Source organism: Silene latifolia, chromosome X (genome assembly GCF_048544455.1).
Source record: "Silene latifolia isolate original U9 population chromosome X, ASM4854445v1, whole genome shotgun sequence".
Classification (NCBI taxonomy): domain Eukaryota; kingdom Viridiplantae; phylum Streptophyta; class Magnoliopsida; order Caryophyllales; family Caryophyllaceae; genus Silene; species Silene latifolia.
The window spans coordinates 239262483-239334571 of NC_133537.1; the positions used below are offsets into that span (position 1 = coordinate 239262483).

The 72089-nt window shown below is 35.3% G+C and overlaps 2 non-coding genes across 2 annotated transcripts; one reads left to right on the plus strand and one right to left on the minus strand.

Moving 5' to 3' along the window:
* Positions 1-21062: 21062 nt before the first annotated feature.
* LOC141624541 (small nucleolar RNA R71) lies at positions 21063-21169 on the minus strand. Its single transcript, XR_012534347.1, has one exon. It is a non-coding gene; the product is annotated as a small nucleolar RNA R71 (small nucleolar RNA).
* Positions 21170-47865: 26696 nt separating this feature from the next.
* LOC141624846 (small nucleolar RNA R71) lies at positions 47866-47971 on the plus strand. The gene has a single exon (XR_012534650.1). It is a non-coding gene; the product is annotated as a small nucleolar RNA R71 (small nucleolar RNA).
* Positions 47972-72089: the final 24118 nt, after the last annotated feature.

Genomic DNA, 72089 nt, shown 5'->3' on the forward strand with positions numbered 1-72089 from the left:
CTACTGGTTGATCAAGTTCATATTTAAGAAGATTTCATGATCAAGTAGCAAAGTCAACGATCAAGTTTTAAGATTATGTTCTCAAGCATTGATCAAGTGAAGCTCAAGATGAAGAGCTCAAGATAAACTCAAGTTGAAGAGCTTATGATCAAGATGGAAGAGATGAACCTCATACTGAATATCTCTAGGAAGATTAGCTAGTATAGGTCATCATTCGATAACGGTAATTTTAGAAGTAGTTTTGATAAGTAATGTTATAGCTGTTTTAGTTATAACTTTACTAGTTGAACTCAAAGTTATAGGTGATTCTACTATAACTTTGAGTTGTAATATAAAGAACACGGTTTTTATGTTTTTAAAATCTATTTTCTAAGCTTAAATCATAAAATCTTTAAAGAAAATTGTATTTATAGTAGAATGAGATTTAGGGTTTGATTATATTGAATAGGTAGACGATTTCCTAATTAATTGGCTAATGTCCATATAACAACTTATGAGTTGTTCTTTGGTGGCCATCTAGGGTTTTCGAAATATCCATATCTAAGTTGGGAAATGTGTCCTCAACAATAGTGTGATCACATGATTTAAATATCATTATGAAATCTTATACTAAGAATACGTGAGGGATGATTCTTTATATAGTCGACTGACCGTCATTAATCGGTAATGATTGGCTAACTAGAGTTTGACATTACTCTCGTGTGACGGTGGTGGTCAGTTGATCCCTTTAGGTCACACCTATAGGATGAGGCCCAAATAGATATTTAATTAATTGTATGCGATACAGATTAATTAATTCCTTAATTATGAGAGTGCAATTTTACGTCTTATTGTAATGTGATTAAATAAGATTTAAATTTAGTAATTAAGTGTTAAATTACTAAATTAGTTGAGGTATTATATAAGTTTTGAGGTAGAGGTAATTAGTTATTTAAAGTTACAAGAAGTTGTAATTTTAACTAACTAGTAATTATGGGACCCATTATATGTTGATATAATGGTAGTATACTACTAAAAAAGTGGAGTGTATATTATATTATTAATTGTAATATTTAAGTGTTAAATGATTACATTAATAATTAATTATGTAAGATAGTTAAACATATGACTTATAAGCATTTGTTGGACAAATGAAAAAAGGCAAAAATGGATCAAAATAGGTACAATATTTCGGTCATATGAAGGAAACAAAAGATGCTCTTTTGTCTTTTGTTTGTGTTGGTTATTGTGTGATTGTGACATATCACACAAGCCTTTTCATGCTACATCTTACACACATGCTCCCTATACTCTACCTACACTAAACAAAGAGTAAAAACAAAAGCAACAAGATTCCCTATATGGGGAATGGCCACCGGTTTTGGCCTTATAAGATGAGCATTTGTTGCTCATTTTTTGTTGTTGTTGTTGGCTTGTTTTTCCTCTCTACTTTCCCTCACATGCAAAATGCAATAAACTCTCATAAATAGTAATACATTAAATCTATTGCTATAAGTAGTAATAATAGAAATATTAGTATTGTTAAGGGAACATTTCTACTACATATCTAGTTAATATTAGTAGGAATTTTTGGGATTAATCTTGGGTGCAATTTATTGGAGTGGCTTCTATACTTGGAGTCTTAGGAGGATCATCCATCATATTTAGCTCAAGAACAAGTGAAGGAAGGTGACCTTACTTGTGCCCTATATTTCGAAACACATAACAATGTAAGGAACATTGTTCTTCTTATAAATCTTTCATTTTGTTATGCATGCACTAGATCTAAAGAAAAAATAATTAACAAGTTAATTAGTTCACTATTAGAGGAGTCTAATAATAGGTATATGAACCTAACAAGTGGTATCAGAGCATAAGGATGTTGCATGCATAATCGGTTATTGTTTTTCCGAGTTAAAAGGTTAACATATAAAACTAAAAATTTGTGATTTATTAGTATAAGCCAAGAAATCACCATGCATGTTATATATTCTGGTCCTAAAATGTTTTTAGGTCATTTTTATGATTTATGGAAATTTATTGCTCATTTTAATGATTTTTGGTCATTTTATTACATTTGTATGATTAAAATGGGAATTAAAATGCTAAAAATAGTTAAACTAAGTTTCTGACCTTGGAAATTTTATATAACCTCATGCATATTTTACAATTTGTGTGTAAAAAGTCGAGTTAATTTGATTAATATTGCATGATTTATGATTTTTATGAGATAAAAATGGATTAAAAGAGATAAAATGGTTAAAAATAGTTAAATTTTGAATTAAGCCATGATTTTTTAATATGATGTCACATGCATAATTTACAGAGAGTATGTAAATTTTGAGATTAAAATATTTCTTTTAGCATGATTTATGGATTTTTGAGTAAAAATGGCATAAATAGTGACTATTTTAGCAAAAATTAGCTAAAACGTATTGCATGGCTTGAGAAAATTATTTTAAGTTGAATTAATATCCCACTAATCAGATCTAAGGTTGTAAAAATTATTGGATTAATTTTCGGATATTTTAAATATTTTATGAGATAAAACCGATAAAATGCAACTATATTTTTTCACAAAATTAATTCGAAAATTTTAACCATGATTTTTGATATTATGAGTGTCATGGAATTATTCCAGAATGTTATAAAATTTAAAATTCAAATTTTGAAATTTCTATAATTTAATTTGGATTTATTTCATATAAATAATGATTTTAAGGTAAAAAATGAGCATAAAATTAAATCAAGTTGAATTATTGTCAAATATTGAGTGATGACTAATTTTTGAGTCCTAAAAAGTGTTAGGATAATTAACTTGGCTTAGATGTGATTTAAGTATTAATTAGTGATTTTAAAAGGTTATTATCACGCATTTCCATAAAACCGGGTTATATGTACTACATAAGTTAAATAGGGCGATTTGGCACATGATTTTGCATGATAGGTTCATATTATAATGCTGCATATTTCAATTGTTGAATGTCTTTTATTTATATAATTTTGAATTATGTAATTTTATCTTTGTATGGCCTTAGTTTTAATCGATATTTACCCGTAATGAAAGGGAATATTGATTCGGTTGTAATTTAATGTGATCTCGTATCACTTTTATTTTTATTTCATTAGTTTTTCCATTTTACAAATGTATAATAGGAATAGTTTTGTATTTTTATTATTATTTGTAATTATGGAGCATCTTCAAAGACGGTGCCATTCGGAAAGGTGATCCGACAAAGACGGTGTCTTGGGAGGCGTGCCACTTGAAGATTCAAGGGACCAAAGGAGTTGGTTTCCGAATATGTAATAGATTATATGATTTTCTATTTTAGGAAGGCCATACTAGGAATTTTATTTATTGCTTTGCATTTCCTTTAATATGTTGCATGCATTGCCAAATCGCCATAACAACACATGCATATCATGTCGAGTCATCGACCGTGTCAATTATAATTATCGTAGTTCACCGCTTTAGTTGACTTAAAACGTGATAGATAATAAATTGACAAGACCTCTCACATATAATAATTGAGATATAGCCTTGCCAAATAGTAGAAACCCATGAAGTACCAATTTCATAAGGGAGTTAATCCGGCTTCACCGTAATACAAACCTTGTTACGTTGGCGAAGTGGGGTAGTAAAATGTTATTACATCGAAATTTGGATTGAGCTCAACGGAAGTATTATTGACCGTAGTCACATGTGTTCCGGGCTAAATATGAAAATTAGAGTAATTTTTATCGACCGAGAGTTCTAAAAGTAGAATCGATTAAAGAGTTAATCCACCGAGTTATATTAATAAGGGATGAATCGGCTCACCGTGCCCGAGTTGATATGAATTTGGATCTCGGAATCATTTATGTAGTTGGGTGGAGGTCACTATATAAATGCAATACTTGTAGTTAAATTTACGAGTATTATTAAAACGATAGATGATAATTAATTCCTTCATTTCCTATTTTGTAGTCAAATTTATTTTATCAACCGCAATGGCAACTCCAATCACGTCTGCATCCACTAGTTCCACCACGCTTACCAATGTGTCATGGCTTCGATCCTTCATGGATCGATGTAAGTTAGAAAAGAATGGGTCTAATTTCGCCGATTGGGACGCGCAACTTCGCTTGGCCGTGCAAGGTGACGACAATCTTCGTTACCTTACCGAGGCATCTCCCACCGAATCTAATACTAGGTCCACCCCCGCCGCTAGGAAAACCTATGAGGTTTACCAAAGGGAGTCGGCCGCGATCAAAAATGTGTTGATCTTTGCTATGGAGTCCGAACTCCAACGAAGTGCTATAAAGATTAGCACCGCTCATGAGATCTATATGAAGCTTGTGAACATGTTTTCACGAGCTCCTAGGGTCATTCAATATGAGGCGGCTTCCGCATTTTTTGATCTTAACATCAAAGAGGGCCAAAAGGTGAGCCCTCATGTGCTCAAGTTGATGGAGCATGTTGAGACCTTGAAAATGCATAAGGTGGAAATTCCCAATGAACTCGTAATTGATCGAATTCTACATTCCCTCAACAAAATCAAAGCATATGTTCAATTCCGGGTGAATTTTAATATGCAAGATAAGAAAGTTTCCCTTGATGAGTTGCACAAAATGCTTGTGCAAGCCGAAAGGGACATGGGGCTAAGTGTTAGCACCACCAAAGATGTGCACAATATCAATCATAAGAGCAAGGGAACCTTCAAGAAAGGCGGGAAAAAGGAAAAGAAGCGAACTCCCAAGAGGAACAAAGCTAAGACTTATGAAGCAAGCTCCTCTAAGCCCAAGTACAGTGCCCCCACCGGGGACAAGTGCCACTATTGTTGTGGTGTTGGGCATTGGAAGAGAAACTGTTCCAAATATCTTGGCGACATCAAAGCTGGAAAGGTTATTCCAGTAGGTATATAACTATCCCTATCTTTTATGTTTCAATCTCAGCCTTGGTATGATGATACAAGTTGTGATGATTACCCTTTTTTATTGTAAATAGGGCCCCCTACCAAGGACAAGGGCAAGGAGAAGCAAGCCTAGAGGATCATATGGGAAGCTAGAGTAGCCGACCATGGTGATGGATCAATGGAAGCTTGGCTTTTATTTGCTTTGTCTTTAATTTTATGATGTATTTCATGTTATAGAACTATTTTGATTTCCTTGTGTGACTTGGAAATTGGCTTGTATCCTTTAAACACGGGTTGTATTTTGGATATTGGTGATTTGGTTTTCAACCCAAATCACTTGTTTTATTATGATTACTTGTTCTAAAATCATCATCATAAATTACTTGCGTAAAGAAACATTAGATAAACAACTCAAATTGATCAAATAGACGATTATGATGATGGGATAATTATATGTCCATAAGCTATGAATTTGATTCTCCTTATGTCATCATTACTAAAAGTAACAACTTACTTATGCAAGATCAATTAAAGTTGTAATGAGTTTTTTGAACTCATCAAGTAGGGAATTCACGATACCATATGGACACATTATTCTAAACGGATGGTCAACCATGAGATACCTAGAATAGAGAGTCTATTAAATAGATGACATGGATAAGATTCGTATATTATCAAGCTGCCATGTTAGGATGGCCTTTCGAAAGCTAATACATAGTCCAAGTAAAGCTCCTAATACTCCGTTAAATATATATGTTTGTGACTCGCAAAGCTATCTCTCATGAATATTGATATATTTCTGAGAGATAGAGTGGGAGTAGATTGAATCGTCACAAACATCTCTTATAGTTGAAATGTTACTTTGTGAAAGTAATAGAATTATAGAGTGGGAGTTGGTATTGAACTATTATCTATGAAGATAGTTTGAGAGCATAGTTCAGTGGGAGTTTATCGCACATGTCTTATTGTTCAAAAAAAATTACTTTGTAAAAGTGAAAGTATCATGACCTTGTTACATACGAGCCGAAGCATTACAATCCGAAAATTGTTATTCATGAGTAGATTTACTTTAAAGTGAGGGTCTCTTTAAAGGTAAATAGAGCTTCAGAGTACACAAATGCATAAGATGTACATGAAGATGTTGATCAAGATAAATTATGTTAGGAATTGCCGCATTTCATTCTAATGAATAATGACAAATAAAATTCGCTTTTCTAAAATGGGAATTTAGAGAAGGAAGTGTTTGAAACACAAAATCTTAGATGAAGATCTACGAATCCTAACATATTATGCGTAGCTTTCTTAAGTGATCTTAGAATGATCTTAAGCTAGCATTAAAGGATTATACTTTTCGTTCATATGATTATAGTGAATTATTTCATTCACATGATTGAAGAATCATGTTTATACATGAAGTTAAGTGGGAGCTAGAATTGTTTCTCCATGTCTTATATGTTGATAACATATTACTTATTGAGAATAATGTACCAATTCTCTCTTCTGGCAAGAGTGACTAGGAGACTTGGAAAGGGATGCAAAATATTCTTGATTTTGAATCTATGAGAGAGAATATTGGCATAGAGTTAAGAGTCTTATGAGGATAAGTTCTTTCGTATCTGTTGTACATCAAAAAAGTCAAATAGGCTATTCATGTTGATGGAAGTAGAATTACTATGATGGAGTCATAATCATTCTATGAACCTATTAAGTTGTTGAACACATGAAATCGAATTCTAATGTTTTCGTCATTAGAATGATCATGTATGCCAACAGACGCGTGTGCCATGATGTGATATATGCTGAGAGCACAATAAGTCAATTAAAGGGATAATTCCCACATTATAGCTTGTGAAAGCCTTAAAGAACATCCTTGAGATTCTTGAGAAGAATTAAGGATTCGTTCACATGTTTGGATGACAAACTAAGTTGGGTGTTGAAGTGTTGCACAAACTTTAGTTTCCAAACTCAATAGGGATTTGTTGAAATCCTAGGGTGACCTATTGACTAAGGAGCAAGAGACTAAGAAAGGTGTTTTAGTTTCGCGCATTGCAAATTCTACAAAAGGATTCTAAGTAAATTGTGATAAAATCGTCAATGTAGGGATTAAGGGTGAATCCCTCTACAAATGATTTTGTCACAAGTTATGCGATAACAGTGGGACCTTCTTTCAAGTTAAATAGCCCAAGTCTAGTAAGAAGTCTAGACATATACTTAGATAAATTCATGTCATTGGAGATGACATTGAATAGAAGGAGACAGCAATTGATAAAGTTGGAATACATGGATATCGGGTATATCCACTTGCCAAGCTTTTATTGCATTATAAACTAGTGTTATTAATACACTAAAGATTATAGAATATGAAGTAGTAATAGTGTATTGACTATTCATATGTGATAATCACATTTATCGTTTGAGTTTTATTAAACTCACCCTCTACCTTGTCGTATCCGAATGGGTTGTAGAGACAAATTGAACCCCATTAAAGTGAACTGGATTGACATGGTATTCGCCCCTAGTTACTTATATGAGGTGACGTCTCGAAGTGACTAGAGTGTGATGCGATTGATGGCAAGTTCAAGTGCCATAAAGTCATGTGGGATGACTAGTCGATCACATAGGCAGACTGTATGGGACACTCTGTCGGGCAGTGACCGCTTATAGAGTTCTGGTAATTCATAAAGCCTGGTCGTGGCAAGAGCTACTATAGTATTCTTATGAGGCAATTCTTTTGACTAGAGACTATTCGCCCAAGTTGGCACAACTTCTAATTAGCTTTGATTTATACTCTACGACTTCGTAAATGAGGTCAAACTGGGTATATTTTGGGTTATGATGGACTGTGGCTGAACGAAGGGAATAGGGCGATAGGAATTGTCCACCCCTTGTCAGGGTTGTTTGAAATCTCAAGGCCACTCGAGGAGTAGTTAACTGGAAATGCGTGGCCACGCTCGGAAGGTATCTCTGATAGATAATTCCGGTCAGACAGTTAATCTCCAGATCGAGAAAATCACTCAAGATATGATCAAATGTAAGTACGACCTGCAAGACACCTTGCATTGAGTAGGAGATTGTAATAGGACAAGAGAATTGGTGACGCACACTTGTCGAGGACAAGTGGGAGATTGTTGGGAAATGTGTCCTCAACAATAGTGCGATCACATGATTTAAATATCATTTTGAAATCTCATACTAAGAATACATGAGGGATGATTCTTTATATAGTGGATTGACCGTCATTAATCGGTAATTATTGGCTAACTAGAGTTTGACATTACTGTCGTGTGACGGTGGTGGTCAGTTGATCCCTTTAGGTCACACCTATAGAATGAGGCCCAAATAGATATTTAATTAATTGTATGCGATACAGATTAATTAATTCCTTAATTATGAGAGTGCAATTTTACGTCTTATTGTAATGTGATTAAATAAGATTTAAATTTAGTAATTAAGTGTTAAATTACTAAATTAGTTGAGGTATTATATAAGTTTTGAGGTAGAGGTAATTAGTTATTTAAAGTTACAAAAAGTTGTAATTTTAACTAACTAGTAATTATGGGACCCATTATATGTTGATATAATGGTAGTATACTACTCAAAAAGTGGAGTGTATATTATATTATTAATTGTAATATTTAAGTGTTAAATGATTACATTAATAATTAATTATGTATGATAGTTAAACATATGACTTATAAGCATTTGTTGGACAAATGACAAAAGGCAAAAATGGACCAAAATAGGTACAATATTTCGGTCATATGAAGGAAACAAAAGATGCTCTTTTGTTTGTGTTGGTTATTGTGTGATGGTGACATATCACACAAGCCTTTTCGTGCTACATCTTACACACATGCTCCCTATACTCTACCTACACTAAACAAAGAGTAAAAACAAAAGCAACAAGATTCCCTATATGGGGAATGGCCACCGGTTTTGGCCTTATAAGATGACCATTTGTTGCTCATTTTTTGTTGTTGTTGTTGGATTGTTTTTCCTCTCTACTTTCCCTCGCATGCAAAATGCAATAAACTCTCATAAATACTAATACATTAAATCTATTGCTAGAAGTAGTAATAATAGAAATATTAGTATTGTTAAGGGAACATTTCTACTACATATCTAGTTAATATTATTAGGAATTTTTGGGATTAATCTTGGGTGCAATTTATTGGAGTGGCTTCTATACTTGGAGTCTTAGGAGGATCATCCATCATGTTTAGCTCAAGAACAAGTGAAGGAAGGTGACATTACTTGTGCCCTATATTTCGAAACACATAACAATGTAAGGAACATTGTTCTTCTTATAAATCTTTCATTTTGTTATGCATGCACTAGATCTAAAGAACAAATAATTAACAAGTTAATTAGTTCACTATTAGAGGAGTCTAATAATAGGTATATGAACCTAACAATCTAAACCCTAATTTCGTTATCCAGAACCTAATATCTTAATTAGGGTTTCACACATAAGGAAGTGGACTTATGAGTCGTTTCCTCTATACACGAAATCCCCTGTGCAAGATTAGGATTTGATTAAATCTTCAAGATAATATTTAATTAGATATTTGTTATCTTTTTATATTATTAAATTTATTCTTTCTTATCTTATAAGATATTATGGCATTAAAATTATAAGAATAAGATTAAGTAAATCTCAAAGATAATATTTTTTAGGATATATATTATCTCCTTATATTATTTGATTTATTCTTTCCTATCTTATAAGACTAGTTTTCTTGCCCGTGCGTTGCACAGATATTAAAATAATGTGTGATAAATTTCACAATAAAATGGAATATAGACATATTGTACATCATTCATGTCTAAGATTTTATGTATGCCGCATGACCAACAAATAATTCCCGTTAACATAATATTGACATAAGAATAAAAGAGTGTTTGATTAATAAAAAACTTTTTTTTAGGAAAATAAAACAAATATGAAGTTTATATATATGATACCTGGACTGATAGTTTTTAGAATTTGTTCATTAATACCTGGTTGTTTTTTAACTGGTCAAGGAAAACAATAATATATACTTTGCATAATCAACTCAATGATGCAACAAATCTCCTTCTTTAGAATAACAACCATAATTTAATCATTGTTGGGTCAAATGGTAGTTACGTAAAAACATTTACAGGTAGTTAAATGTTATATCTCTCGGTCAAACTAAAGACGTACCTTTGAATGTGAACCAAATTCCAACGCAATACTACAAGGCTGGGGCTCCTTATGACACCCCCTATAAAAATAGTCTTGCCCCCCATCTTTTCATTTGAAACAAAATCCTTAACGCAGACCCCTATTTTTCTTCCCTATTCGCACACATGATCTAACAATCTCATCCCTTGAAAGATCGATCATTGTCTCCGAAACTAATCTCAAATTTATCCAATCAAGTGAAAAACCAAACCCCTACTTCTAGAAAAATCTCCCATCCAATGGTAACTAACTCTTGCTCTCGACAATGTTGGTTTTTTAAGAAAATAAAACCAATATGAAGTTTATATATATGATACTTGGGACTGAGAGTTTTTAGATTTTGTTCATTAATACCTGTTTGTTTTTTAATTGGTCAAGGAAAACAATCATATCTACTTTGCATAATCAACTCAATGATGCAACAAATCTCCTTCTTTAGAATAACAACCATAATTTAATCATTGTTGGGTCAAATGGTAGTTACGTAAAAACATTTACAGGTAGTTAAATGTTATATCTCCCGGTCAAACTATAGACGTACCTTTGAATGTGAACCAAATTCCAACGCAATATTACATGGCTGAGGTTGCTTATGACACCCCCTATTACAATAGTCTTGCCCCCCATCTTCTCATTTGAAACAAAATCCTTCACGCAGACCCCTATTTTTCTTCCCTATTCACACACATAAACTAAAACAATCTCATCCTTTGAAAGATCGATCCTTGTCTTCGAAACTTCTCTCAAATTTATCCAACCAAGTGAAAAACTAAATCCCTACTTCTAGAAAAATCCACAATCCAATGGAAACTAACCCTTGTTATCGATAATGTTGTTAGAATTAAGATTTTACTTTAATTTGGATTGATGGGGGTCAAGATTAAGTTTATCAGTATGATCTTTTGAGGTTTCTTGTTATTATTCATGTTACCTATATGTTTCAATGCAAGCGATATTTTGCTGATAAATAACCTTATTTATTATCACTATCTCCGTTAAACTCATCACCCTCCATAAATGCACCCTCCCTCAACCCCACTAATTTACCCGCAAAATAAAACATCAGCCACTGTGATTTGTACCTCCAATCCACTACCACTATCACTACCTTTCTGCCACGTTTTACATCTAAGAAGTCATAAATCACATTAACCTCCATGAAACACCAATCTTTACTCTAGATGATATGGATCCTCGTCTCCCTTATCGAAGACAATTTATTTCTCCTTTAACAAAGAAAAGTTTAAGAAGCAATCTTCCCTCTTATCTCTCTCCCTTTCCCTTCCTAGTCTTTTTCTCGTCCCCTCCCCTACTTCTATTCCAAATACTCAAACAAAGTGTTCGGGTAATATGTTTGTAAACTTAATATGTTTGAATATTATATATATACACGAACTTTGCTATTTATTTCATTTTGCATGAATAAATCTTACTACCTCCATCTCATTTTTATTGCCTTTTTTTCTTCAAATTTTATTATCTCATAATTATTATCCCCTTTCTAGATCTAGTAAGGAAAAACTTTAGTCAACCAACTCATCGCAATCAACCTCATTCCCACTCGAAACAACCTTTAGCCCACTGCTTAATCCCTTCGGTTCACACATAAAACGGTTTAAAATGTAAAGCTTTCATATCTCTCTTGAAAAGTCCATCTAACTAACAGAAAACTAACCGCTACTTTCTAAACTTCATCATTTTTACATCCCGTAAAGATTAATTTGAGCATGACAAAAAAAATGCAGAAACATAGGTTTTGTTTGATAACGACTGATTGAACATTTTTTTTAGCATTTTGAGAGTTTTTACACTATTTAAATAACAAATGTGCTATTTTGAGTGTTGATCATCGACATATTGAAATAGTAGATTGTGGTGTAATTTCCTGTTTTACATTATGACCTTTAATTAGTATATTATAAGAAAATAAAAATTGAGTTTTTTTATCTCTGAGGAAATTAAAGATCAAATTTTATCTTTGTCATATTTATAATTAATATTCTTCACTTAAAATATATAAATTTAAGCAAGTTCAAGTTAGCTAAAAGTTATAAATCACAAATTGTACGAAGCAGTATAATCATTTTTTTTATTAATATGAAATAAGTGTCATAAACTTCATAAGAATATTAATGCGGTAGAGAACTATAGAAGAGTTGGCAAGTACGTGACCCCTTTTTAGGTTTAAATTTTTTTATTTATTTTTATGTTTTTGCCTAAAGGTGGTTAAAGCATCGTATTATGCATGACGAATATGTCTTATCCTTCCCAAATTCGTATCTCTCCCTAAATTATAGTGATGATGTGCTCAATTTATTTAAAAAATATATATATATATATATATATATATATATATATATATATATATATATATATATATATATATATATATATATATATAGCATCAACAATAATTAGTTTGCTCCATATAATTGAATAGTACCATTTTTTATGCATGTAAATTTGCCAGCAGAAAAGCTTGAGAGAGACGGTCTTCACTATGTTAGGGAAAGACTACTCTTACCCTTTTATGTGTTTTTCATGACTTTCTTTAAATGTTGATCGTTGCTTGAATTGAATCTTAACCTTATACATATTTCTATAATAAGTGTATGTAATTTACCTTCACGCCTCATTAAAATCTATTTTATTTCTCGTTTTACCATTTTTACTTTAAATTGTAAAACAATCGCACAATAAAGTTTTTCAAAATATTTACTCATTTGTCATAATATGATATTTCGATTCGTAAATTAGAAGCAACTTTCTTTATCTTTTAGTACTCCTTGAAAAATAGATATCAAACTTTGTACTTATCAATAATTTGTGAATATCTTATTTAAATTTTGATTAATATATTTTTATATAATAACACATGAATGTAAATAATATAATAATAAATTATCAACAGAAGTTGAAGTGTTTTGTGAGGGAAATAACTTTAAAATTAATAGGAGAAATACATATGACATTTGAAAAATAAACTTCGTATTATGTATAATTAAATATGACATTAGTAATAACAAAAGACGTAAGGGCATATTTAAGCGTTCATTTTACTCTTTACATGAGTAAATTCCATGTAGTACGTATTATGCATGCACATTTGTCACACCCCAGTTCGCCCTAGGGCCTTTTAGCCTCATAATACCTCATTTTTTAATCGGAAGTTGTTATAAAATTTGATATTATAAATATGTCAAAGGTTTTTTTTCCTTTTAATTTAATAAAAAGTGAACAAATACTAATGAATAATTTTTTAATATTAATAAATTGTAGATAATTAATTTATTTCCTGTTTCTAATAATAAAATTGTAAAATAATTAATTAACTCTCATTTCTAATAGGAAAATTATATTCCTAACTATAATAGAAATTTTTTAAATAATTATTATCTCCTAATTCTAATAGTATAATAAGGAAAAAAAAGCCTTAATAAATTGTTAATTTATTTCCTATTTCTAATAGGAAAATGGTAAAATAATTAATTAATTCTCATTTATAATAGGAAAATTATATTCCTAATTATAATAGAAAAATTGTAAATAATTAATTATCTCCTAATTCTAATGCTAATAGTATAATTAGAAAAAAAGCCTCCTTTAGTTATATATATTGATTTTATTGCTGTAAAATTAGGAGAATAAGATTGCTTTCTTGTCCAACATTCCACACATAGATTGGACGACACTCTAGGGCTTCGTGGAAAACCTAGATCTCTCCTCTACTATAAATACAACACTTATTCATTTCTTCAAATTACTTTTCATCCTTGAGCTTTAAAATATCCTTGCAAACAAATTAAGTTTATCATTATTTTGCAATCGAAAATTGTTTTGAAAAGTCGTGTTGTTCTTTATTGCAATTACTTTTGAAATTACGTTATTGTATAATAGTGCTTCATATTGTTTCTTACTCGTTCAATTATGTGAACATTAGAAGAGCAATCAAGTACTTTCTTATTAACGTAAGTTAGTTGTACGAGTGGGTTGATAATTTTGTAATCCGTAGAAAGGTACTAAAATTATTAATCGAGAATAGTGGACGTAGGCTTCGACGTGTGAAGCTGAACCACTTCAAAAATCCGTGTGTCCTTTACATCTCTTTAATTCGTTTCGTTTTGTTCATTTCCATTTCACGTACAATCGAGTTAGTTGAAGTTAATCAATAAATTCATACTAACTGGGCTACATACACGCTCCATACGAACATAATCGAAAAGGTGGGCATATTTACTTATACTCAATTCACAACCCCCCCCCTCCCCCCCCCCCTCCCCTTGAGTATTTCGGATCGATAGACTCTTCAATTGGTATCAGAGCCTCGTGCTCTTCATTGCTTAATCGCAAAGAGGCTGATCCGTCTATCTTTATTTTATTTTATCTATTTTTAATTCCGCTGCCTTACTCGTGTGAAATGGATTCCAAGTATCTTAAGTGTTCCGTCTTTGATGGGAAGAATTATGGACTTTGGAAAAACATGATGACACACTACATAAAAGGCCATGCTTGGGAGTGCTGGAAGATCATATAAAATGGACCAAATAAAATTTTGGTTGGATCTAGTTGTTGGGTTTATATACCTCTTATTATACTCTTCTAATAGTGAACAAATTAACATTTGAATTTCTAGTTCTTTAGATCTAGTGCATGCATAACTAAATAAAATATTTATAAGAAAACAATGTCCCTTACATTGTTAATTTCGGTTTTGTGGGCACAAGTAAGGTCTCCTACCTTCACTTGTTCTTTAGCTATGATGAGTAATAGGATGATCCTCCAAAGACTCCAAGTATAGAAGTCACTCCTCTTGATTGCACCCAAGATTATCCCTTATCTCTACTAAATAATATGTGCTAGATATTTGTTTAGTAATTTACCTTAAAATTGAGTACTAAAACTCATATATTACACTAATAATATTAGTAATCTTAGTGAACAATTTGAATCATCTTTTCTCAAGTTTTTAGAGAAAAATGAAAGAGTAGAGAGAAGAATGCATGTGGAAAAATGAGTGAATGGTTAGAGACAAAATGAGAAAGATTCTCATCATAAAAGGAGGAGAGAGTGCCGTGAAAATGGAAGGCAATATGCCAAAGTATGGCATCTCCTTTTTCTTTTCCTCTTCTTCCTAATGTAGGTGTGTAAGGCTACTAATTATAGGTATGATTATATTAATCTTATCACATAAAATAATATTATGCACACTCCACTACAACCTCCATTTCGGTCCACTTACATAAAATGGACTACCATTTTATTTTGTCAATTTGTCACTTGTCACACAATATGTCACATGTAGTATGTTACATGTTATTAATTAATTTAATGCATATTTATCACATAAATATCATTTTATAAATTAATTAAATTATATACAACAAATTGACTACTGATACTTGATCACTTAAATAAAATGGGTCATATAATTATAATTCACAACATCTTGTAATTATAATTAACCATTCATTCTTATCTCTATTGTTTCTCAAACAATAAACAATTTTAGTAATAAAGCCTTTTTATTACTAAAATAAATCTTATTTAATCCCATTACAATAAGATATAAATATATTCTCTCTCACAAATGAATTGTTCAATTTTAAGGAATTGATTAACTTGTATCGTCATACAATTAATCAACTTTACAGATAAGGGAATCATCCATTAGGTGTGACCTTAAGGGATCAACTGACCACCACCGTCCCACGACAGTAACGTCAAACTCTAGCAAGCCAATCGTTACCGATTAATGTTGATCAGTTGACTATATAATTGAATCATCCCTTACGTATTCTTAATATGAGATTTAATTATGATATTAAATCATGTGATCGCACTATTGTTGAGGACACATTTTCCAACAATCTCCCACTTGTCCGAGACAAGTGTGCGCCACCAATTCTCTTGTCCTATTACAATCTCCCACTCAATGCAAGGTGTCTTGCAGGTCGTACTTACACTTGATCATATCTTGAGTGGTTTCCTCGATCTGGAGAGTAACTGTCTGACTATCTACTATAGATACCTTCCGAGCGTGGCCACGCATTTCCAGTTAACTACTCCTCGAGTTGCCTTGAGATTTCAAACAACCCTGACAAAGGATGGACAATTCCTATCGCCCTATTCCCTTCATTCAGCCACAGTCCATCATAACCCAAAATATACCCAGTTTGACATCATTTACGAAGTCGTAGAGTATAAATCAAAGCTAATCAGAAATCTTTGCCAACTTGGGCGATTAGTCTCTAGTCAAAAGAATTGACTCACAAGAATACTATAGTAGCTCTTGCCACCACCAGGCTTTATGAATTACCAGAACTCTATAAGCGGTCACTGCCCGATAGAGTGTCCCATACAGTCTGCCTATGTGATCGACTAGTCATCCCACATGACTCTATAGCACTTGAACTTGCCATCAATCGCATCACACTCTAGTCACTTTGAGACGTCACCTCATATAAGTAACTAGGGGCGAATTCCATGTCAATCCAGTTCACTTTAATGGGGTTCAATTTGTCTCTACAACCCATTTGTATTTAACAAAGTAATGAGTGAGTTTAATAAAACTCAAACGATAAATGCGATTATCACATATGAATAGTCAATACACTATTACTACTTCATATCTTATAATCTTTAATGTATTATTAACACTAGTTTAGATGCAATAAAAGTTTGGAAAGGAGATATACCCGATATCCATATATTCCAACTTTTTAATTGCTATTTCCTTCCATTCAATGTCATCTCCAATGACATGAATTTATCTAAGTATATGTCTAGACTTCTTACTAGACTTGGGCTCTTTAACTTGAAAGATGCTCCCACTGTTATCACATAACTTGTGACAAAATCATTTGTAGAGGGATTCTCCCTTAATCCATATGTTGACCATTTTATCACAATTTACTTAGATTCCTTTTGTAGAATTTGCAATGCGAACTAAGACACTTTTCTAGTTTCTTACTCCTTAGTCAATAAGTCATCCTAGGATTTCAACAAATCCTTTTGGTTTGGAAACTAAAGTTTGTGCAACCCTTCAACACATAACTTAGTTTATTATCCAAACACATGAACAGATCCTTAATCCTTCTCAAGAATCTCAAGGATGCTCTTTAAGGCTTTCACAAGCCATATCATGGGAACTATCCCTTTCATTGACTTATTATGCTCTCAGCATATGTCACACCATGGCATGCGCGTCTGTTGGCATACATGATCATTCTAATGGCGGAAACATTAGAAAGCGATTTCATGTAATCAACAACTTAATAGGTTAAGTGAATGACTATGGCTCCATCATAGTAATTCCAATTCCATAAACATGAATAGCCTATTCAACCTTGTTGATGTTCAATAGATACGAAAGATCTTATCCTCATAAGACTCTCAACTCTATGCCAATATTATCTATCATAGATTCAAAATCTAGAATACTTTGCATCCTTTTCCAAGTCTCCCAATCACTCTTGCCAGAAGAGAGAATTGGTACATTATTCTCAATAAGTAATAAGTTATCAACATATAAGACATGGATAAACAATTCTAGCTCCCACTTAACTTCATGTATAATCATGATTCTTCAATCATGTGAATGAAACCATTCACTATTATCACATGAACGAAAAGTATAATCCTTTAATGCTTGCTTAAGATCATTCTAGGATCACTTAAGAAAGCTACGCATAAGATGTTAGGACTCTTAAATCTTTATCTAATATTTTGTGTTCGAAACACTTCCTTCTCTAAATTCCCATTTTAGAAAAGTGAATTTTTATTTGCCAGTCTTCATTAAAATGAAATGCGGCAATTCCTAACATAATTAATCTTGATCAACATCTTAATGTCAATCTTATGCATATGAATACTCTGAAGCTCTATTTACCTTTAAAGAGACTCTCGCTTTGAAGTAAATCTACTCTTGAGTAACAATTTTCGGATTGTAATGCTATGGCTCGTATGTAACAAGATCGATTTGGAATAAGGTCGTAATACCAATACTTTCACAAAGCAATATTTTAACAAAAAAAGACATGTGCGCTAAACTCCCACTGAACTATACTCCCATTCTATCTTTATAGATTATAGTTCCATTACTTTCTCAAAGTAACACTATAAGACATGTTTGTAACGATCCAATTTACTCCCACTCTATCTCTCAGAAATACATCTATCTTCTTGAGAGATAGCTTTGTGAGTTACAAACATATATTTGGTGGAATATTAGGAGTTTATCTAGACTATGTATTAGCTTTCAAAAGGTCATCCCTAACATGGAAGTTTGATTCATTTAATATACGAGTCTTATCCATGTCATCTGTTTAATAGACTCTCTATTCTAGGTATCTCATGGTTGACCATCCGTTTAGAATTACTTGTCCGTTTTGGATTGCAAATTCCCAAAATTGAGTTCAACAACTCAAACCAACTCATATTAGTTTGATCTTATGGGTAATGACACTAGGTCATAATCCATCTTTAATAAATCAAATTTGTTACTTAGATCTTTGATGTGACCATAATTAGCGCATATTTAGCCCCCGAATTAGCCTTGTTCCCATGCTTTTTAGTGCATATTTGGGTCATTTCTTATCTTTAGTTCTTTGTTTTGCATATTCTTTGAGATTTTGATCCCTTGGTAGGAAAGGAGTAAGAATCTTGCATTTTTATGGCAAAACGAGACTAAATTGATCGAATTCAATGACCAAGCATCAAGGAGAGACAAGATTAGAAGGCCTTTGTACATATTATAGTAGAAGAGCAATGTTGAGAAAGGATCCTTGAGTCCCCAAGGAAATCCCCAAGGAATTTATGAAGAAAAGGGAAGAAAAGAAGAAGATATGTTGCTGAGTGACAATCCGAGCGGATTGTCACCAATCCGTCCGTCCCGCAGCTGCACAATCCGTGCGGCTTTGCTTGAATCCGCTCGGATTCCACCTCCACAATACGACCGGATTCCCCTGAATCCGCTCGGATTCCAACGCCAGAATCCGCCCGTCCCGACCTTATTCCGCCCGGATTCGGCTCCAGCACGAATTGTCTTCTCCAAGCTACGAAGAAAGAAGCCCTCCTCTCGAAAAATACCGGCTCCTCCTTGCTCAATCTAAAAAGTGTAATTACTAGTATAGCCCTTAGTTAACCCTAATGCATCCTCCCTAATTTCCACTATAAATACCCCATTAGTCTAATTAGAGGAGCATGTTCTTCTTATCAATAATTAGTGTAGTTAATATCAATCAAATCTCTCTTTAATATTGTAATCAAGTATTAATCAAGTTTTAATCCAAGTTTTAGTTCTTTAATCTCTCTTTTGTTCATCCTTTATTTTGGGTAATTGAAGATTATTTGGGTTATTGTTGGGAGATTGACAACCTCTCAATCAAGCATTCAAGTACTTCTTTTATCTTTGTTTTATTATTGGAATCATTAGTAGGTATAATCTCTTAATCCCTTTTTAATTATTGTTAATTACTTTCATTTATTCATCATGTTTCATATTGTTGGTATGATTGACAACCTTGCTAGCATGATCAACATGATAATGAGTGAGTAGTCTCTTAGCTAGGGTTAATGGGTGATTAGAGGAAACCAACATGGGGAATAATTCATGCTTAAATTAATATGCTTTCATGTTTTTTTTCCTTGCTTGTTTTGATCTCAACTCATGCACATGTTATATTTGATGAAATGCTAAGCCTATGAATCCTTGCATTTACTATCATCTTCTATCTTTTCAATGAGACTTGTAAGACATAACCCAACTCGAGTCTCATTAGACCATGCATGTTGTTGAGTAGGGAAGATTAAGTCGACTTGTAGGTGTTGTACAATCTAATCGATTCGGCTCCGGGACCCAAACTTTCCTAGGATTGTAAGATATAACCCAACTCAATCCATCACAACAATAATTGCTTGCTTATAATTTGAGAACATGTTTGTATGATCATATCCCATGATTCCCCTATGATCCCATGACACCCTAGTGCCTTTAATCAATTGTTTATACCCCTTTAATTCATCTTGCTTGTTTATTTTCATTGCTATTTTAGTTTAGTGACCTTCTACATCAACCCAATTTGTGACACCCCTTAGACACCACTAGTTTCAATAGAAATCTCATTTCAATACCCGTCCCTTGGGATCCGACCTTTACTTGCCTCTTTACTAATTGTAGAGTTGTTTGTGAAGCTATAAATTGTGTTTTGATTCGACCGTGACCCAACGACCACATCTTAATTTGTGAACACGAAACGGACTCGCACCAAAAATGGCGCCGTTGCCGGGGACGGTGTTTACTTGATTTAGATTTCTTTTTATTGTTATTAGTTGTGTCTTTCTTCGCCTTGGGGAAGTAAAACTCCTCAACGTTTGTTCTAATTGTTTTCGAGTTGTTTGATATTTTGCATGTCTAGAAGGTTTCAAGGTGATTTGTTACCTTTTGACCGTGAAATCGAAAGAACCTTGACGAACAATAGGAGACTTGTTAGGAGGAATTTAAGAGGTATTAGTGAAGTTGTTCAACCCACTAGTGAGTTTGTCAATCCTTTCGCAATAGAAGGAGAAGAGAACCCATTACACAATACCCCACAAAATCCACCTACAATGCCTAAATTCTCGTCACACTCCGTACCCACCGAGGAAAATCTACAAAATGGTACTCCTACACCGCAACATCTAACCGGAAATTTTATTGCCAAGTCCGCCTTCATCCAATTAGTTGAGAGGAGCCAATTTGGGGGGATGCCTAGTGAGGACCCTCATTCTCATATGGAAACCTTTTGCGACTATTGTGATGCAATCTCTCAAACGGGCGTGACTCAAGACCAAATTAGATGGGTCTTATTTCCTTTTTCCTTAATCGGCAAGACCTGAAGCAATGGTTGAAGGGCCTTGATAAGGCTACCCTTGGAATAGATTCTAGGAAGAAGTTGGCTCTAGCTTTCTACAAAAAATTCTACCCACCGGAAAAGACTAACATGCTAAGAGCTCAAATTACGGGTTTTAAGCAAAGGGATGAAGAGTCTTTGTATGAAGCTTGGGAGCGGTTTAAGGGAATTTGTCGCTCATGTCCTCGCCATGGACTTAGCGAATGGTTTTTGGTACAACAATTTTGGAATGGTTTATATGAAGATTCTAGGAACATTCTCAATATGGGATCAAATGGAATGTTCACCGAAGTTGATGACAATCAAACATGGAACAAGATTGAGGAAATGGCGGTCCATAACTCACAATATAGTAGACCTCGCAAGGCTACTAGAGGAGGAAAGCATGAAGTGGACTCCGTTACTCAATTGGGTGCTCAACTTAGTGCTCACATTGACACAATCAACTTGAAGTTTGAACAAGCTATGGCTAGACTTGAGGAAAACTCAAAATCATCAAAGCATCATGTTAATGCCATGACGGCATCCTCATCAATCCCAAGTGGGATATGTGAGAATTGTGGAACTTTGGGACATGACCAAGCTGAATGTAGGGGAACAAATGAACAAGTGAATGCTTTCCAAGCATACAAGAGTGGTACCCCTTATTCCAACTTTTACAATGAAAACACCAAATTCCATCCAAATCTCTCATACAAAAGCCAAAATGTTCAAAACCCTCAAACAACATACACTCCACCACCCATGAGAAACCAAAATAAAAGACCCTTTTACAATCAAAACCAAGGCTACCAAAATCAAAATCCATACAATCACCAAAATGACCAAGGTTTTGATGTCCAAAAAGCGGTCCTCCAAATGCAAAAGAATCAACAAGAATTTTTCACTCAAATGCAAAAAGATAGCCAAGCAAAGGAAACCGCCATCAACAACATTCTAGCTCACACCAAGATGTTGGAAACACAATTGACTCAACTAGCATCTTCAAGCTCACAAAGACAAAAGGGGGCAATTACCACCTCAAAGTAATCCCCCTAGACATGAAACGGTTAGTGCCATTCACTTGAGAAGTGGTACAAGGTATGAAGCACCGAAGAAGCAAGTTGAGGATGAAGTTGTGGAAGCTAGTGAAAAGGAAGAAATTGTGCAAAACTCCAAAGATGGAGAATCATCAAAAGAAGAAAGTTCAAAGAAAAATGAAGACAAGGCCAAGGAGAAGGAGCCCATTGTGATTAGACTTCCTTTTCCAAGTTGTCAAGCCAAGCCCAAATTTGATGATCAATTTGGAAAGTTCATGGAAATTGTGAAGAATTTGGAAGTCTCAATTCCTTTCACGGAATTAATCAATCACGTGCCGGCCTATGCGAAATACATGAAAGATATCCTCACAAACAAGAAGTCGATCCGGAAACTTGAGACTATCGCCTTCACTAAGGTGAGTAGTGCAATACTTCAAGGGAGTTCACCTCCAAAGTTAAAGGATTCGGGAAGCTTCTCAATACCGTGTACCATTGGCGACACGACGATCAACAAAGCCTTATGTGATCTAGGGGCTAGTGTGAGTGGCATGCCGTACTCGGTGAGTAAAAGGTTGGGGATGGGAGAGCTTAAATGCACCAACATCACACTCCAAATGGCCGATAGATCGACGAAGACACCGTTAGGGATATGGGAAGATGTCCCCGTGCGAATTGGGAAGTTTTTCATCCCGGTGGACTTTGTCATTGTTGATATGGAGGAAGATTCCAACATTCCAATCATCCTAGGAAGACCTTTCCTACACACCGCGGGTGCGGTGATTGATGTGAAACATGGTGAGCTCACTCTAGAAGTGGGAGATGAAAGCATAACTTTTAATCTTGACAAGACTATGAGAGCTCCTCGTTTGCATGAACCATGTTTCATGATTGATCATTATAGCCGAAAATGAAAGGAAGAAATCGGAACTCCAATGGAAGAAGAAAATTGAAGATGCTCCATTCAAAGAGCAAGTGAATTATGACAAGGAGAGCTTGCAAAGCTCATCAAAATCAATCAAGGAAGAAGAGGATGGCCTCATTGACCAAGAGAAGAAATTGGGAGAGTTGTCTCCATCTAAGCAAGAGATTTTCAATGATCAACTTAATGAAGTTTGTGGTCTTTGGGACGACGAATTTGAAGGGATTTTTAATCCCTACATTGGTAATGCCATCGATCAAGACCAACAATAAAGGCCAAGGTCTATTGAAGACCTCTACCATGATAATGAACAAGCCTTTGATTACTTCTTCAAGGTGTTGAGCAACATCAACAACACCTTGGACATGCCCCCTTGACATCTCATCAAGAATGAGAGTTTGGTGGAGTCCTCCCTAAACCACCACTTGTAAATATTTCTAACTCCCTAACTTACATTTCAATTCTTGTATTGCATTTTTGTCATCTTTGGATTTTTATTTACTTTGATCAAAATAATTGTCATGTTTGAGAAAAGTGAGGGAGGGACTAACAATTTCAATTGATGTGTAGTGCTTTTAGCTTAGTGTGGGGATGACAATTGCCTAGGCTATCCATGCCTAGTAGTGCCCCCACAATGAAGAACACAAGACTTGAAGAAAGAATGGAAGAATGGTAAGGGAAATGCATTGTGCACGGATGGAACTGAATCCGTGTACACAGGGAAAGAATCCGAGCGGATTCCACAGAATCCGCCCGTCTTCAGTAATCCGAGCGTATTGCAGAAAAGACGCCCGTCCTGAACTGAGCTGAATTTTGAAAATTTCTTGACTGTGACTGAATCCGGGCGTCCTGAGCAGAAATCCGCCCGTCTTGAAGAATCCGCCCGTCTTGAAAGAAAGACGTCCGTCTTTGCAGCTGAGGAAAACAAGCAAAATTTTCTGGACCTGAAATCCGTCCGTCTTTAAGCAAATCCGCCCGTCCCGTGTCAAGCAAATCCGAGCGTCTTCATCAGAATCCGCCCGTCTTTAGGCGAGTTTTGTAAAGCCCAGAAAGAGCAGAATCCGCACGGATTAGGCAGAATCTGCACTGATTGCCCCTGCAGATTCGAAAATTTCGGTCTCTTTAAAACCCCTCCCACCTTCATTCATTCATTCATTCATTCATTCATTCATAAACACTACCCACAACATCAAAACCCTCATCCTCTCCATCACAAAAACAAAAACCCTCAACAACATTCACCAAAACCAAATCAAACCATCCTTCCAACAACAAATCAATCACTCCTTCTTCAATAAAAATCAAAACCAAGCAAAATCTTCAACCTTTGAGTCGATTTTTGATTTCATAAAGGCAAAGCCTTTCACCTTCAAATCGATTTGGGTATACTATAAATTGAAGATTTTTCATTCTTTTCTTGGTTAGTTCATCAATGGCAAGGACTAAGGGAGCAACAAAGGCAACAAAGGCACCAAAGGCTAAGGCACTCTCACAAAGGCAAAAGGCTCTTCAAACAAAGAAAGCATTGGCTATGGTGGTAGCAACACCAAACTTGGAAGTGCAACAACAACAACAACCTTCTATGGGAGCAACAACACCTTCTACTCCGGTAATTGATCAACTTTTGCATTATCCGGAGGTAACATTTATTTCCGATACCCATAGAAATACCTTTGTCAAGTTTGCTATGAAGTCATTACAATCCACCAAATTTATATGTGAAGATACCTTAGAAAAATTGGGTGTTCTTGAGCAAACTAGAGCCTTTTTCAATGCCATGGGGTTGAAGAAATTGTTTGAAACAAAGGAATTGACATACCCCTCCCTTACCTTGGAATTTTTTAGTTCCTTGAAAGTCACCAAAGTTGAGAATAGGGAGAATCTCGAGTTTCGTCTAGCTAATGTTAGTAGACGCATTACCTTTAGGTAATTGAGTGAAATTTTGGGTCTTAGTGATGAACCGCGTTATTTCAAGAATTATGGAAAGTATGACCCCGAACCTCTTTGGGAGGCAATCTCCGGGAAGAAATTTGAGGACTTTCATGCGAGTCGTGCTCTTTTGGTCCACCATCCGGGCATAAGAGTATGGCACAAGGTCATGGGAAACACCATAATTGCAAGGAAAGATACCAATCATTTCACCAAACTTGATTTTATTCTCCTTGAATCGGCTTTGAACATCGGAAGAGTACACACCAAGCCTTACAATTCTTTGAGGCTCTTGGTAGATAGATGGCTCAACATTGATTGTGGGAAGAAGGGCACAACCGTTATTGTCAATGGCGGCCTAGTCACTATCCTAGCTAAGCACTTTGATCCTAACTTCAATAAGGATAACAAGTACAAAGCAAAGGAGGGTGACCATCTTGTTGATATGCACACTATGATACACAAGTTCAAGTGGGTTGCCCATAACCCCCTTGACACTAAGTATGGATGGCTCACTAGTGAAGCTAGATCGTTCACCTTGCCTTCGAAGATTTGCCGTCTAAGCGTCCACCGGACCAATTATCTACTTCCCCTTTCTAAAGAGGCCGAGTATATTATTCAACAACAAAAGGGTGATCTTGAAATGCCCTCCTCTTCCATTGTCATACCACCTTACCCATTTGAGTATGAAGAGTTCAAGCCGGAAGGAGTTGAAGCTAGAAAAGATTATGTGACTCTTATCATGCAAGCAATGCACAAGCAAGCCTTTGAAGATCGGAAAAATGCTTACTTGGCTCAATATCCACCCCTCCTACACTTAGCTAGGCAAGGACTACTTGATCCATCTTGTCCTTTGCCTAGTTGGGCAGATAGAGAAGTCCTATTTCTGGGTGCATCTAGGGTCGTTTTGGGTGACAATGAGGTTGTTGGTAATGATGAAGAAGTTGATGATAATATTGAGGAAGAAGCAAGTGAAGGAGAAAAGGATGGTGAAGATGATGATGAGGAAGATGAGGAAGAAAGTGAAGAAGCAAATGACAAGGGAAGTGGCAATGTGGCCACTTCTAATGAGGGAAGTGATGGTGATAGCATGATGGAAGATTAGCAAGCCTTGGAGACTCCTACCCTCTCATGGTTTGTCTATTTCTCTCTTTGTTTTAATTATAATTTTGATCATTGTTGGAGTAGTCCTAGCACCATTAGAGGACTCACACCTCGGTACCATTGAGGTGTTCACATTTTATTGTTCCCATTTTCAAAATCCAAAATGACAAATTAGTTTCATGCATAGCATAGTGTGTGCATGAACTACACCCATCCTTGGACATTAGCAATAGTGTCTCACTCGGTTTGGGGAAGTTAATGCATACACAACGGGAGGTAATCTAAATTATCCTCTCCGTCATAACAAAAACCATGCATCATGTAGTGTAGCTTAGTATAGATTGCATTTAGTATAGAAATCATGCATCATCTTTGCATAATTTCCATCATCTTGGCCATTGAGGACAATGGCCATATTAGTGTGGGGATGGGAATTCTAACATTTAACTCTTATTCAAAAATCCAAAAAAATTGAAAAATTTCAAAAATCATAAAAATTTGAAAATTGAAAACCCAAAAACATGTTTATTTCCTTTTTGTAGTCTCGTATATATTGTCTTGTATATATATTGTGTTTGTTCTATCCTTGTTCACATTGATTGACTACGCCACATCCGAGACATGAGGATATTGAAGACCGCATGGTATGATCTTTCCAATCTCCTTTTTCCTCTTTATGTTAATGACTATGTGGCTTTATTTTGATTGATGCGGTATAACAATGTGAACTTAGGACTTGCATCTAGTTTATATGTCATATTAGTTGATAGAATCACTTGCATTAGGATGTTTATATTAGTTGCATCATGGCATGTAGTTGCATGATAGAAATGTTTTGAAAAATGCCTATTTAGGAACTTTGACAAGAGCAACTAAGCCATTACAAATACTTGTTTCAACTTAAGACTTTGCCTACTAGAATGGTTGTAAAACACCCTAGATAGTATCATACTAGTGTCTTTTGACCCATGACCCAAAGCCTAGTCAAGGGTTTGCATGTGAGTCACCTATCCAACCCCGTGATGCGATGTGGACTTGGTTAACTTGTCTAGGTGACCTTGTTTGACCTTATGGTAAGGCAACCCAAAAATATTTTCTATCAATAAGCTTGAAGTGCTCATTTCAAAGAAATTTTGTCATGTGGAAGTAATGTAATGCCAAGGAAACCTCAAATGTTATGAATTGTTGAAAGTTGAGAAATTTAAGTTGTTTTGATGGAGGCGTACCACTTCGATGTGCTTTGGTGCGGGATCCATTGAATTGGGCCCCCATACGGTTGTGAATTCGGCCGCCCAGAGACAGAGTGACTATCACCCCGAAAAGCTATTGTCTAGAAGTTAACCGGTTGCCTAATAAGCGATTGGCGAAAGCAAAGGACACTAGCCCAGAAGGGACAAACCCCATCTTAAATTTTTGAAATGTGAAAGTGAAATGAGGACAATTTTGAATACTAGTCATATCCACCCGTTGTGAATAAAGATTTGAGCATTTCATTCCCAAAAAGCCTTTTGTCAAGCCACTTGGTCGAGTTTGGGACGATCCATGACCTTTACTTTTGTAGAGAATTCGAGACTTGTCATGTCATATGCTACTAGCATCATAGGGATCATCATTCCACCACCATCCGATCGCTCTTGACGAAAGCATTTGGAAATTGAGGACGAAAGTAGTCTAGTTTAACACCATTTGGAGGTGATTTAGTGCCATCCTCTTAGACTTAGTAATTTGTTGAACTAGTATTTGTGAAGGATTACATGCTCTTAAATTTGTTCCTCTTTAGTGCCTCCGCCACTTGATGAGGGAGTGGCTATTCTTTTTGTAGATGCATCCATTATGTGTTTTCGTGTGCTTAATGTTTGGATGTGTCGCCATTTTGGCAAGACCCACCTTGCCTTGCAAGAAGGCATCCTACCTCACGGTTGTCTTGTTGTGAGTTGAAGGGGCGGAGTGAGACCCGCTAATTGTCTCATATCGGCTATATTATTAGGATAGGTTAGTATTGGTCCTAGTCTTTGTCACCTCTTTACTCGGGACGAGCAAAGGTTCGGTTTGGGGATATTTGATGTGACCATAATTAGCGCATATTTAGCCCCCGAATTAGCCTTGTTCCCATGCTTTTTAGTGCATATTTGGGTCATTTCTTATCTTTAGTTCTTTGTTTTGCATATTCTTTGAGATTTTGATCCCTTGGTAGGAAAGGAGTAAGAATCTTGCATTTTCATGGCAAAATGAGACTAAATTGATCGAATTCAATGACCAAGCATCAAGGAGAGACAAGATTAGAAGGCCTTTGTACATATTATAGTAGAATAGCAATGTTGAGAAAGGATCCTTGAGTCCCCAAGGAAATCCCCAAGGAATTTATGAAGAAAAGGGAAGAAAAGAAGAAGATATGTTGCTGAGTGACAATCCGAGCGGATTGTCACCAATCCGTCCGTCCCGCAGCTGCACAATCCGTGCGGCTTTGCTTGAATCCGCTCGGATTCCACCTCCACAATCCGACCGGATTCCCCTGAATCCGCTCGGATTCCAACAAATCACTTGCTCATGCCCCTTTACCACTAAAGGGAGTACAAATCATATTGCAAAGGAGACAAGATTCGCATATTCCATATGATTGAAATCAGATGGTTCATTAAATCTAGTCGACACTAGCCTTAATGCGTTTCTCCTTTTCGTAACCAAATTGAAAAATCAAATGTACAAATCATTTGTATTACTAGTTATGAGTCTTTTGGATTGTATTATATAGATATCTTTGCTTGAGTTGGAAGTGTCTAAAACATGAATATCATTAAGATAAGTGACATGGCTCACAACCATGTCTATTTACAACAAAATACAACAATTGTCTTTGATGGCAAAATATAAATCCTTTCATGTCTCACATAGAAATGGAAATAATGTTTTAGACTAAGTGGGTACATAATAACAATTATGTAAATTACAACTCAAAGCTATTAGCTAAAACATGTACATAAGTCCCTCTTGAAGTGGAGGCTACCCTAGCTCCATTTCGTTGTCGAAGATTCATATCACTCTTGTTTAGCTTTCCCACATTTCCAAGTCCCACTTGGAGTAATATGTCCAACTTTGATATCTCCCAAATACTTGGGGCAATTGCGTTTCCAATGGCCCATGACATTACAATAATGACATTCCTCATAGGATTGGGCACCCTTCTTGGTCTTCGTGGGACGGTGGATCAGGTTTGGGTTTCTCACCCATCTTTGCCTTCCCTTTAATATTACCAATACTCCTTTCAATTGCAAGGACATTCTTGCTAGAACTCCCACTGAATTTAATATTTCTCCTTGTTTCTTCAAACATGGATGCCTTGGGTTTTATTAGATTTTCTTCACAAGATTTTCTTTCCAAGGTGGTGGGCAATAATATTGGAGTGGGTGAAGTGGAGGTGGTAAAGAAGCAAAAATTTCCATCCTGACCAATGCCAATGCGTAATTCTCTAATCGTATTATTGTCATACTCGGAGCATTTTTCATCAATTGATTGGAGCCATGTATCAACGGTGATTGATGTAGGAGTATTAGATGAATTCATTGCGTATAATTAACTACAAAAATGGAAAATGAAGGAAATAATTAACATCTATCGTTTTAATAATACTCGTAAATTTCACTACAAGTATTGCATTTATATAGTGACCTCCACCCAACTATATAAATGATTCCTAGATCTAAATTCATATTAATACGGGTACGGTAAGCCGAGTCATCCCTTATTAATATAACTCGGTGGATTAACCTCTTAATCGATTCTACTTTTAGAACTCTCGGTCGATAAAAATTACTCTAACTTTCATCTTTTGCCCGGAACACATGCAACTACGGTCACGAATACTTCCGTTGAGCTCAATCCAAATTTCGATGTAATAACATTTTATTACCCACTTACCCAACGTAACAAGGTTTGTATTACGGTAAAGTCGGCTCAACTCCCTTATGAAATTAGGATTCATGGTTTCTACTATTTGGCTAGCCTAATTCTCAATTATTATATGTGAGAGGTCTTGTCAATTTATTATTTATCACATTTTAAGTGAACTAAAGAGGTGAACTACGATAATTATAATTGACATAGTCGAAGACTCGATATGATATGCATGTGTTGTTATGGCGATTTGGCAATGCATGTAACATCTTAAAAGAAATGCTAAGAAATAAATAAAATTTCCTAGTATGGCCTTACTAAAAATAGAAAATCAAATAATCTATTACATATTCGGAAACCAACTCCTTTGGTCCCTTGAATCATCAAGTGGCACACCTCCCAAGAACACCGTCTTCGTCGGATCACCTTTCCGAATGGCACCGTCTTTGAAGATGCTCCATAATTACAAATAATAATAAAAATACAAAGCTATTCCTATTATACATTTGTAAAATGGAAAAACTAATAAAAATTAAAAGTGATACGAGATCACATTAAATTACAACCGAATCAACATTCCCTTTCATTACGGGTAATATCGATTAAAACTAAGGCGATACTAAGACAAAATTACATAATTCAAAATTATATAAATAAAAGACATTCAAAAATTAAAATATACAGCATTATAATATGTACCTATTATGCCAAATTATGTGCCAAATCGCCCTATTTAACTTATGTCATATATATAACCCGGTTTTATGGAAATGCGTGATAATAACCTTTAAAAATCACTAATTAACACTTAAGTCACATCTAAGCTCAAGTTAATTATCCTAACACTTTTTAGGACTCAAAAATTAGTCATCATTCAATTTTTGACAATAATTCAACTTGATTTAATTTTATGCTCATTTTTTACCTTAAAATCATAATATTTATGAAATAACTCCAAATTAAATTATAAAAATTCCAAAATTTGAATTTTAAATTTTTGAACATTCTGGAATAATTCCATAACACTCATAATGTCAAAAATCATGGTTAAAATTTTTGAATTAATTTTTAGAAAATATAGTTTCATTTTATCGGCTTTATCTCATAAAATGTTTAAAGTATCCAAATATTAATCCAATAAATTTTACAACCTTATATCTGATTATTGAGATATTTATGCAACCTAAAATAATTTTCTCATGCCATGCAATACGCTTTAGCAATTTATGCCAAAATAGTCACTATTTATGCCATTTTTACACTAAAAATTCATAAATCATGCTAAATGAGATCATTTAATCTCGAAATTTACATACACTCTGTAAATTATTCATGTGACAACATATTAAAGTTTCATAGCCCTATTCGAAATATAACTATTTTTAACCATTTAACCTCTTTTAATCCATTTTTATCTCAAACAAAATCATAATTCATGCAATATTAATCCAATTAATATGAGCTTTTACACACAACTTTTAAATACATGTGAAGTCATATAAAATTTTCAAGGTCAGAGACTTAGTTTAACTATTTTTAGCATTTTAATTCCCATTTTAGTCATAAAAATGTAATAAAATGACCAAAAATCAATAAAGTGAGCAATAAATATCCATAAATCATAAAAATGACCTAAAAACATTTTAGGACCAGAATATATAACATGCATAATTATTTCGTGGCTTATACTTATAAATCACAAATATTTAGTTTTATATGTTAACTTTTTAACTCGGAAAAACAGTAACCGATTATGCATGCAACATCCTTATGCTCTGATACCACTTGTTGGGTTTATATACCTCTAATTATACTCTTTTACTAGTGAACAAATTAACATTTTAATTTCTAGTTCTTTAGATCTAGTGCATGCATAACTAAATAAAAGATTTATAAAAAAACAATGTCCCTTACATTGTTAATTTCGGTTTTGTGGGCACAAGTAAGGTCTCCTACCTTCACTTGTTCTTGAGCTATTATGAGTAATAGGATGATCCTCTAAAGACTCCAAGTATAGAAGTCACTCCTCTTGATTGCACCCAAAATTATCCCTTATCTCTACTAAATAATATGTGCTAGATATTTGTTTAGTAGTTTACCTTAAAATTGATTACTAATACTCATATATTACACTAATAATATTAGTAATCTTTATGAATAATTTGAATCATCTTTTCTCAAGTTTTTAGAGAAAAATGAAAGAGTAGAGAGAAGAATGCATGTGGAAAAATGAGTGAATGGTTAGAGACAAAATGAGAAAGATTCTCATCATAAAAGGAGGAGGGAATGCCGTGAAAATGGAAGGCAATATGCCAAAATATGGCATCTCCTTTTTCTCTTCCTCTTCTCCATAATGTAGGTGTGTAAGGCTACTAATTGTAGGTATGATTATATTAATCTTATCACATAAAATAATATTATGCACACTCCACTACAACCTCCATTTCGGTCCACTTACATAAAATGGACTACCATTTATTTTGTCAATTTGTCACTTGTCACGCAATATGTCACATGTAGTATGTTACATGTTATTAATTAATTTAATGCATATTTATCACATAAATATCATTTGATAAATTAATTAAATTACATACAACAAATTGACTAGTGATACTTGATCACATAAATAAAATGGGTCATATAATTATAATTCACAATATCTTGTAATTATAATTAACCATTCATTCTTATCTCTATTGTTTCTCAAACAATAAACAAATTTAGTAATAAAGCCTTTTTATTACTAAAATAAATCTTATTTAATCCCATTACAATAAGATATAAATATATTCTCTCTCACAAATAAATTGTTCAATTTTAAGGAATTGATTAACTTGTATCGTCATACAATTAATCAACTTTATAGATAAGGGTATCATCCTTTAGGTGTGACCTTAAGGGATCAACTGACCACCACCGTCCCACGATAGTAACGTCAAACTCTAGCAAGCCAATCGTTACCGATTAATGTTGATCAGTTGACTATATAATTGAATCATCCCTTACGTATTCTTAATATGAGATTTAATTATGATATTAAATCATGTGATCGCACTATTGTTGAGGACACATTTTCCAACACTAGTGAAGGCACTACCTATGAGAAAAAGGAAGAAGACTATATTGAGGGTGATTACAAGAAGGCTGAGAAAAACTCGAAAGCTATAAGCCTGTTGCAAAACGGCATGACATCAAATGAATTCGATCGTTTTCTTCTGTACCTCGGCCAAGGAAGTATGGGATGGTTTTGAATTAGCTTATGATGGAACAACAATCGTTAAGAAATATCGTACTGACTTGCTGATTCAAAAATATGAGCTCTTTACAATGTAGCTAAATGAATCTCTTGGTAGCATGTCTGCACCATTTTCTAGCATAATAAATGAATTGAAAAATCTTGGTAGAAACTTTGAATTTGAGGACATTGCTAGAAAAGTCCTTAGGAGTCTGACCAAAAAGTGGCGTCATAAGGTCACAGCAATGGAGGAATCAAGAGACCTTACTTCTTTATCTTATCAAGAGCTTATAGGAGCTCTTATGACTCATGAGCGTGTCTTAGATAAGGATGAAGCCGAACCAAGTAAAAATAAGATTATGGCTCTGTAAGCATCAACATGTAAAAACTTTGATTCTGACATTGAGGATGAGATGGTCTTGTTTGCTAGACGCATCAAAAGTACACTCTTCAGAAACAAGCAAACAAAAGCGTCCAATAATAACAATAAGAAAGCAACTAAGTCAAAAATGTCGTTTGCCAATAGAGGATGCTTCAAATGTGGAGAAACTGATCATATGATTAAGGATTGTCCCATCTGGAAGAAAATTAAGGATCCAACTAAAAGAGAGAAGACCAAGAAGGAATTCAAACAAGTCATGATGGCATCGTGTTGGGGAGATCTTGATACAGAAGATGACGAAGAGTCTGAAGATGAAGAAGTTGCTCATCTATGATTAAGCAACGTCAGTATTGACCTAATCTTCGACAATGATGACGCCAGCAAAGGCTCAACCTCAGAATTGTGCTTTCTAGGAGAATCTAATGGTGAAGACGAAGAGGTAAGCTATCTTGAACTTAAGAAAGGAGTAAAACAATTGTCTAAAAGTACCTTAATAGAATTTTTTGAGAAAACCCTTGATCGATGTCATGAACAAAGTCTTGAGTTAAAAGATCTAAGAGAGGAAATTCTGGATATTGCTGAAGAGAATCAAGTTCTAAAAGCTAAGGCAAAAAGATATGCTAAAGTTATGGCTAATACAGCTACAACTTCAGATTCTGCCAAAGCTGGGAAGAAAACTCTTGAGTCTAAAGTTATAGCTAATGAAGCTATAACCTCAGAGTTGAAACTCAACATTAAACATCTCGAAGCAAAGGTTATAGCTAATGAAGCCAAAACCCTAGAATTGAGAAAGGTTAATGAACTTCTTAAATCTAAAGCTATAGCTAAAGAAGCTATGGTTTCAGATCAAAGTAAGGAAATTGATTCTCTTACACAGCAATTAAAAGAATCTAAAACTCAAATGACTAATATTAAGAAACAACACTCAGATGTCGTGTTTATTCTTAACAAGAGATTTCAAGACTTTCGGGATAACTTTAGAAAAGAAAATGATGTTGACCATTCTAAATGTCATGAAGAAATTAAGTCTTTGAAAGAATTACTTCTACATGCTAGGAAGGTTCATGATAAATGGGAAGGTAGTACAAGTGTCCTAAACTTCTTAACTGAGCAATCTGACACAATATGAAAATGGGTTTAGGACATGAGTGCTATGGTCGTAGAGATCACTCTAAATGTAAATCAACCCCTTCTGAACGAGACTTCAGAAAATGCAAATATGCTGATTTACCTGAATATATGATTTGCAATTATTGTGGTCATACGGGTCATGTTCTAGAGAATTGTGTTAAACATATGAAAGACTTAAATGAATGCACTAAATTTCTAAAAGCTTCTAATGTTTCAGAAAACAAAAGTCTTACTCCTGAACAAGAACGTGATGAAGTTAGAAATAATAATTTTTGATGGTTCTATGATATGAGCTTTGACTATGCAAAGAAGACTAATGAACCTAAGAATCATTACCCCAAGAAACCTAAGAGACCTCAACCAATAAAATAGCCTGAAAGACCTAGAGAGTCTCATAAGCCTAGGACACCTCCAAAACAATCCTATCCATCGTCCAAAAGAAAGATAATTAGGAAAGTATGGGTTAGGAAATACCTTGTTCATAAAGTGACTAATAATAAAGGACCCAACCTAGTTTGGGTACCTAAAAGTTGTCTTTAAATGATTTTGCAGGTTCTGGTAAAAGAAAACAATCAATGGTACCTTGACAGTGGATGCTCAAGGCACATGACTGGAGATAAGAATGTATTTCTTTCATTAGGGCCCTTTGATGGAGGTAAAGTTACTTTTGGTGATGATAAGAAAGGAAAGGTTGTTGGTATTGGTAAAATTGGTATATCTCCTTCTCATGCTATTGACGATGTTTATCTAGTTAGAGGACTCAAGTATAACCTACTTAGTATCTCCCAATTATGTGACAAGGGAAATAAAATTATTTTTCATTCAGATACTTGTCGTATTATAATTGAAGGAACAAGTAGAGTAATCTTAAAAGGTCAACATAAAAGGAATGTCTATATGATTGATTTGAATGCTATTCCTACTAATTCCTTCACGTGCATGAAAGCTAATTTAGATGATCCTTTCTTATGGCACAAAAGATTTGGTTACATTAGTTCTCCTATTTTGAATAAACTTAAGCGATGGGACTTGGTTGAAGGGTTACCTAAAATCAAGTTTGATCAAGAGAAGATATGTAACACGTATGCCCATTGCAAGCATATGAGATCGTCCTTTAAGCCCAAGAGAGTGGTTAGCATAAATCAAGCCCTAGAACTCACACATATGGATCTATGTGACCCAATTAAGGTAAGAAGTATAGGCGGATCCAGGTGTGTCTTCGTTCTAGTTGATGACTACTCAAGGTATGTATGGCCTATATTTTTGCATTCCAAAGATGAGACTTTTGATGAGTTTGTTTGTCTTATGAAACTCATTCAAAATAAATATAAAACTAATCTTGTCTCTATTCGTACGGATCATGGCACCGAATTTCCTAATCAAGCTTTCATAAAATATTGTAGAGCTAATGGTGTAGGACATAATTTTTCTGCACCAAGAACTCCACAACAAAACGGTGTCGTTGAATGTATGAATAGAACTTTGGAAATATGGCTCGCACTATGCTTTTATGTAGTAGCTTACCTCGTAATTTTTGGGCTGGGGCTATTAGTACTACATGCAATATACACAACCGTGCCATGATTAGACCTATTTTAAAGAAAACCTTATGAACTTCTTAGGAGTCGAAAACCTAGTATTTCTCATTTACGTTGTTTTAGAAGTAAATGTTTTGTTCACAACAATGGAAAAAATTGGTTAAGTAAGTTTGACCCCAGAAGTGATGAGGCTATTTTCATTGGTTATTCTGATCATAGTAAAGCATAAAAGATTTTTAATAAAAGAACCTTGTGCATCGAGGAAAGTGTTCATGTTATTTTTGATGAAAATAATGTGTTTGATAAATCTGAACAGGATGAGGAAGAAGATATGAACGAACCTGATTTCCGTCTTTCTAGAGATGATCCTACAGAGCTGGATGAAGAAGATAAAGAAATTGAAGGCACAAATGATGAACGTGGAGATCCTTCAAATAAAAAGGGAAAGAGAGCTGAGACTATAGTTGATGATACTATAACCTCCTCTTAAAACAAGAATTCGGAAACTGAAGTTATAACTGATGAAGCTATAACTTCAAATCCAAACCAAGTTATAGAATCTAGGGTTATTCCTGATTCTACTATAACCCCAGGATTGAACTCAGGGAGAACAATTCTTGGCACCCAATCATTTGAAGAAGGTGAGCCTAGTTCAAGTGATAATGATGTGCCTCCAGTTTCTAAGAAATAGAAATATAAAGTTTCTCATCCCATGGAGAACATTCTTGGAAATATAAGGAAAGATGTTCAAACACGTAGGGGTTTAAACAACTTTTGCTCCTTCTACTTCTTTCTCTCCACCATCGAACCTACCAATGTCAAAGAAGCTCTTGCTGAACCAGATTGGATTGTCGCTATGCAAGAAGAGCTTCAACAGTTCGAACGGAATAAAGTTTGGCACTTAGTTCCGAGACCTAATGATCGATCTGTTATTGGCACCAGATGGGTGTTCATAAACAAGCTGGATGACACAGGAGTTATTGTGCGAAATAAGGCTAGATTGGTTGTACAAGGTTACAATCAACAAGAACGGATTGATTATGACGAGACCTTCGCTCCCGTTGCTCGTCTTGAAGCTATTAGATTATTAATAGCTTGAAGCTCACAAAGGAATGAAATGATTTTAAATGGACGTTAATACTGCATTTCTTAACGGTTATTTGAAAGAAGAAGTCTTTGTAGAGCAACCCCCAGGGTTTCTGGATAGCATGTTTCAGAACAACGTTTATAAATTAGATAAAGCTTTATATGGTTTGAAACAAGATCTAGGGCTTGGTACGACATATTGTCTAAATTTTTACTTGAAAGCAATTTTAAGAGACGATCGGTCGACAAGACCCTGTTCCTAAAATCCAAGGGTTCAGATTTATTAGTTGTACAAATTTACGTTGGTGATATTATTTTTGGATCAACAAATAATTGGTTGTGTAAGTATTTTTCAGATTTGATGACCTCGGAATTCGAAATGAGTATGATAGGAGAACTCAAGTTCTTCCTAGGACTTCAAATCCAACAAACAAGTGAAGGAATTATGATTCACCAACAAAAATACATCAAAGAGCTAATCAAGAAATTTTATATGGAGAACTCTCATCCAAAGGCCACTCCTATGGTCACAGATAAGAAGTTAACCAAAGACGAAGATGGTAAGTCTATTGATGAAACGACTTATCGAGGTATGATTGGCTCACTTCTTTATTTAACTGCAAGTCGTCCAGATATTATGTTTAGTGTATGCGTATGTGCTCGATTTTAATTGTGCCCTAAAGAATCGCGTATGAAAGCAGTTAAGAGAATCTTGAGGTATTTAATTGGTAAATCCAAATTATATCTGTGGTATCCTCTTGAGTAGAATTTCGATCTCATAGGGTATTCAGATGCAGATTATGCACGTTGTTAACTTGATAGAAAAAGTAACTCTGGCATAGTTACGTTTGTTGGACCATGTATTATAACGCGGGGGTCAAAGAAGCAAAATTTAGTTGCCTTATCGACTGCTGAAGCCGAATATATTGTTGCTGCCTTGGTATGTTCTCAACTTTTATGGCTTAAGCAAGAATTATCTGATTATGGTGTGAACGTTGGATGCATTCCTATTTTATGCGATAACACGAGTGCTATTTTAATCTCTAAGAACCCAGAGCAGCACTCGCGTACTAAGCATATAGATATTAGACACCATTTCTTACGAGACCAAGTAGAAAAGGGGAATTTAAAACTTCAATTTTGTAGTACTGAAAAACAATGGGCTGACATTTTGACAAAGGCGTTGGCCAGAGAACGTTTTGAGACTTTGCGGTTAGAAATTTGTTTAATCGGTGGCACCTAAACTATCATAAATATTTCCTAACCGTATGACTGACTAGTTAAGACGAGATTGTATGTCTTTGTTCGTATTTTCCGCTACAAGTATATTCTTGTATAGTATTTTATTATTTTGATGAGAATATTCCGTTTGGTAGTCTGCTATATTTTGTGTTGTATACAAACCATAATTTTCATCACTTATACATTCCAAGGTTTAGAGCTTCATAAACCAATGACATTCATGATTGGTTTCATTTAGGATGTGAGTAGTACTCCTTAACATCAAATTGCATAAGCATGAAATTTGCCTCTTATTACCTGTATACACTCGGGTTTGTGGTGGTAACACATGTGGAGAGGCGACCCTTCCTTTACATTTTACCCACTAACCTCACAACAGCCAAATTTGCCTCGTTTTAAACCATTTATTCAACTACATTCCATATGGCCTACCCTTGTCAAGCTTGTCTTGTTGGTAAGTTTGGAAGTTTTGTTGTGGTCAATTTTGTTGCTTTTGTGATGGATATTGGAAATAAGGAAGAAAAAGATGGTCTACAAAAAAATGTGTAAAAAAAAAAGGAGAAAAATGATATAAAAGATGGAAAAGCAGAAATCTCTTATTACTCCTATTCTTATCATTTCCATATTCCTTGAGGAGAAGTACTTGTTGATGTGAGTGATTGGTCAGACTATATTTTTCGGTTACTTGTCGTTAGGAGCACCTAGACCAAAACAATATTTATAACTTTACAAACTACTCTACTATTAGAAAAGAGGTAAGTAAAGGTCGGATCCCAAGGGACGGGTATTGATGTAGGATTTTCGATTGCAAGTAGTGGTGTCTAAGGGTGTCATAATTTGGGTTGAGATAAGAAGATCACTAGATTAAATAACAATGTAAATGAACAAGCAAGATGATTAAGATGAGATGTAAACAATTGATTAAATGCACTAGGGTGTCATGAGTTCACAGGGGATTCATGGGAATTGATCATACAAACATATTCTCAAATTATAAGCAAGCAATTATTGTTGTGATAGGATCGAGTTGGTCTATATCTTATAATCCTAGGAAGGTTTGGGTCCCGGAGCCGAATCGATTAGATTGTACAACACCTACAAGTCGACTTAATCCTCCCTACTCAACTATATGCATGGTCTAATGAGACTCGAGTTGGTTTATGTCTTACAAGTCTCATTGAAAAGGTAAGTGATGGGTAAAAAATGCAAGGATTCATAGGCTCGCATTTCATCAAACATAACATGTGCATAAGTTGAGATCACAACAAGCAAGCAAATAAATTATGTGAACATATTAGATTAAGCGTGAATCATCCCCCATGTTGGTTTTCCCTAATTCCCCATTAACCCTAGTTAAGGAAACTACTCACTCATTATCAAGTTTAACATGCTAACAAGGTTGTCAATCATATTAACAAAGCAAAACATGATGAATAAATGAAGATGATTAACAATAATTAAAAAGGGATTAAGAGAATTATAACTAATGATGATTCCAAAATAATAAGCAAAGAATAATAGAAGTACTTGATGAATGATTGGAAGGTTGTCAATCCTCCAAATAAAACCCAAATAATCTTCAATTACCCAAAATAAATGATGAACAATAGATAAATTAAGGAAATGAGATTTGTATTAATGCCTAATTAAAAGCCTTTTACAAGATTAAAGAGAGATTAGAAGAACATAAATTATACTCCCTCCTATTCCGAATAACTGTCCCATTTGCCATTTCCGTCTATTCACATAACTGTCCCATTTGCCATATTTGGACATTCTTTTTTACTTTCCTACCCTTGCTCTTTTCTTTATTTACTACCCCAACCACCCCTAAACCATCATATTCAATACTTTTCATTATTTAACTCTTATATTCTTACCCCCTATACAATACTTTTCATTATTTTAACTCCATTTCTTAATTTTCGTGCCATTGTCCAAATGGGACAGTTATTCGGAATAGAAGGGAGTATTAAGGATTGATTATCATCTAATTATTACAATGGAGTATTTATAGTGGGGATTAGGTATATAAATTAGGGTTATTAAGGGCTTAAATGACGATTAAAACCCTTAAGAAAAGTTGAGGAAATGCTCCTCTCGAAGAAAGATGCGAGTCTCCTTTTTGCTAGTCTTTCACAAATATGCGCATCCCGAGTAGAACAAGGAGAAGGCGTGCTGTACTCGATGACAATCCGAGCGGCCAAGGGGTCGGGACGAGCGGATTGTGGGAGTTGGACAAGCGAACTGGAGGGTTGGACGCTTGGATTGCGGAGATGTTAGACGAGCGGATTGGCTGGAGGGACGCTCGGATTGTGGCGGTTGGACGAGCGTCCCGATGCTGCGACGGGCGGATTCTAGTTCAGCAAGCTTTTTCTTCTTTTCTTCTTTTCTTCTTCCAACAATCCTCAAGGATTTTATCGGAGATGCAAGGATCGTCTTCATCATTGCCCATTATTTACAAAGGCCTTATAGTCTTGTCTTCACTTTGATGCTTGGTCATTAGATTCGATCAATTTAGCTCCATTTTGCCATTAAAATGCAAGGTTTGCACTCCTCTCCTACCAAGGAAACAAAACCTCAAAGAATATGCAAAACAAAGGACTAAAGATAGTAAATGACCCAATTATGCACTAAAAAGCATAGGAACGAGGCTAATTCGGGGACTAAATATGCTCAAATATTGGGCACATCAAATATCCCCAAACCGAACCTTTGCTCGTCCCGAGTAAAGAGGTGACAAAAACTAGGACCCTTATTTAAACTATCCTACTAATATAACTGATATGAGACAATTAGTAGGTCTCACTCCGCCCCTTCAACTCACAACAAGACAACCATGAGGTAGGATGCCTTCTTGTAAGGCAAGGTAGGTCTTGCCAAAATAGTGATGCATGCAAGCATTAAAGCACACAAAGTCAAGTAATGGATGCATCTACAAAAGAATAGCCACTTTCCTCATCTAAGTGGCGGAAATTATCCAAAGGAGAAACAATTCAAGGGTACACACTCCATTATAGATATGGTTTCTTCAAACTACTAAGCCTCGAAGGATACCAATAAATCACCTCCAAGTTGTGTCAAGCTAGGGTACCTTTGTCCTCAATCGTTAAATGCTTTTGTCAAGAGTAGACTCCCTATGGTGTTAGAAACACTGGAGGATCGCGGAATTCCCCTTCTTGCCTAGACAAGAAGAAGAGTCGTCCCCTCTCTACCATGCACAAAAGTGGATACGATGGAAAGGGATCAATAGAATTTGAGTTTCATATGGGAGTTTGCTTTTTGTTGTTGTTTTTCCCCTCAATTTCTTGTGGCATATAACATTTAAGAACACTTTCTTTTTGCCATTTCTTTTGATGTTTGGCATTTCAATACTTGACAATTTCAACTTTTCTTTGTATTTCTTTTGAACATTTTCAAAGTCACCCCATTTGTAGGGAGGGTGCTTATATTTGAAGCATTAGGAGTCTATTTTGCTCCTCTTTTCTTTTGATGCAACTACAAACTTTTTGACTTATCATTTCATTTATTTAATTCAAATTTGAACAATTTTTTGTGCCCATTCCCTTTGATGACAAAATGTGGTAGAATATGGATGATGGTTGCATGGTTTCAAGGGTCACCTTGGAATAAATGGTAGCCAAGGAGTTATCACACCACAAGGTACTCTTGACTAGGCTTTAATCCATGGGTCAAAAGATACTAGCATGACACATCCTAGGGTGTTATACAAGTATTCTAACAAGCAAAGTCTTAAGAAGAAAAAGCATCTACAAGGGCCTTATATATACTTGTCAAACTTCCCAAATAGACGTTTTCGCAAAATTTTCCTAAATGCAACTACATGCCACGATGCAAGTAACATTTATACATCCTAATGCATATGCTTATACCAACTAGTATGCCAAATAATCTAAATGCAATCCTAAATTCACATTATTTTTACCGCAACAATCAAAATAAAGCCACATAGTCATTAACATAAACAGGAAAAAGGAGATTGGAAAGATCATACCATGCAGCCTTCAATATGCTCATGTCTCGGATGTGGCGTAGTCAATCAATGTGAACAAGGATAAACAAACACAATATATACAAACAATATATACAAGGCTACACTACAAAGGAAATGAACTTATTTTTGGATTTTTAAATTTTTAAATTTTTTTTGTATTTTGTTTTAATGAAATTAAAGGACATATTTTTGTATTTTTCAAAATTTTTAATTTTTGTTTTAAAAAAGGTCAAGTTAGAATTTCCCATCCCCACACTAGTATGGGCAATGTCCTCAATGGCCAATACGATAGGAAATTATGCAATTTATATGAATATGCTTGATTTCTAAGCTTAATGGAAATGATATATAAACAAGAGTAAATGCAAACTAAGCTATGCTATATGATGCATGGTTTTTGTTATGGTGGAGAGCATAATTTAGATTAGCTCCCAATGCATATGCATAAACTTCCCCAAACCAAAATAGACACTATTTCTAAAGTCAAAAATTTTAGGGGAGTTCATGCACACGAAATGCAATGCATGAAACTAAAATTTGTCATTTTGGATTTTGAAAGTTGGGAACAATAAAAATGAACACCTTAATGAAGCCAAGGTGTTAGTCCTCTAATGTTGCTAGGACTCCACAAAATGATCAAGATAAAATAAGAACAAGAGAAGTAGACAAACCATAAAGGAGGTGTAAGAATGTAGGAGCCTCCAAAAGTTTGCTAGTCCTCACCCATTGTGTCATCATCATCATCTTCTTCCTCACTTTCCTCTTCTTCTTGAACTTCTTCATCTTCACCTTCTTGGTCGCCACTCTCATCAACAACCATCTCATCTGCACCCGGTCTACCACTACTAGAAGTGCTAGGAAAGAATACCTCCTTATCCGCCCAACTAGGCAAAGGACAAGATGGATCGAGAAGTCCTTGCCTAGCAAGATGTAAGAGGGGCGGATATTGGGCCTTGTAAGCATCAAATCTATCATTAAACGCTTGTTTATGCATTTCCTTCATTAGTAGAGTTAAGTAATCATTTCCCGCCTTGGCATTTTCGGGGTTGAACTCGTGGTATTCAAATGGATAAGGTGGGGTGATAATGGAGGAGGAGGGCTCGGCAACTTCTTCCCCTTGGTGTTGAATGATGTATTCGGACTCTTCGGAGAGTGGGAGAAGGTAGTTCGGTCTATGAACATTCAATCGGCAAATTTTGCTAGGCAAAGTGAAGGATCTAGCTTCATTTGTCAACCACCCAAATTTGTTGTCAAGAGTATCATTCTTGACCCATTTAAACTTTAGAATCATGGTGGGCAAATCCATAAGATGGCCTCCTTTTACCGGTGCATAAGTGTTGTTCTTGTTGAAATCCCGGTTAAAATGCTTAGCCAAATAGGTAACTAATCCTCCATTGGCAATAAAGGCCGTGCCTTCTTTGCCACAATCAACATTAAGCCATCGATCAACCAAAAGTCGTAAAGCATTGTATGGCTTAGTAAATTCTCTTCCAATGTTCAAAGCTGACTCAAGAAGGATAAAATCAAGTTTGGTAAGATGGTTTGTGCCATTTCTAGCTATCAAAGTATTCCCAATGACCTTATGCCATACTCTAATGCTCGGATTGTAGATTAAGAGAGCACGACAATCATGAAAACGTGTGAATTTCCTTCCTGAAATTGCCATTCAAAGAGGAGCGGGGTCATACTTGGTAGGCATTTTTGTAAATTTCGCACTATCACTAAGGCCAAATATCTTACCCAATTCGTCATAAGATAATCATCTATCAACATTTTCAAGACGAAACTCAATAATGGTTCGGGTCTCCACCTTTGTGACTTTCAAAGAGCTCAAAAACTCTAAGGTGATGGAGGAGTATGTCAATTCTTGCATTGTAAACAATTTACTCAACACCATAGACTCAAAAAAGGTCTTAGTTTGCTCAAGGAAACCCAATTTTGACAATGCATCTTCACATATGAACTTAGTAGGCATGATAGTTTTCTTAGAAAAGGAAATAAATTTCTTCCTTGGGAGTCGGAAGTGAAGATTACCTCCGGATAGTCGGCTAATTGTTCAATGACCGGAGTGATAGAAGTAGTAGCTTCCATAGGAGCATTTTGTTCTTGAATCTCCAACCTTGCCTCATGGACTACCAATGCCTTTGATGTTTGCTTATCAAGAAGGGCTTGTTGCGTCTTAGAAAGGGTCTTCTTTTGGGGTGCCTTGTTTCCACCTTTTGTTCTTGCCATACTCCTTTGCTTAGTTACACCAATGAAAGACTAAAATCATCAATTTTTAGTAATGCCTTAATCGATTTAGGATGAATGAAAGTTGCCTTGTATCCCAAAAATCGGTTAAAAACTTGAAGATTTTGGTGTTTGGATCACTTGTTGATGCTAAAGGAGTGATTAATTTTTTGTTTTGAGGAAGTTTGGATTTGATTTGGTAGATTTTGGTTGAGGAATTTGGTTTTTGTTGATGGAGAGGATGAGGGTTTTGGGGTTTTGGGGTTTTGGGTAGTGTTTGTGTTTTAAAAGAATGAAAATGAATGGGAAAGGAGGTTTTAAAAAGACCCGTTGGCTTTTGAAATGCAGAGGGAGAAGAGCGGACCTAGTGTCGAGATGCTCGGATTCTTCAAAAATTGGGTTCAGGTAAAGACGCCATGGGACGAGCGGATTGCGGGAAAGACGAGCGGATTCCTTGGCTGAGACGAGCGTCTTTGGCTCAGGACGCTCGGATTCCTATCCAGTGAAAAATCCCAAATTTTGGCAGTAAAAAGACGAGCGTCTTTCCTGTTGGACGACCGTCCTGATTGAGATGAGCGGTTTCCTGGCTTGGACGCTCGGATTCTCAGTCAGACCCAAAATATATTTTCTGCAGCTTCACAAGACGAGCGTCTTATGACTTGGATGCTCGGGTTCTTTCAGGACGAGCGGATTGTTTCTGTGGATGCTCGGATTCTTCCTTGACCACACGGATTCAGGTCCATCCGTGGGTGCTTCGTAACCCGTGTCAATTCATTCTTCAATTCTCGTGTTCTTCATTGTAGGGGCACTACAAAGGCATGAATAGCCTAGGCAATTGATATCCCCACATTAAGGTAAAGCACTACACATCAATAAACTCATAAGTCCCTCCCTCACTTCTCTCAAAATGATGAAAATCTTGATCAAGGCATAAAAATGTAAATCCAAAGATGACAAAAATGCAATACAATAATTGAAATGCAAGTTAGGGAGTTAGAATATTTACAAATGCTGGTTTAGAGAGGACTCCACCAAACTCTCATCCAATGTGAGATGTCAAGGGGGCATGTTCAAGGTGTTGTTGATGTTACTCAACACCTTGAAAAAGTAGTCGAAAGCTTGCTCATTATCATGATAAAGATCCTCTATAGACCTTTGCATTTGTTGTTCTCCATGATGGTCTTGGGTCATAGCATTACCAATATAGGGATTGAATATCCCTTTGAACTCATTATCCCAAAGACCGCATACTTCGTCTACTTGATCACTAAAAATGTCTTGAGTTGATAAAGACAACTCTCCTTGTTTCTTGTCTTGGCAAATGAGGCCTTCTTCTTCACTTGTCATGGGTGAGCTTTTCAATCTCTTATTGTTGCAATTTCCTTGCTCTTTTGATGGAGCATCATCCACTTTCTTTTCCATTGAAATTCCAACTTCTTCCTATCATCTTTCCGGCTATAGTTATCAACCATAAAACATGGCTCATCCAATCGGGGAGCTCTCATAGTCTTGTCAAGATTGAAAGTGATGGTTTCATCTCCCACTTCAAGGGTGAGCTCTCCATGCTTCACATCGATCACCGCTCCCGCGGTGTGCAAGAATGGTCTTCCTAAGATAATAGGAATGTTGGAGTCTTCTTCCATGTCAACAATAACGAAATCCACCGGGATGAAGAATTTCCTAATTCTCACGAGAACATCTTCCCATGCCCCTAAAGGTGTCTTTGTTGATCTATCCGCCATTTGAAGCTTGATGTTGGTGCATTTGAGTTCTCCCATTCCTAGCCTCTTGCTAACCAAATATGGCATGACACTAACACTTGCTCCAAGGTCACATAACGCTTTGTTGATTGTAGTGTCACCAATAGTGCATGGAATGGAGAAACTTCCCGGATCCTTGAGCTTTGGAGGTGAACTCCCTTGAAGAATAGCACTACTTACTTTAGTGAAAGGAATAGTCTCAAGCTTTCGGATTGATTTCTTCTTTGTAAGAATATCCTTCATATACTTTGCATAGGCCGGAACGTGACTGATTAATTCCGTGAATGGAATAGAGACTTCTAAACTCTTCATAATCTCTATGAATTTTCCAAGTTGATCATCAAACTTAGGCTTAGCTTGACGAATTGGAAAAGGAAGTCTAATCACAATGGGTTCCTTCTCTTTGGCCTTTACTTCATTCTTCTTTGAAACTTCTTGATTGTTGGGTTCTTCTTCCCTAGAGTTTTGAACAACTCTTTCCTTGTCACTAGTCTCCACAATGTCATCCTCAACTTGCTTCTTTGGCTCTTCATATCTTGTACCACTCCTCAAGTGGATGGCACCAACCGATTCATGTCTTGGGGGATTAATTTGAGGTGGTAATTGCCCCTTTTGTCTTTGAGAGCTCGAAGATGCTAATTGAGTCATTTGGGTTTCCAACATTTTTGTGTGGGCTAGGATGTTGTCGATGGTGATATCTTTTGCTTGGCTATCTTTTTGCATTTGAGTGAAAAACTCTTGTTGATTCTTTTGCATTTGGAGGACCGCTTTTTGAACATCAAAACCTTGGTCATTTTGTTGATTGTATGGAGTTTGGTTTTGGTAACCTTGATTTTGGTTGTAAAAGGGTCTTTGATTTTGGTTTCTCATTGGAGGTGGAGTATATGTTGGTTGAGGGTTTTGAACATTTTGGCTTTTTTATGAGAGATTTGGATGGAATTTGGTGTTTTCATTGTAATAGTTGGAATAAGGGGTACCACTCTTGTATGCTTGAAAAGCATTCACTTGCTCACTTGTTCCCCTACATTCACTTTGGTCAAAGTTCCAAAATTCTCACATATTCCACTTGGAATTGACGAAGATGCCACCATGGCATTAACATGTTGCTTTGGTAATTTTGAGGCTTCTTCAAGTTTAGCCATAGCCTTCTCAAACTTCAAGTTGATGGTATCAATATGAGCACTAAGTTGAGCACCCAATTGAGTAATAGAGTCCACTTCATGCTTTCCTCCTCTAGTAGCCTTTCGAGGTCTACTATATTGTGAGTTATGGACCGTCATTTCCTCAATCTTGTTCCAAGTTTGATTATCGTCAACTTCGGTGAACATACCATTTGATCCCATGTTGAGAATATTTCGGGAGTCTTCATAAAGACCATTCCGAAATTGTTGTACCAAGAACCACTCGCTAAGTCCATGATGAGGACATGAGCGACAAGTTCCTTTGAATCGCTCCCAAGCTTATACAAAGATTCTTCGTCCCTTTGCTTAAAACCCGTGATTTGAGCTCTTAGCATGTTAGTCTTTTCCGGAGGGTAGAACTTTTTGTAGAAAGCAAGAGCCAATTTCTTCCAAGAGTCAATACCAAGAGTAGCCTTATCAAGGCTTTTTAACCATTGTTTCGCGATACTAATTAGAGAAAAAGGAAATAGACCCATCGAATTTGGTCTAGATTCACTCCGGTTTGTGAAATCGCATCACAATAGTCACAAAAAGTCTCCATGTGAGAATGAGAGTCTTCACTAGACATCCCCCCAAATTGGCTTCTTTCGACTAATTGGATAAATGTGGATTTTACAATAAAATTTCCGGTCAAGTGTTGTGGTGTGGGAGTACCATTGGGTAGGTTCTCCTCGGTTGGTACGGAATGTGATGAAAACTTAGGCATTGTGGGTTGATTGTGTGGTTGATTTTGTGTTGGGTTCTCATCACCTTCTCTTGCAAAAGGGTTGATGAACTCAATAGTATTTGGTTGAATATCTACAACCCCACCAATACCTCTCAAAGTATTTCTAGCAAGTCTTCTATTGGTTGTTAAAGTTCTCTCGATTTCGTGATCAATGGGTAACAAGTTACCTTGTGATCTTCTAGACATGCAAAATATCAAACAACTCGAAAAAAAATTAGAACAAACCTTGAGGAGTTTTACTTCCCCAGGGTAAAGAAAGACACAACTAATAACAATCAAAGAAACTCAAATCAAGTTAACACCGTCCCCGGCAACGGCGCCATTTTTGGTCGGACTATATTTTTCTGTTACTTGTCGTTAGGAGCACCTAAACCAAAAAAATATTTATAACTTCACAAACTAATCTAGTATTAGTAAAGAGGTAAGTAAAGGTCGGATCCCAAGGGACGGGTATTGATGTAGGATTTTCGATTGCAAGTAGTGGTGTCTAAGGGTGTCACAATTTGGGTTGAGATAAGAAGTTCACTAGACTAAATAACAATGTAATTGAACAAGCAAGATGATTAAGATGAGATGTAAACAATTGATTAAAAGCACTAGGGTGTCATGGGTTCATAGGGAATTCATGGGAATTGATCATACAACCATATTCTCAAATTATAAGCAAGCAATTATTATTGTGATAGGATCGAGTTGGTTTATATCTTACAATCCTAGGAAGGATTGGGTCCTAGAGCCAAATCGATTAAATTGTACAACACCTACAAGTCGACTTAATCCTCCTTACTCAACTATATGCATGGTCTAATTAGACTCGAGTTGGTTTATGTCTTACAAGTCTCATTGAAAAGGTAAGTAATAGGTAAAAAATGCAAGGATTCATAGGCTCGCATTTCATCAAACATAACATGTGCATAAGTTGAGATCACAACAAGCAAGCAAATAAATTATGTGAACATATTAGATTAAGCATGCATCATCCCCCATGTTGGTTTCCCCTAATTCCCCATTAACCCTAGTTAAGGAAACTACTCACTCATTATCAAGTTTAACATGCTAACAAGGTTGTCAATCATATTAACAAAGCAAAACATGATGAATAAATGAAGATGATTAACAATAATTAAAAAGGGATTAAGAGAATTATAACTAATGATGATTCCAAAATAATAAGCAAAGAATAATAGAAGTACTTAATGAATGATTGGAAGGTTGTCAATCCTCCAAATAAACCCCAAATAATCTTCAATTACCCAAAATAAATGACGAACAATAGAGAAATTAAGGAAATGAGATATGTATTAATGCCTAATTAAAAGTTGATTACAAGATTAAAGAGAGATTAGAAGAACATAAATTATATTAAGGATTGATTATCATCTAATTAGTACAATGGGGTATTTATAATGGGGATTAGGTACATAAATTAGGGTTACTAAGGGCTTAAATGACGATTAAGACCCTTAAGAAAAGTTGAGGAAATGCTCCTCTCGAAGAAAGATGCGAGTCTCCTTTTTGCTAGTCTTTCAGAAATATGCGCATCTCGAGTAGAACAAGGAGAAGGCGTGCTGTACTAGATGAATATCCGAGCGGCCAAGGGGTCAGGACGAGTGGATTGTGGGAGTTGGACGAGCGGACTGGAGGGTTGGACGCTCGGATTGCGGAGATGTTGGACGAGCGGATTGGCTGGAGGGACACTCGGATTGTGGAGGTTGGATGAGCGTCTCGATGCTGCGACGGGCGGATTCTAGTTCAGCAAGCTTTTTCTTCTTTTCTTCTTTTCTTCTTCCAACAATCCTCAAGGATTTTGTCGGAGATGCAGGGACCGTCTTCATCATTGCCCATTATTTACAAAGGCCTTCTAGTCTTGTCTTAACTTTGATGCTTGGTCATTAGATTCGATCAATTTAGCTCCATTTTGCCATTAAAATGCAAGGTTTGCACTCCTCTCCTACCAAGGAAACAAAACCTCAAAGAATATGCAAAACAATGGACTAAAGATAGTCAATGACCCAATTATGAACTAAAAAGCATAGGAACGAGGCTAATTCGGGGACTAAATATGCTCAAATATTGGTCACATCAGTGATTTTGGGGCATACTTGGCATGGTGTATCATCTTTCATGTTGGATTGGAAAGTGGAATATGGCTACTTTTGGTTATGATCGGTGCTAGCTTGGCTTTTACCTCCACATATTCAAATTATTTTGCCCCTTCTTACCCAATTAACTCACCTCACATTACTATGTAAGTCCACGACATGTGTTTTGGACCTCGCTTGGTTGGAGTGTATATGTACGGTCGCTAGAGATATCTATCATGTTAGAATGCATGCATGCTTCTGTAGGTCGTAGTAAGGTGAGTGACTAATTTCCTTCTCTCCTACTAAATCTGTAATCAACTTGGTTTGTATTACACACTTTATATTTAGGGCTTACTTATGTTGAATTTGTTCTTATGCTATAATATGTGATTTGATTAAATATATCTTTCTTGCCTCGGTTGATATCATTCTAGTCGTTTTATGTCTGTTCTCGTCTTTTCGATGGTGTCAAGAGGGGAAAGAAATGACCATGATTTAGTATCTGCCAAAGCTTGCTCCTTGTCAAGACCTTTTATAACAACCCGACCCACCACTGTCGTAACACAACCCAATAAGATGGGTGTGCACTTTTGGGCCAGTTATTTGTCCTCACTTAAGCCCAAAAGCACAAGGCCTTGTTACTAAGTAGTGGGTGGAATCCCTTATAAACATATCACAACCTCCTCAATTCCCCGATGTGTGACAACCTTACTCTCTATAACTTGGGGTGTTACAATCTCCCCCACTTAAAGACCACAACGTCCTCGTTGTGCCTCCAACTTGACCGCAGCCAAGCCCAGAATCCTCTCCCGCTAGGTGTGTGACCCGGGTACTCCCGACCACGGGCTCATCACACGGTCGTAGGGTCGCTCTGATACCATTTATAACAACTCGACCCGCCACCGTCGTAACACAATCCCAATAAGATGAGATTTGTACCTTTGAGCCCAATATTTGTCCTCACTTAAGCCCAAAAGCACAAGGCCTTGTTACTAAGTAGTGGGTGGAATCCCTTATAAACATATCACAACCTCCTCAATTCCCCGATGTGTGACAACCTTACTCTCTATAACTTGGGGTGTTACAATCGATTATTCCTATTGTTTGATATTCCGAACTTCGAGGACAAAGTTTATTTTTAGGGGGAAGGAATGTAATACTACGAATGTTTTGAGTTATTGTTGTGTTACCTTGTGATAAGATTGGTATGATTGATAATCGTAAATGGATGATTGTGTTGGATGGTGCTTAGTCAGGAGGATGTTTATAAATGTTGTAGTAGTAGTTGTGGGCGAACTTCGGGACGAAGTTCATTTTAAGGGGGGAAGACTATAATACCCCGTATTTAGTAATAATTTATGAGAATGATTTGTGTAGTTTAAATAATTAATTAACGACATTCTAATTACAAGTAATATGTTAATTAGATAATTAAAGAAGTAAGCGAGTCGGGAATTGAGCTTAGCTATTAATAAGGCCTTGGGCCGTGTGGTATGATTGTGTGGACATGTTTTATTGGCTTAGTACGAGTAGTAGTCGGGAATTGTTTCGGAATTTAATAATGATATTAGTAAGGAGAATAATAATAAGTAAAGGTAATAATATTAATATTAATAATCTTAGTAATATTGGTGTTATAATAAAATTAATAAATGAAGTATGTGGTAATCCTATTTATGGAAAGGTTAATATAATTTATAATATTAGTAATAATATAATTTATAATAGTAATAATAATTGTATAATTGTAATAAGGCAACGATTTTCTAATTGGTATCTTATACAACCTAAACATAGACTATAAATACGTAATAAATCTGAACACAATTCATAAAAGAAGGAGGAAGAGATCTAAAAGAGAGTAGAAGAGAATTAAGGAAGAGAAAAACAAGGAATTAACTTTTATTATCGCCTCAAGGTAATACTTTAAACCGTTTCATGTATACACTTTGATTTGCTATAACTTGTAATCTAGACCACCATAGATCAGGCCGTAAGTACCGTTGTGACCGTGGGACACCAGGGATTGGCCATGACCCACTGTTGACCACCAGGGACCTCGGGAAAGGGGCTTTTCAGGCGAGTTTCGAGGGGTGGTTGTGTTGCGGGTTTTGTATTGTTTTGAACCTTTTTCAGTCGTGGCTGACCTAGGGTTGGCTAGGGTTGGTACCATGGTGGTGAGTCGACCATGTTAGGTGGAATAGGGTGGCCGGAGGTGGTGCTCGGTACGGTGGTGGCCGGAAAACACGCGATATGGCACGGTATTGCTAAACACGTTTGAACCGTTGTAGACACAATTACTTTGACTTGTTAGACTCGAACTGGGGTTCGCTGGGTTCATGGTCATTAGTCGAGCCATGGGATGGTGTTAATGGTGGTTTGCGTGGTGATTTAGTGTGGTTGTTCACTGGAATCTCGCATAAAGCAGGGGAAACAGGGGAGGAGGTATTGCCGTTGTTGTTGTTGGTTTTAGGGAGTTGTGGTGGTGGTGCAGACAGTTCGAGGGAACGGTAGGGACACCCTTGGAACCACCGTGAGTCAGTGGTGACGATGGTGGCGGCCAGAGGTGGTATGTTGCCGTGTGGTGTTGATGGTAGCGGGTTAGAATAAGTGTCGGGTTTTCGGTATTAGTAGTTTCGTTGTAGTGTTTAGGGCGAGGTTGTGTGGTCTGTTCTGGGCGGTTTTACTGGTGGTTATTGGTGGTCGGGTTACGTCGTGGAGTAGGCTAGAGGTGGCAGGTTTGGGTGGTGAGGATGGTGGCTAGGGGTGTCGGATATTGGCGGGTTTAGAAGGGTTGTCAAACACGATTTTGTCGTGTAATATGGAGTATGTGGGTTTGTGTTTTACGGCTTATTTGGGTAAATGGGTTTGGTTTTATTGTTTATTAAGACGGGTTTATTTTGGTATGTTTGGTGACGGGTTTTAAGTGGGTAATTCGGGTGACTCGGGTTCGTTTCATAAGCAGGTTTTTAATATCGCAACCTTTAATCATTATAATAAATAAATAATTATTTTGAATAATTAAATAAAGGGAATAAATAAATAAAAAATTAATTGAATTGAATTATAATATTTTGATTAGGTGACGGTTGTGAAGAATTATAATCGGATCGGATTGCTTTATTTATTGGATTGCATAATTGGGTGATTAATTGGAGTATTCGCTTGCCAAGTAGGATAACTACTCAACTCGTTTTCTGTTGCGGGATTGAATGGATGCGTAAATTATTATTTTTGGATTATTGTGGTTATTTATTATTGGATTGGATTATTCGTATTAGCATACTATTTTATCGGTTATCCTCAGTCTCGAACTGAGACGACATTTGTGCTTATATTGTGGGACATGAGATTGTTATGATATTATCCTCAGTCTCGGACTGGGACGACAATGAGTTATGAGATTATCCTCAGTCTCGGACTGGGACGACATTTGTGCTTATCCCCGGGCCAGGAGTTGGCGGGACGACGGTGTGGTGGAGCCTCGGTCACGGATCGGGACGACTAGTGTGGTTATGATGGGAATTGGTAGTGGTATTTATTCGACGTGTTTACATCTGTTAGTTTGTATATTTAATGTTGTGTGATTATCCTACTCAACCTCGTAGTTGACAGTGTATTCGTGAACACCTGCGGTGAACCATTTTATGGGGAGCAGTTTTGACAGGTACTAAAGATTAGCTGACTTAGGAGCAATGGGATGAGAGCTCGACTTGGACCGTAGTTGAAGTCTAGATCACATAGAATAATTATATCACTTTATTTATTTCCGATGCAAGTTGTAATAATTTATATTAAGTTTTAGTTGGTTAATTTGTAATAAACATGTATTCACTAAAGTTTTAATTTAAAGTACCTTGGTTTGTTGTAATTTGTTATTCACTACCTCGGGAAACCGAGATGGTAACACTCTCATTTACTTGGGATGTCTAGCTAAAGACTTCTGGATAAATGGGGGTGTTACACCTTTAATCTCTTCGGGTCCTTAGTTGTTATAACTTTGAACACAAATGTTTGGACCTTGCATTCTACGAACTATAATTCGATAGCATTAAGTTGAGGGAGAACTAGAACCTTAGTCACAAATCATAGGAGACTTGCCATCATCAGAAGAGGGGAATTTGTTGGACCATATAGCTATATAGGTTTATGTTTTGATGATGACAAGAGTGTATAAATTGTATATACTTGTTGCTCGTAATTGTTTGTTAGTCTTTATAGATTGGACTTGATTACAATTTAGCAATATGATGATTTGTGATCCAAATCAATTCAAGTAAACAAGCTAAGTTCCCGAGTAAAGCTACTGGTTGATCAAGTTCATATTTAAGAAGATTTCATGATCAAGTAGCAAAGTCAACGATCAAGTTTGAAGATTATGTTCTCAAGCATTGATCAAGTGAAGCTCAAGATGAAGAGCTCAAGATAAACTCAAGATGAAGAGCTTATGATCAAGATGGAAGAGATGAACCTCATACTGAAGATCTCCAGGAAGATTAGCTAGTATAGGTCATCATTCGATAATGGTAATTTTAGAAGTAATTTTGACAAGTAATGTTATAGCTGTTTTAGTTATAACTTTACTAGTTGAACTCAAAGTTATAGATGATTCTACTATAACTTTGAGTTGCAATGTAAAGAACACGGTTTTTATGTTTTTAAAATTTTTTTTCTAAGCTTAAATCATAAACTCTTTAAAGAAAAGTGTATTTATAGTAGAATGAGATTTAGGGTTTTATTAGATTGAATGGGTAGACGATTTCCCTTATTAATTGGCTAATGTCCATATAACAACTTATGAGTTGTTCTTTGGTGGCCATCTAAGGTTTTCGAAATATCAATATCTAAACCCTAATTTCATTATCCACAACCTAATATCTTAACTAGGGTTTCACACATAAGGAAGTGGGCTTATGAGTCGTTTCCTCTTATGCACAAAATCCCTTATGCAAGATTAGGATTAGATTAAATCTTCAAGATAATATTTAATTAGAGATTTGTAATCTCTTTATATTATTAAATTTATTCTTTCTCATCTTCTAAGATATTATGGCATTAAAATTATAAGGATAAGATTAAGTAAATCTCAAAGATAATATTTTTTAGGAGATATATTATCTCCTTAAATTATTTGAATTATTCTTTCCTATCTTATAAGATTTTATTGCTGTAAAATTAGGAGAATAAGATTGCTCTCTTGTCTAACATTCCACGCATGGATTGGACGACACTCTAGGGTTTCGTGGAAAACCTAGATCTCTCATCTACTATAAATACAACACTTATTCATTCCTTCAAATTACTTTTCAACCTTGAGCTTTAAAATATCCTTGCAAACAAATTAAGTTTATCATTATTTTGCAATCGAAAATTGTTTTGAAAAGTCATGTTGTTCTTTATTGCAATTACTTTTGAAATTACGTTATTGGATAATAGTGCTTCATATTGTTTCTTACTCGTTCAATTGTGTGAACATTAGAAGAACAATCAAGTACTTTCTTATTAACGTAAGTTAGTCAAATCGAGTATTTAACGATACTCAAATTGAGTTACAACTACAGTTAGTTGTACGAGTGGGTTGATAATTTTGTAATCCATAGAAATGTACTAAAGTTATTAATCGGGAAAAGTGGACATAGGCTTCGTTGTGTGAAGCTAAACCACTTCAAAAATCCGTGTGTCCTTTGCATCTCTTTATTTCGTTTCGTTTTGTTCATTTCCATTTCACGTACAATCGAGTTAGTTGAATTTAATCAAGAAATTCATATTAACTACTACATACACGCTCCCCCCTGTTGACTATTTCGGATCGATAGACTCTTCAGATGGTTAGTATTGTAGATCTAGGGTTAGAAGGAGAGAGAGAGAGAGAGAGAGAGAGAGAGAGAGAGAGAGAGAGAGAGAGAGAGAGAAGAGGTTGTGTGGGAGGATGTGGTGGTGGGCTCGGGTTGGAGGGAGGTTAGAGGTTCGGTTTAGGTGGTGGCGCGTTGAGGGTGGTAAGCAGTGGTGGGGTCGGGTGGTGAGCAGTGGTGAGAGGTCGGCCGTCGGAGAAAGAGGGAATGAGGGTGAGGGAGGCAGATCTGGTGGGTGGTCAGGTGGCCGTGGGTTGGCCGTGGGATTTGGTGTTTTTTTTTTTTTTTGGTTTGTGTGGTTTTATGAGAGGAAGTGGGAGAGAGAGAGAGAGAGAGAGAGAGAGAGAGAGAGAGAGAGAGAGAGAGAGAGAGAGAGAGAGAGAGAGAGAGAGGGAATTATGATAATTGGAGGAGGATGAATGATTAGTGAGGTAGATAATTGAGTTGAGGACCCAATTAGAGAATATGAATTTGTGGCCATTCATTGGGATGTAATCTCATCCCTCCATTCCCTTCATCCAAAGGCCTTTATAATGACTTAGGGACTCTTAAGATATGATGGACTTACTAGAACTCCTCACACACATACACACACACACACACACTCTCTCTCTCTCTCTCTCTCTCTCTCTCTCTCTCTCTCTCTCTCTCATATATATACATATATATATATATAATTAGGATCACATGAGTCCACCCTATCTTTTTAAGTCCATGAGTCCATGATACAATATCACCCGTTATATTAATACAATATCACAATTTATACTTAAAAAAAAATATTTTTTCGAAAAATTATTTTTTGATATTTTTTTTTTTTTTTTTTTTTGTAAGCTGTGATATTGTTTAGTATAACGTGTGATATTGTTTTGTAAATTTCGTGATATTGTTTTCTGTCACCTACATGGAACAAAAGCGGTATTCCTAGGACGGATATGCCCGTCTTAAGAGAAACAAATTAATGTTGGAATTACTCAGCCCTTACCTTTTTTGTGGGATTAATTGTCAATGATCTCCTCGGTAACTAGAAATTGAACTGTCAAAAAAGTCTATCAGCAGTACATATAAAGTCACAGAACAGTCCTCTATTGGTCTCTTCCTATATCAGATAAAGAGCAGTACTTACACAACACTAACACAACATTTTTGCATATGAGCATGCCAGGAATTCCGCCTACCCTTTCTCACTAGCCTCTTTAATTCATACACCAGACTTTGAGGCCTTTCGGTTATCACAACCCATCTAAACACTTATTCCAGGAGAGAATCTCTTCGACTCCATGCTGATCATAATGAAGCTTCCCTCTACGATCAACAATTTTCCGAATATAATTAAGGTGCTTTCGTTCAGCTACCCTGTTATAGAAATATCTTGAACTGCAATCGTCCTCGTTCGGCTGTCCTGTTATAGAGAGCAATAGAACATAATGAATATTCTTAACTTAACCAAAATTTGATGATTCGGGTTTTCTAACAACTCAATTTTTCAATGAAAAGATGTTACTGATGAGTGACTGAGATATGATGATGGCATTTTGTGTACATTACATTAAAAAGAAGTGAATTAAGTGTTTCAGTTATTTAAAGTAGTAAAAGAGTTGTTTTCCTTAACTACATCAGCAACAAGATTCGTGATATTGTATGATGCAAGTTGTGATACTGTTTCGTGTAATCTGTGATATTGTACAACTTACACTAAAAAAATCGGAAAAAAAAAAATTTCGAAAAAAAAAATATATTCGTGATATTGTTATGTATAGGGCGTGATACATTTGGTTCGACTCATGGACTCAAATATATAGATGGACTCACCGGATCTTGATATATATATATATATATATATATATATATATATATATATATATATATATATATATATATATATATATATATATATATATATATATAGAGAGAGAGAGAGAGAGAGAGAGAGAGAGAGAATTTTCAGTGTTATTTTTATGTTCTCATACTTCTCTGATGTGTGATTTTCTTACCTTTTATTTTATTTTATTTTTTTATGTTACCACCTGCTATTCCAGTTTTTTTTTTTTTTTTTTATTTATTTCAGTGTTATTCTTCTTTTTTGTCTTTTGTGTTTTCTTTTTTTTGTTACACGTATTATTCTAGTGTTACTCTTATACTTTTTTTTTTGTGTTATCACTTGTTATTATAATGTTACTCTTATGTTCTCACGGTTTTCTAATTTTCTCATTATGACACTTTTTTTACCACGTGTTACTCAGATGTTATTCTGGTGTTATTGTGTTGTTAATCCGGTGTCATTCTGGTGTTATTGTGTTGCTACTCTGGTGTTATTCTAGTGTTATTGTGTTGTTACTCCGGTGTTATTCATGATATCTCATCGTTATTACTCCATTATTGTTATCCTAGGGTAGAGTACTCTTATGATCTCACGGTTCTCTAATTATTCTCATTATGTTACTTTTTTTTACCACGTGTTATTCAGGTGTTATTGTGTTGTTACTCCGGTGTTATTCTGGTGTTATTATGTTATTATTCCAATGTCATTCTAGTGTTATTGTGGTTACTCCGGTTTTATTCTTGATACCTCATAATTAGGTTAGAGTAACACATCCAAATGAATATAACGACATTGGCATGTTTATGTTTTTCTAGTAATATAACAAAAACTACTTTATCAATCTTCAGACATACCAGACTATGATTATATTTAATTTTGAATCCTTTCACTGTTCATGTATTTGTCTATGATAAAAAATTGATGCATCATCCAAGTTAAGATCCGGTGAGAACGGTGAGAACAAATATCACAGCTTAAAAAAAATCATAAAAAAATCGTGATATTTTTGTGTTGAGTGTGTGATACATAAGTGGACTCACGGGACTCAAAAAGATAGGGTGGACTCATGTGATCCTAATTCATGTGTGTGTGTGTGTGTGTGTATATATATATATATATATATATATAGAGAGAGAGAGAGAGAGAGAGAGAGGTTCAATTGAGTCCACCATATTTTTTGAGTCCTTGAATCCTCTTCTGAGCCACATACTTCAAAAGTGTAAGTTTGATGTTTGATGAATGTAACTGGCTACTTTTAGTGATTTGACTTTTGACTTTTAGATATTTATAAGTGTAACTTTGATTTTTTTAAGACGATTTTGTATATAAAAATTTCAAATTATCTAATTTTAACATTTTACGAGTGTAACTTTGCTGCTTTACTAGTGTAACTTTGGTATTTTTGGGTTATTTTGTATATAAAAATTTGAATTTATGTAATTTTAGTCAAGTGAATGTATTAGTGTAACTTTAATCCTTTAGGAGTGTAAATTTGGTCATTTGCGAGTGTAACTTTGATCCTTTATGAGTATAACTCTGGTTCTTTATGAGCGTAACTTTGGCACTTTTTAAGTGTAACTTTGGTCCAACCACCAACAAAAACCACAAGATCTGAAAATATAAAAAAAAATATGAATAAAAAGAGATCTGAAAAAAAAAAAATGTTTAACAAAAATCTACTCAACCTCCTTCACCACCAACGACCCACCAACACACCAGCCACATCACCACCACCTCCTCCAACCACCAACACCACTGCCAACAATACATGCCGCCGACAACTCCAAACCCACCTTCTTCCTTCCTCACACAACCACCGCCACCCCTACCATAACCACCATAAATGACCCACTCACTTCACCTTTCTCTCCAAACTGCAGCAACCACCACCACCACGAGAAACAACCAGCAATGACAATGGCCGACGAGCAACGGAGGAAAGACGGGATTTTCAAAATTTGAATTTTGAAAAGAGGAGGGCGGGAGACGAGTGACGAAGAAAGGATGGCGAAGTGGGGAGACGGTGGTAGCAGTGGTGGGACGACGGTGCGGTGTATTGTTGTGGTGGTGGCTTTTTTTTTGTTTAGATCTGAAGAAAAAAAAGGACGAAGGTGGCGGTGGGGGTGTAGTGTGGTGTTTCGGGGTGGTGTGCATGGTGGTGAGTGAGGGTGGCTGTGGTGTAAGGTGGGGTGCTGGCATCAGATATGGGTTGTGGCGGAGGTGGATTATGGGTTGTGTCGGGAAGGTGTTGGGGTGGTGATGTGGTTGTTGGTAGTGGTGGTGCAGTGCTGGCGTCAGATCAGCGTTGTTTTTTCTTTTTGCGACTGATATCTGACTCCATTTGATTTATTCAGTCGCCAATTTGGCGACTGTCTTCACCTTCAGTCGCCAATATGGTGACCGTTTTCAGTCACCAGCAGTCGCTAATAGACCTGATGGAATCTTAAGCACTCTGTTTTGGCTACTGAACTCAGTTGCCAAAAATACATTTCACTTGCCAAAATAGCGCGACATAGCTGGGCATATGTAAAAAAAATCATATTTTTTACGTGCCAAATCATCTTCAAACCCACAAAATCAGAAGCTAAACCAGAAAGTACGACAACAAAGACCACATGAACAACACCAACATCTCATATATTGAAAATGAGAATGTATCCACGTTTAAATAACTACCGATATAAAATCCAAGGTTCACAACCTAATTAAACCAAGTTTTTAGCATTTGGAAAAGGGAGACCTAAATCAACTACATTGAAAGCCAACACAGGCTCCACTACCGCCTCCTCTCCCAAACGGATCTCCAGGGTCGAAAAGGGGACGAGGACCGGGGTTGCAAAAGGAGAAAAAGGCTTCCATGGCACCAAATGTTTCCTTCATTATACACATTTCTTCATCTGTCGCCGTGTTTTCTTTCCGTATTTCCTCATCTCTTGCGGTATTTGCTCTTGTTTCTTCTTCTAGTTGAGCTTGTAGTTGACTTATAATACTCGGCTCATATGTATTATTTTGCATTGAAAGCGACCTTATACTTGGTTCTTTGTAGAACACCCCTTGGGCGGCTCCGATTCCGTACACCATCCCTTTCTTGAAGCCATTAACCAAGTCAAATCATATCTCATTATCTGGTTTTTGGGGGTTGGCCTCTTTCTCACGGAAAAATCCATCCTACCAAATGAAATAATTACAATACAAATGTCACTACAAAGAAAAGGTTCCATAGCGACGGAAAACTCCATCGCAAATATGCCAATCCCGTCGCAAAAACAGAACTTGCGACGGAATTGCGACGGATTTATTCCGTCGCAAAATTCAGTTTTGCGACGGGAATTCCGTTGCACAGGAAAATCTGCGACGGATTAAAACGTCCCAGAAACCCGTCGCAAAATATGGATTTGCGACGGAATTTCCGTCGCAGTTCACTGTTCATGGGAGGCCACGTAGACACAATGGTCAACCAGAAAGTCAAAATCTGCGACGAAATTTCCGTCGCAGTTCACTGTTCATACAGGCCACGTAGGCACATTAGTCAACCATAAAGTCAATATTTGTGACGGAAAATCCGTCGCAGAATACTGTTCATAAAGGCCACGTGTCCTCAAAGTCAACCAGAAAGTCAACATTTGCGACGGAAAATTCGTCGCAATTCCGTCGGAGGGCAGAATGAACCAGGGGGTTTACAGTGCTTTTCCAGCTCCCCCATTGCTTTGAAAGCAATTACATATACTCCCGGTTTCCTACAAACATACAGAAAATCCAGCAATTGACAAATTCACAACTCGTTCAAGACGAGATTTCCAAACAACGTCTTCGCATTAACTTAAAATAAAAGGTTTACAACCGTTTAGTACAATAATTGTTCAACAAAGAAAGCTAAATAAGTCCATAAACTACGGGGTAGGAGTGATAACTACTAATCAACTAACAACTACTAATCAATACACGGGAGTAGGAGTAGGCCTAGCATTGTCGCCACCATCATCATCAAAGTCATTTCTAGCTTGAGATACACCTCTGGGGTAACAAGTTTGAGTGGTAAAACCTTGTTGTCTCAAGAACTCCTCTATTGCCGCAAGCCTTTGAGATTGTTCGGCCTCGACTTGCTTAAGTCAGGCATTCTCTTTTGCGACTCTACCAACAAGACCCGGAGTATGAGGAGTAGAAAAGAGGTTACCAGTCGAGCGGCGGTGGTGCTCCCAAATTTGTGGTACTGCATTTCCCGCGCCAAGTACTCTACCTTTCTTATCAAATCCTCCATGTTCTTCAATATAAATCTCATTATCATCGATGTTCTCGACCCCTTGACTCTAAAGCTGAGTTTTCTTTGAGATGATTTTACCCTATATCAATAAAAAAACGAAAGATTAGATACCATCTACTAAATAATCATGATTGAAAAAATGAGTTAAAAATTAAATAATTATAGTAACTTACGAAGAGTTGACCAGTTTTTTTGGATAACCATCCTTTTGTGCTATGCTTCTTTGTCTTCTCCAACAACTGCAAAGCGGACGAAATTTCTCCTTTCCCATCTTTATCAACCTACAATTTTTATACTTGTTAAATATAATTACTAACTTTAAATAAAGTTAAAGAAAAAAAGGTAATAAATTAAAAAAGGAAGTGAAGAAATTACCATTGAGTCCATATATTGCAATGTGTTTTTTCGACCCATTAGGTGAGTACCCAACGCCTTCCCTTTCTCGTCACTTCCCGACCTACGGTTGGCCGGATTCTGCTTCGATCTTCCCGTGAAACTAGGATCTTCAAGTGGTCTATTCTTCAATTGACGGTGCAACTCAACACTAATCCAATCCGGCTTTTCATGCTCTTCCTTATGATAAGCTCGATAAATCATTTGCCGTAAACGGGTCTTCATGGCATCTTCCCAAGCCTTCTTAACCCTTGCCTTGTCGCGGGGATCGTAACTAACACGCCACTGTTCAATAAACAATAAAGTTAGAAAATAAACTTCATTGTAAATAAATATAAAATAAATGAATAAAATAACTAATATTAAATTAAATGACAATTGCTAATACTTCAAACCAATTCCACCAATCCTTCTTTAGAGTAGATGACGCCAATTTCCAATTAGGAGCGTGTTCTTTGTAGTTGCATCCAATATTATTCGATATCAAGTTCACAACGAATTCATCACTAAACCTGAAAAAAAATGACAATATAATAAATAAATAAATAAATATATATATATATATATATATATTTATAAATCGTTATAAAAATAATTAATTACGAAAAAATAACATACTTACCAAACGCCATCTTGCTCAAGAGAATCGAGATGAATTTTGTCAACTGGCACATTTTGTTGTTCTTGTTGATGACCTGCTAGTATTTCTTCATTCTCGTTTTCATGTCCTTGGTTTCCTGCATTACTATTACTACCATGTTTTCGTCTCCTCGACGCCATAGAAACCAACTAAATCCTTCAACATTGTTAGAAATAAAATAATAGCAACAAAATAAAATATTAAATAATAGCAACAAAGTAAGAAATTGGCCAAGTAAGAAATCAAATAATCAAATAATAGCAACCAAATAAGAAATTGGCAAAGTAAGAAATCAAATAATCATATAATAGCAACAAAGTAAGAAATTAAATAGTACTCCCTCCCTCTCGGTTAAGTAATCAAATAATAGCAACAAAGTAAAAAAATAAGATTGAATAAAAAGTAAGATTGAATGAAAATAAACTAGATTTTATTAAATTAAGCCATACGGCATCTACAACTAATAGTACCAACAAAGTAATAAGATTGAAAGAAAGGGTACAAAACATCTACAACTAATATAAATCCTAGTCATCATCATCATCATCATTTAAATTAGTGTTTTCGTTGCGTTCAAAAAGCGAATCTAAAAAATCCTCATCATCATCTTCTTCTAAATACTTCTTCAAAGCCTCCTCTCCTAACTCTTCCTCATCTTCCTCCTCTTACATATCATCATTCTGTACTTGCATTTCATCTCCTTGCATTTCTTCTTGTTCCTCCTCCACATTTTCATTCTCATCTTCTATTTCAATTATTGCCAATGTTGTATCACCATTATTAACATCTTCTTGAAAGATAGATTCATCAGTAAGAGCATCAACTTGTGATCTTGCCTTTATTTTAAATACTGATGACCACTGAACTTTATCTCTTTTGATATTTGGATAAGGAGCATAGCAAACTTGTTCCACTTGATATACTAACACAAATGGGTCATATTTTTGAAAATTTTTGCTCCGATTAACATCCACAAGTTTATATTCCTTATGTACTTGCATTCATCTTTCTAAGTTATCTATCCAATTACATTTGAATAAAATAACGTTGTAAGGGTTTTTCTCGCCAGTATAAGACAACTCAACAACTTCATTTAGGGTTCCATAATAGTCAGATCCTTCAGTCGAACTCACACACACTCCATTGTTAATTGTCGACTTTTCCAAATCTTTCCCATCTATGAAAGCTCGAAATTTGTATCCATTGATGGAATAACGCTTCCATGTTCTTACTTTTCTTGAAGGTCCATTTGCTAAGGCAACTACAACTGGATCTTTTAAATTATTTACCTAGAATTTGAAGGAAAAGTAGATCTATATACTCAACATATTCATATATGTTTTATTTTAATTTGTCATAAAATTAAATGGTGATCTTATGCATGCAAACAATATAAAATATAGAGAAGAAATCTTTATCTCACCATATGATTTTCGGATATATGGGCACAAGTGAGTTCTCCTACTCACTTGTTCTTGAGCTCTCCAAATGGAAGAACAAGGATTCAAATATAGAATCCCTCCCAAAAGCATATACCCAAGGAAACTCATAATAACCAATATTATTTAGATCTAGTAATAATATTAGTTTTACTATAAAATTGACACAAAATAAATTGGATTTTTACTCTTGAAAATCTCGGTCAAGAGGGAGTATTTTTGAGATTTTATTTCTCTAGAAAAATCACATATTGTAGAGAGTATCTTTCTTACACTAGAAAAATAAGATGATAAGAATGAATGAATAATTGAAAAGAAAAACTCTTTTCTTTTCTTCTATGGTTGGCCGAAAAATTGGCCTTGGGTAGTATGCCCAATGCCTTTTATTTGTGCTCTTCTCAAAAGCTTAGGTTTGCATGGCTACTTGTTAGCTTTCATCATTGTGTTTTCCACTTAAACAATTAACACAATTTCTCCACTAACTCCCTCCATAATTTCGGCACTTTCATTATAAAATGGATGGTCCATTTTATTTTGTCATTTGTCAATTAGTCACATGTAACATGTTACATGACATGTCACAATGTAATGTATTTTTAACTTATTAAAAATCAACATACTCATAAAATATGTCATTTACAAAATCGACTAGTAATTCGTAATTACTCGTACTAAAAATGTTTCCAAATTATAAATTACAACATTCTGTATTTATAATAATTTATTCATTCCGTTTCAATTGTTTCTGTAAACAATGATTTCATCAAGTAATAAAACAATTCGATTACTTAGACCGTGTCTCATTTAATCATATTTACAATAAGATACGTAAATTATACTCACAAAATCATCCGTCAATTTTAAGCAATTTAATTAACTCGTATCGGTATACGATTAATTAAAAAATCAATTAAGAGTATTTCCCTATAGGTATGACCTAAGGGGATCAACTGATCACCACCGTCGCACGACAGTAATGTCAAACTCTAGTCAGCCAATCATTACCGATATGTGTGGACCAGTTGACTGTAAAATATTACATCCCACATGTATTCTTAAAATGAGATTTAATAATGATATTTAAATCATGTGATCGCACTATTGTTGAGGACACATTTCCCAACAATCTCCCACTTGTCCTCGACAAGTGTGCGTCACCAATTCTCTTGTCCTATTACTATCTCCCACTCAATGCAAGGTGTCTTTCGGGTCGTACTTGCAAGTGATCATATCGAGAGTGGTTTCCTCGATCTGGAGAATAACTGATTGACCGGATTTATCTATCATAGATACCTTCCGAGCGTGGCCACGCATTTCCAGTTCATTACTCCTCGAGTGGCCCTGAGATATTGTTTTAACCCTGACAAGGGGGTGGACAATTCCTATCGCACTTATTCCCTTCGACTAGCCACAACCATCATAACCCAAAATATGCCCATTTGACCCCATTTACGAAGGTCGTAGTAACACAAATCAAAGTTAATCAAACTGTGCCATCTTAGGTGAATAGTCTTTAGTCAAAAGAATCGACTCATTAGAATACTATAGCAGCTCTCGCCACGACCAGGCTATATAAATTGCCGAACTCAATAAGCGGTCATAAAGCCCGACAAAGTGTTCCTAACGATCGCCTATGTGATCGACTAGTCATCTTACATGACTCTATGGCACTTGAACTTGCCATCAATCGCATCACACTCTAGTCACTTCGAGACGTCACCTCATACAAGCGACTATGGGCTAATACTATGTTAATCCAGGTTCACTTTAACGGGGTTCAACGTTGTCTCTACAACCCGTTTGGATGTAACAAAGTATAATAAAAGAGTTTTAAAGTAAAACTCGAACGACAAATGCGATTATCACATATGAATAGTCAATGCCTGATTACTATTTCATGTTCTATAATCTAATTTGATCTTGTACGTAGTTGTTCATTTCAATTCAATTGAAATGACATGACTCATCATGTTTAGCCTTTGAGAAGGCTTTGGTTAGTAGGTTTTATTAATTTCTTGTACCTTACTCAACCTTACTACATACTCGTTTTCCTTTGTAATGTATACATTTGCATTACAAAACTTTCTGAGTACGTGTCGAGATCCAATCAAGACATAGGCCCTCTAGCCTAAGAATAGCTCCCACTGTTTTCACAGTGTGTGGGACTCATCCTTCTTGCACATCTCATGATTGCAAGTGTACTCAATTTCCGTTATAAATATCTCTCATTGTTCTTTATTGCCTAGAACGATTCTAGAAAATCTACTTCTTAATTAACATTGCCACAATGGTATCTTAACCATCCTAATGTGTTTTGATTATGGTTTTGTCGGAAACCATGCGCAATCTCAATTGTCAATTGTCACTTGTGTAACACCCTTACACAAAATTGCATCATAAACACTTTGCATCATAGCCTTAATGCTTCTGCAAGTACTTAAGGGTAATCTTTATGGCTTACTTGGTAAATATTACTTAAATTCGATTTTGAAAACAATTCATCATACTCAAAGTATATGAAGTATTACACATCTTTACTTATTTAATTGATCCGGCAGCGGAAGCAAATGTAATCAATCAAATATGTTCAATTTAATTGAACTAGTCATGAATCTTATCAACGTAAGACTTCTTATTGACGCTATTATCATGTGGATTTATCTTCATAAATCCGGATATTAAAGATGTATTATAATACTCCAAAAGTCTTAAATCATTCTCAATGATCAATATGTCATCCACATATAAGACTAATTAAAATTTCCGTAACTCCCACTAAACTTCATGTATAAAAACAACTTCTCGACTTATCGAGAAATGTTTTATCACATGATCAAAACATTGATTCTAACTCATTGATGTCCTACTTAAGACCATCTCTTAAGTTGCACATTATCTTAGGATTGCAAGAATCTATAAAACTCATGACATGTATTGAATATATTCCTTCTTTTGAAGAAGTGGGTTTTAGATTCACATGCTGTATGCGTATCCTCACAATGAAACACAATCCCTAAGAAGATCCAAATAGACTTAAGCATTTCAATTAGTGCAAAACCCTTTGCAACCAATCTTGCTTTGAAATCTCTCTTTATTAGTGCAAAACCCTTTGTCACTAATCAAGCCTTTTTATTTCGGATTTTCATGGCTCTAAGCCTTGTATTGAGTTGTGACTTAAACACTCTTATGTAAGTCATATGATCATTACTTTCCAGAAGTAATCAACTTGAATCAAACGATTTCTTTTGTAAGTTATAAGCTCTTTACTTTCTTAAAAGTAGCATGAATTCATCATCTTTAACAAGTGACGAATTTAACCTCCTAGGTTTTGAAGAAACAATGTCTTACGCAAAACGTCTCATGTAGCCAAGAAAGACCAGTTTCTTGCGACATAACATTCTCTGTGGCATTCTTTGTGGCTCTTGAATAATTTCTCCCACTCTGTCTTCTAGAAATAAACTTGTATTTTAGAAAGACAGCTTCACGAGCCGCAAACCTGTCGTACTCGTGATAATTGAAAAGGGAAAAATGAGCATTTGTTTCTTGTGAAAACTTACAAACATGGTACCCTTACCATTTCATATCTCATATGATTCGATTTAGTGGAAAAATAATCTAGACAAAATGATAAAATCCCCAAAAGGATCAAGTAACTCAAAGTAACTTGATCGAAGTCCAAACCTTATCGAATAGCGTTTGAATTCTTATCCAATCATACATTATCCCATAATGCGTGTTAAGAGAGATTAATTTGTGATACTATATCACATTTCCTTTGGCTTATATCAAAGTCTTCACTTTGATAATCCCATCACGACTAAATCGTGATTCCTTGAACTATTTAAACTTCTTCAAAGATTTTTCTATTTACCTTATTAAGTGAACACATTAGCGTCAACTTAAATCGTTGGTAAAAGAAAATGATTAACCTATTTTGGATCAATGATTTAAAACCTCGATCTCCTTTTCAACTAAAAGGCACGAGATATCTTGCTTTGAATACAAGATACGCATATACCATTAACAATCTAATGGTTTCAAGAGTACTCGATAACTCTTTGCGTTCATCATTCCAAAATTTAAGGTTTAATCTTGGGTTACCAATTTGAGTCTTGCATCATCTTCATGATATATCATTCTAGTTTGGTTTAGAATATTATCACCTTGATAATGGGCTAGCCATACATCAAATTGTGGTGTATAGGGTCACAAAAGTGAAACCTCTTTTGTATCTTAACAAGTTTGTATTCTTATTTAGAGTTTATGTACTTAATAGTCACAATTAAGTACAACTCCAAACCCGAAAACTAGATTTAGTACACAATGACTCTATCTCTCGACTTCATTGTTGCTAGTCGTCATATTCTAATCATCCTATGTATCAAACATAATGATGAAAACCACCACCGGTTTCTAATATTGACGAAGTAGTACTAGCAAAATTTTATGTCAATCAAATAAACATTTAAAGAAGAAGGTCCCATTAGATGTCCCACAACTAACTTGTTGATTCTTCAATAATTTGCGGTAGTTTCCTTTCTCGTGTCCAACATTTAAGACAATGGAAACTTTATCGGTCGGGATTGATAGGTTTAGTATCGTCATTCTCAACAACTTTACCTTTAACATTACCTTGTATCAATTCCATTATAATCTTTATTTCTTGAACCTCGTCCTCATCTTAACGGTTTAAGAGAATGCTCCCACTCATTTCAATGAGTCTTTGCTTTGAGAAGCAAAATTGAATTCATGAAGATTACTCTTCATTTGTTCGTTTTAGTCTTAAAACTTTCATTGAAGTGGTTGCGTTATTTTGGTCAATTTTGATTTCCAACAAATCTAGTTACCAAAATTGAAACAATTCATTGTAAGTAGATGTGTTAGTCAAGAATCAAAAACCTGTTTGATAATGAATAACTTTAATCTATACTCTTTACAAGAGATCCTTAGCAATGGTTCATTTGAGGTTTTAGAAGCAAATTCATATTTGTCTTTAGTTACGATGTTTTAAATGGAGATTTGTGTCAAAAATCGAAATGATATCGTATATGAATTGTGGTGAAGAAATAGAACAATATGATAACGGAATAATGAAAACAAAACATTCATCGTTATAATAATACTTTGTAAATAACAAGTAAAGCATTTACATAGTGACCTCTACCCAACTATGATAAATGATTCCAAGATCCAAATTCATATTAACTTGGGGCACGGTGTGCCGAAATACCCTTTATTAATATAACTCGGTGGATTAACTCTTTAATCGATTCTACTTTTAGAACTCTTGGTCGATAAAATTACATTAATATTTTATCTCTAGCCCAAAACACATCCGGAAATACGTCGTGAATACTTTCGTTGAGTTCAACCCAAATTTCGAATAAATGTGTCCGTGATCCAAACCCATATCAACTTAGGGCACGGTGTGCCGAAATACCCTTCTTTAACATAAATTCGGTGGATAGACATTTATCACCCCACTTCACCAACGTAACAAGGTTTGTCTTACGGTAAAGTCGGCTCAACTCCCTTGCGAAACTGGTACTTCATAGGTTTCTAATTTTTGGTAAGGCTAAGTCTCAATTGTTTATTTTAGCGAGAGGTCATGTCAATTTATTATCTATCACGTTTTAAGTGAACTAAAGAGGTGAACTACGATAATTATAATTGACACGGTCGATATACTCGATTAAAAGATGATGCATGTTTTAGTTATGGCGATTTAGCGATGCATGTGACATATAAATAAAATGCAAAGCATAAAAATAAATCCTAGTATGGCCTTCCTAAAATAGAAAATCGAATTAACTATTACATATTCGGAAACCAATTCCATTGGTCTCTTGAACTTCGGTTGTGGCACGCATCTCGAGGTAACACCGTCTTTATGTATCGCCATCTTGAAGAAATCCGTCTTTGGGAACTCCGAAATGAATAAAATTACATAATAAATTACATAATTTCCTATTATACATTTGTAACTATAATAAAATAAATCTATTATATTACAAGACGGTGATACGAGATCACAATGAAATTACAACCGAATCGATATTCCCATACATTTCGGGTAATACCAATTAAAAACTAAGGCCATACTAAGTAAAAATTACATAATTCAAAATTACATAAATAAAATTATGACAATCGTAAAGAAAATGCAGCATTATAATATGTATGAACATGCCCAATTTTATGCTAAATCGCCTTTAATTAGCCAATATCGTATATTGCTCGCTTTTTACGGATTTGCGTGATTTCAGCATTTTACAATCACAAAAATTACATAAATTCATATTTATGCATAAGTTAATTACCCTAACCTCTTAGGACTCAAAATTTAGTCTTCACTAATTATTTGATCATAATTAACTCATATTTATAAAATTTGTTCATTAATGGACTTAAAATTATAAAAATAAGCTATAAACTTCAAATAAATCACAAAAATTTCAAATAAATTCAAAATTTGAAATTTAAACTCATGAACATTCTGAAAAAAATACCATGACACTCATAATGTTCAAAAACTTAGGTTAAAAATTTCGAATTTTTTTTTGGAAAAACAATGTTGCGGTTTATCGGTTTTAACTAAAATAATCATAAGAACATGTGAAAAATTATATACATCAACTTTTCAAATTTAGATCTGAAAAATATAATAAAATGCAACATATAATATTTTTCTTTAGTGATAGATTATGTTTTATTAATTTTTCACTAATAATGTCACTATTTATGCTATTTTTCTTCAAAAATCCATAAATCATGCAAAAAGATTTCACTATAGCCTATTATTTTACACACATATTGTAAAATCGCATGTGACAACATACTAAATTTCTATGACCAGATTCGAAATTTATCTCATATTAACCTATTTTTCACCTAAATCCGAATTTAATAATGAAAAATCCATTTTTCGAGCATAAGAAGTCCAAAAATTATTAAAATTTCCAGATCATCTAAAAATAATATATGTGAAAACATATCCAAAAACCACTGGAAAATTCGAAGTTTAGCTAATTTTCGTCCAAAAATGACATTTTTATCATAAAAATCACATTTTAATGCCAATATTGTATAATATGAACAATAAAAATCCATAAATTAACCAAAATATCCTAAAAACATTTTAGGACCAGAAATTTTAACATGCATGATGATTTTCGTGATATATCATAATAACACAAATTAAATAAGTTTTATATGTTATTCTTATAACTCGGAAA